The sequence below is a fragment of the Microtus oregoni genome, unplaced genomic scaffold (genome assembly GCF_018167655.1).
Source record: "Microtus oregoni isolate MIOR12 unplaced genomic scaffold, Mior012 000005F_ref0000423, whole genome shotgun sequence".
Classification (NCBI taxonomy): domain Eukaryota; kingdom Metazoa; phylum Chordata; class Mammalia; order Rodentia; family Cricetidae; genus Microtus; species Microtus oregoni.
Window position 1 is genome coordinate 6,658,019 of NW_024543064.1, and position 63,159 is coordinate 6,721,177.

Genomic DNA, 63,159 nt, shown 5'->3' on the forward strand with positions numbered 1-63,159 from the left:
TGACACCCAGATCTCAGCAGGGGTCTGGCAGCTCTCCCATTCTGCAGAGCTCGCAGGCTGCCTTAGGACTGACACCCACCGGGACTAAACCGGAAGTGACCAAGACGTGACCAGTCTATAAAGTGTGTTTCACCACACAGAAGCAAGACAGTCCGACCTAAGCAAATGGGCGGGTTCCTAGAGAATCGCTGTCAGTCACCTCTGCACAACTGAAGATCATCAAGGGGCATGGACCACAAGGGACCATTTGAGAAGGAACAGGGACCTCTCTGGATACAAAAGTGAGCTGAGACTCCCAACACAAGCTCCCAAAGCCGGAAAGAAAGACCCTTGAGGCAGAGGTTGATGAGATAAAAATGATAGCAAAGCCCGGGGCAGATTCCTGTGGTGTCCGCGTCTGTGCTTGTCTGTCTTTGGTTATATTCTGCTAGCCTGGGGTAAACTGAGCCCCGGAGAGGGGAATCACCAGAAGCTGAGTTCAGAACATGCTTTGGCCACGCTATAGAATGATGAACCTTTTTTGGGAATATTGTTAAATTTCCAGTAATTGTTGATATACAAATGACAGGTTGGATCAGCTCTAAGAAATGAGAAGGGGCTGTGAAATTCCCACAAATAAACCCTCTGTATTGTAAAAATAAGACGAGGGTGGGCTCAGATAACAGACACCAAACTGCTCTGGACAATTCTAAGCAAACTTCTTGTTCTTATTAATCGAAAGAAAAATTTGAAAAATTGTCTGCTTCAACTCACCCGACCATGGAAAAGCGAAAACCCCTTTCTTGCAAGCCGCTTTGCCAAGCTGAGTGCCCGCTTCATTTCCTTCCCGTGTTCTTGGGAGCCACCTGCTGGATAAAGTCTGAATTACAGCACTGATAATCAGACAGAGAGCCGCCAGACCCAAGTGGCCCTGATTTTCCAGAATCGCAGAGGAGGAACTATAAAAGCAGCAGAATGGCTTCTCCCCTTGGCGCGTTGCCCGGTGACAGTTGTAAACCAGGGGCGCTGCAGAGGCGCTCGAAGGGAGTGAAGCAGAATTATCTCGTTCCACCGGGTTTTGCTCATCACGCTTAGGATCCCAGGCCTGAGCTCCCTCCAGTTCCCCAATTTCTTTACCTTGTCCTATTTCACCATCGGGGCACCTGGTGGGTCCGGCACTGATGATCTCATCTTTACCCCATATGCCAGGTTGGAACATGTCCTAGGGGATCCCAGGTCAGCCCTGAGCCTTCTGTGTCCTTGGGAAAGTCAGTTCTCCTCTGGCTTTGCTGTCTTCAGCTCCAAGTTCAGCTCAGGGCTTGGGTGGATAATACCCAGAGATCTTGTGGTTTTGTCTGCAAAGTTACTGTGCTTTGGGCCTCAGGGTTAAAGTTTAAGTGCATAAGAGGAATGACAAGGCCTGATTCTTTATCAGATCTGCAGAGGAGGGACAGTGGGGACACTGCTGACCCCAGTGGAGACAAAGCAGTATTGGGGAGGACGATGTGCAGAGGAGAGGATGTCCTGCTTCGGGCCTTGGATCCCACTAGTAACTTGGTAATCTCGCCTAACTCCCGGAGTCTGCGTGCTGCCTCTTCACCAGGTAACATCTACCAGCACCCCATTGCCTGCTGGAGGCCAACCTCGTGTAGCACCCCTGCTCTTTCTTACACTACAGTCCCTGGAGTGACCACTTGGCTCTGCCTGAAGGGTGCAGCTCTTCTGGAGAAACCACCTCACCCTGTGTCCTTGGCAGGGAGACACAGCCGCAATGCTGTGCTGTCCTGGACTGAACAAGAGGGTTCCAGGTGTCAGTTCTTGGGACAGCCACAATCCTGGGCAGTCCCTAAAACTGATGACATCAGCAACGGAAAGAGCAGGGTCTGCTGGCTCTGCTACTCCAGCTATCCCGGTACCTTCTCCCCAACTTCCCTCCTCCCCCGAGTGCAGTGCAGGCCTCAAGGACAACCTGTGAGATGGAGACACACTCAACTCAGCGCAGGAAAAGGCAGTCACAGGGCAGCAGCTCCGGCAGCATTAAGTTCAGGGTCCTGGACCGCGAGAGGCCCAGTCTCTGAAGAATCTCATAACTGTGATCCCACAAAAGCCAGCTGTCTGGTGTGCAGCATGCTATGACTTCCCATATTGGCTGGGAGATCAGACTTTTGCCAGGAATGGGCTCCTGGGTGACAGTTTCATGCTATCTGCTCGATTAGAGACTTTTCCCACCATCCGCTACTCTGGGTAGAAGATGCTGCCTGAACCTCGGAGGTTTCCCTCTCTGTTTCCAGGCCCTTGGTTCCTGCCACTGAAGCCCATTTCATCACCCAAGAGGGCCAGCAGCTGCAAGACCCCACCCACATTCACTGGGTTGCTGTTCCTCTGCAGGGGAAGCCGGACTTCATATCCAAGTTCAGCCTTCTGCAAACAGCCTACACGCCACAGGGTGAGCGATCCTTTCCCCCACCACTTCCAAGCCTTTCTCACCACAGACTGTCCCAGAAATGCCAAAGAAGAACATTCAAGGATAGGGTCTCAGTAGGTCCCTTCACCTCACCTATCAGATGCCTGAGTTGGATACCCTCTCCTTACCCCCCAGAAAGAAGGCAACCTTGTCTTCCAAGCTGGCGTCTCCGAACAGAAGATCCAGAGCCGGTGGCCGGACACAGCTTCCCTGGTCTGGTCCCAAGCCCTCCTGTCCCTTCTGAGGATCTGTCTTGTTCTCGACTGGAGTTCCCTCAAAGCACACCCGCACTTGGGTGTGCAGTCCCAAAGCAGCTGTGGGATTGGTCGGTCCGAGGATGCGCAAAGCCATTGGATTTAAAAGCCACCAGGCACAGAACTGCTCATTTATCATTCTCCCGTCGCCGGGGAGGGTTGCCTCCTGCCCCCAGCCCTCGACTCTAGTGAAGTATTGTCTTCCAGAAAAGGTGGTCTAAATAAAGCCAGGGACTCACTCGCTGCACCAATCAGCGCCGCCGTCCGGTCGGGTCTACCCGGCGCGGGCTGCGCGCAGCCGCCAGGAGGTGGCCGTCGGGACGCGGGTGCGGGCAGAGCTCTGCGCCCGCCCTGAGCAATGGTGCAGGGTCTCTGCATCGCCTCCGCTGCTGCAGCCCCGCAGCCGTCAGCACTGCTGACTTGGCCCAGGAGGAGAGGGCGGGGGGTGGGGGGGGGGAGGGCCTGCAGCAGCCTGGGCTCCAACTGCCCCTGCGCAAGGAGCTTGGGAGAGTCTAGCTTCAAGGGCTTGGCTGGCCAAGGCTGGGGTAGAAGAACTGGAGAAAAGGGCCCTGAGTCAGCGCTGGTGCAGTTGAGGTGTCCCAGGAGCCTGTGCACAGGATGGATGGCTCCCCCTGACCTGGGACCAGAGTGTATAGCCTTCAGCATCCTACTGCACCCACCCCCACCTGATTCAGGGAAACTGTGCTAGCCTCATTTCCCCTCATTAGCGTTGCTGTACTATAATTCTCTGTTCTGGGGACTCTGGATGATGCAGAGAGAGACAGAGAGACAGAAAGAGACACACATTGAGAGACAGAGACAGACAGAGTGGCAGAGAGAAACAGACAGAGAGACACAGAAAGACACAGGGATAGACACACACACAGAGGCACACAGAGAGAAAGGGACACAGAAAGAGACCTTTCCAGTTCTACTCAGACCCATCTAAGTCTCCACCTGGACCACTGGGTGAAGCACCAGGCCATGAGATCTGAGACAGCCCCACACCAATCCGTCTCTCAAAAGGGTCACTGGGTGGCGTGGAGGCTGTCACCACCTGCACTGGATTTTCTGTCTGAGAAACCTGGGAGACACAGGGCTCTCAGGACCATCCCTGCTCTCAGCAGTGGCTCCCTGGCCCTGCTGCTGGGAGATGAAGTGTCCCAAGCTGCAGGGGCTAAGCAGCCCCAGACCCTGCCTGGCTCTGAAGGTGCTGTGTCACCCTCTGCAACATCTCCTCTCAGCCAGGATGGTGGTAGTCACTTCGGCCCTGACACCATCTAAGGCAAGGACCTCTTGCAGTGAGACACTTGGGGAAGCTAGGTGGCTGCCCCATTGTTCATTTCAAACTGGCAGTATGTACTGTTTGGGTACTGGGATTGCTGAGCACTGGGGTCACCTGCTCCCACTCAGAACTTTGTCTCATCTGCCGTCCCTTCAGGAGGCCAGTGGGCCCACTGGTGGCTAATTACCATGGCAAGAACACTCATTTGTCGTCCACGCTGCAGGAAGGTACAGAACGGAGAACTGTTTGCCTGGGCACACCTGCTCCATTCCGTTACCCCCTCCACCCCCTGCCACTGGTGAGGTCACAGAGATGCTCATCTCGCTGATGAGGAGAAATGATCAGTCCAGAGCCAAATGACACGCCCCGACAGCTTCTGGGGTTGTGGGGCGGAGCCGGGATGAGCTAGAACTGGGCCTAGTGATATATAAGTGAGGTCCACCTTAGGCAGCCCAGGATGCTGGCCTCAAAAGACCCTGGTGTGGGGGACTCTGATGACATGGACAGATGCACTGGGCTGGCTCAGAAACGGTTGCACCAAAGATATTAGCCTGATGAATTAAAGTCGTTGATTAATGGGCAGAAATCAAAGACACTTTTGAATATACTGGGAATGCATTTTGAAAAATGGACCAAGAAAGTGGTCTGTAAGGAAACAAGGAATGTGTGCAAAGCCAATAGGCATTCAACCCCTATTTCACACCCCCGCCCCCCAGTGCTTTTCCAGGCAAAATAAGCATGTGGTCCAACATCCCATAAAATACTTGTCTAAAGGTGCCCATTTCCCTGAAGACTGCAGTGTGTGGCGTGAGCAGGGTGCCTGCCAGCAGCCCCCTGCAGAGTGCAGACCCAGAATATCATGCAGACACTCATGGAGGTCACTCCCCTCCATCCGCGCAGCCCGACAGCCGTTTTAGAGGCTACCTGGATAATTTGTATCTAAGAGGTTTTGCTGCATAGCTTTTCAACTGAAGTTTGATGAGACCTAGGATTTTTCCTCTTGGTCAAAAGAGGAATCACAAGAAACTGAGTCCTTCAGTGCCGGACAGATGTCACCCCCAGTGCAGACCTGGACCCAAGTACTGTGTGTCTGGGATGCCATGCCAGCAGTACCAGCCTGGAACTCTGCCAGCTGGCACCTCAGCTTTGGGGTGGCGCTCTGGCTGGGCGCACAGAAGTCTGGGTACCAGAGACACAGCTCTGGTGCCTCAGGGTGCTTGGACCTCCCCCAGAAAGAGCCCATAACCAGAATGCATTTCGTCCCAGTTTCTGTGCAGGTGAGTCCGTCTCAGGGAACTCTTCATGGGGCCCCCTCCCCCACTCCGGAGGACCCACCATTCAGCCCTAGCTGCCAACCAAAGGGGTTTCGTCCTTTCTTTCACATGTAAGCCTCTGCCCCAGGAAGAGTAAATCGTTCTGTTTGAGTTTCCCTCCAACGCTCCTCTCAGTAAATCCAGGAAAAATAAAACCTGCCCCCTCTGAGAAGAGGCCATGAAGGCTGCCTCTGCATCCCCGGGGTGGGGTGCAAGTGGGGCTTAGACCAGTCTGCTCCAGCGCTACTGCACATGTCTTAAAGAGCCAGCGAGCCACACTCATGCAAGAGGCAGAAGAAGACACGCACCCAGGCAGGACTGAGCCCAAACTCATCAGGAAGTCCACAGGGTCCCCGCCCCCAGCGTGTGGGAAAGAAACTAACGCTTTGGGTTTGCGTGGGGCTGAGTGCATCGCAGGTCAAGGTACCCGACGAGCTGACCCATCCAAGAGTGGGCACCCCTTTCTCTCCCCCAACCCCACCTCCAGCCACCTCCTCCCACTGCAGCCACCGCCGAGGTTCTGCAGTCACTTGAAGGAGAAAGATTTCGCAGTACGGCATTCTTAAAGCTGCAGTGTCCAAATTCTCCTTCAAAGCCCAGCTGTCCCCGACATCAGCTTACTTACCCCGTCCTCTGCAGAGGGTGGGTGGGCTAGGGGATGAGCCTGTTGAGGGGAAGCTTGGAGCAGCCCTGCAGGTGGGGACCAAACGCCCAGACTCTGGCAAGGGTAAAGAGAGAGGAGACTGCCGCCGAGAGCCTCCGCAGTTAAACCAGGTTGCTGGGACTGCAGCGGAGACTGCAATGGAGTAGTTTTTTTTTTTTTTTAAATCATAAACCCCCATCGTGATTTCCTCCACAAACTTACATTTTCTGCAGCTAATTAAAACACAAGATGCACACACGTGAAGCCCACAGGAGAAAGAACACCCCCTGCTTTTTTCACCCCAAAGAATTTAAATAGCATTTAAAATTATTTTTAAATTGACTCCCGCGAGCGACTGACTCAGCTTTCCCTATGCTGCTCGGCTGGCAAGTCATGCAGGAAAGCGCTTGGATGGAGTTCATTGAAGCCAGAGTTTCTGCAAAGTGCAGGGACAGAGGACTCCAGCTCCTTAGGGGAGAAGGCTTTTTGAAAACCCAAAGGGACACAAAAGATGTAACGAGCACCCCGCGGCAGCACACCTATGCCCGAAAAGTTACCTCTCTCTCCTGCTCAGTTGTCGCTGCTGAACTGTCCGGATGGCTGGCAAGTTGCAGACTGCCGCCGCCGGAGGGGCCGGACCCAAAACCAAAGTGTCAGCTGGGTGCGGGGAGTAGAGGGCTGCAGGCGGTGCTGCCCGCACACATCCCTCCCCAATTTAAACCCTGACACTGCAGGATGCCCACTCCTGGAGGCACATCTCCAGAGCCTTCTCCTCCCCTCATGCCAGGACTGGGGCTTTGTTCTACCAGCTAGGTTTGCTCACCTGGTGATGAGTGGGTGCGGGGAAGGGGGGGCTCTTTAGAATCCTGAAGCTGGGATTTTCAGGGAAGGTGGGACTTGTTTCAGAATTAAAGCGTGCTGGATAGGGTTGAGGCAAAGGTACTAACTAGTCTGCTGGAATTCAGATAGGAGCTTTCTCTAGAAAGACAGGGTTAGGACAGTGAGAAAGGGGACAGCTCCTCTCTGCACACCAGCAAATCCTCAACAGTTTGGAAGGCACCTGTTTTTGCATTTCGGCTAAAAAGAAAAATTTCAAAACATGCAGACATGAAATGTAGATGGAGACCACGGAGTGTTAGTTTTATCCTGAGGTGTCTTCGGTTCCTAAAGTTTGTGCTCCCACCTCTGTGTAAGTCGATATCATCTAAGATCGAGGCAGATATTTAATTGAGAAAGTTCCAGGAGAGAATGCACTTTAAATGCAGATATGGTTAAATAGCTCATTCCGCTATAACCCACAGGGGATTGCTCAGAACAGACACACCGAGAGATGGCAGAGGGTGAGGGGGATGTAGGTATTCTCAGGTTTTGAATTTATTATAAACTCAAGAATATGAGAAAGGACAGTGAAGGAGAAAGTGCACATATGTGTATGTCTGTCTGTGTGCGTGTGCACACATGCACACACATGTATACGCACAAAAAGGTAAAGCAAAACCCCCCCTTTAAATAGCCTGCAGGAGGAAAAATTGCACCAATTCTGTGTCTTCTTCAGTCCCAAGGTAAGAGACCAGGAGGGGCTCCTCTGCAGCCCGCAGCCCTCCTGGGACACTGCCATACTGCTGCAGTGCACCATGGCCAACGGGCACCACCTTGTGCCAGCGCCCTCGCCCACCTTCCTAGCCTGTGGGCTTTGTACAGAATGAGCTATGCTGGGGGAGGTGGGGGATAGAGCCCAGGACCACCCACAACCAGACTGGCCCGTCCTCTTCTTCCTCACGGCACTCCTTCCTGGCTGAGGGGAGGAAAGCTGTAGAGACCCCTGAGATGCCTGTCGTATCATACCTGAGGTACCTGTCATAGCAGAAGGGACCCAGAAAATACATAACCAAACCTTTCCCCTTTTGTAAGTAGGGAATCTGACACCTGAGAATTGGGAGGATACCCTCAAGGTCACTTGGCCAGTGAATTGCAGCCTGAATTAGATCCTGGGTCTTTGGGTTCTTGGTCCTGTAAAAATTCTTGCTCCTCCTATCATCAGACCCTTGATCTGCTTTGACTGTGACCTCAAATGACCTTGACATTCCCCTCCGCTCTGCTATGCAGATTCCTCCTGTAAATGTTGTGATCAACGACAAGCAAAGAGCCAAGAATTCCAGCTCTTTGAAAGCAGGAAAGAGTATTGGTTCTACGACTGAAGGTGGCGAGACACATGGGGACCCAAATCAGCATTTCTTTCCTTCCTACCACATAAGAAGCATACAGTGTTGTCTACATCAGTTTCTTTAGGTTTCCCTAAAACTGACCACAACCTGGAGGCATACGGCAACAAAAACATATGGTCCATAGGTGCCGTGGAAGTGGCTCAGTGGTAGAGCGCTTGCCTGACACACAAAAATATATGATCCCCCATTTCAAGAAGCCAAAATCTGAAATGGAGGGGTGAATAGGGTAGCTTGGCTCAGGAGTCTTGAGTAGACTGAAGCCCAGCCTCTCTCCAGCCCTGGGGTCCTCTCCAGCTCATTAACACAGCCCTCCTGGCTTGTCTTCCCCCACCTTCACCAAGTAGGATCTGGGAACAGAACCCAGTTCCTTTCCAAGAGCAGTAAGCACTTTTAACCACTGAGCCATCTCTCCAGCCCCTCTCTGGTCCTTAGTTTAATCATATCTGCAGAGACCCCTTTCCCCAGCCAGGACACATTCACAGGGTCTAGCTAGAGCTCTCTTTGCCCAGCCATAATTTACCTCTGCACCTTGCAATAAACTCTCTCCCGAGAAGAGCAGCAGTCAATGAAAGGGATGGACCTAACCCCCCCCCACACACACACACCCGTCACAGTCCTCAGGAGGGCAGTGACAGTGGCCCCTGTGGTCGTCCTTGTGTTTTTAGTATCGACTCCTTTGACTCCTACAGCCCTCTGCATAGGAGCTACCACCAGCCCACTTTACAGAAAGGGAAACCAAGGCACAAAGAGGTGTGGGCCATACAGGTAATAATGGCAGGCTTGAAGCCATTTGACTCTTGCCCACACTACTGCCTCACTACACCCTGGCTGCAAATGCTCCTGTCTCTATTTAAGCCGTTGATTTTCAGCTGGCTCCGACACACGTCTTTCACCGGCCATTTTGGGATGTGCACTCTGAGCTGGCCTCACAGAGGGCCTCTTCATCTGGTGTCCTCAGTGGGCATGCTTCTGGTGCGTTTTTTACAGATAGGTGACGGCACAGTGCCCAAGGTCATGCTGAAACTGAGAATGGAGGAGAGCTGTCGCTGCCCGCCGAACTTGGTCAGCTGTGATTAACAAGACCCAGAATCCCATGTGAATGTGTTAGCACAACACTAGCTGGGTGGTACTGAGCCAGACGGGACAAGCCATGCTCACCCCTTCTCCTCTTCTTCCTCCTTCTCCTCCTTCTTTCCCTCCTCTTAGTCCTCCTACTGTTTCTCCTCTTCTTCCTCCTTCTCCTCCCTCTTTCCCTCCTCTTAGTCCCCCTTCTGTTTCTCCTCTTCTTCCTTCTCTTCCTCCAGCCCTCATCTTCCTCCGTCTCTGTCCCTCCCGTTTTGTAACGCTGGTGGTGGAACACGGGCCTTCTCCCAGCCTAAGCAAGCAGCCGACCACTGAACTGTATCTCCCAGCCCCAATCATTGCCTTTGAAATAAAAACGAACGGACACTTAGGGCAATGACAGTCATTTGGACAGTTGTAAATGAGTTGTACTAGACTTCTCCTTGGCCCCCAAATCTTTGAGCTTTGCCACAGAAATGGTCAGTTAACTTGGCCCTTGAAAAGAAGACAAAGTATGTGTGCTATTTCACTCCTGCTTGGGAGTCTAGGGCAACAGGACAGGAGGTTCAGGCACACATGGGCTCAAGGAGGTCATGGCCACGTGTGGGGCACCAATCCTACTGTTGCTTATATTTTCAGTAACGTTGGGGGAAAACTAGGTTAAAGCTAGGGGAAGTTCTGGTGGGAGGTCTCTCTCTAATATACACTCAGAGTCAATGGCTGGGCTGCTCCTTTTAAGGATGAAGCAGGCTCTCACGCTGCGGTAGCCCAGGGCTAGCACCATCGGAAGTCAAGAACATCCCTAGATTCTCTTGTCATTAAATCATAAAAAGTCCCCTAGCCTGTGGATTACCACATGTCTGGATTGGGAGAGGAAAAAGTAAAATGGACCACAGCTTTCCCTTCCTGCTGAGCAAAGCCTCGGATGACCTCAACATCCTAAGCTTTTCCCCCACCAACACCAAACCACAGTCACCCGGAAGGGGAACAAGGTGGCCGTGGTCAGCAGAGGATGAAGGTTTTCTCATTCTGGGTCCCTTATGTCACTGATGTTGATGACCTCACGTGGGGACCCTTCTGCTCCAAGGACACCCGGGTGACAGAGTCGAATGCATCACATCCTTGGTGAGACCCCCACCTACCCTGAGTGTTCCTCTATCTCCAGCCACGGACAGCTCTTGATGTATTTACGCATGCATGTCCAAGGAGCAGCTTGTGCCCACATTGTTGAGGTCCCTCGCTTGCTCGCTGTTTATATCAGGCAGGTGCCGTCTGTGTGCAGAGCAGAGGAGAAATATAGCCCACCGAGAGTCTCCACCGCTGTCTCCCTGGTTTCAAGTCAACCAGGTTTAGCTTGCATCTCCTCGCGGGTTAAACTGTTTCACTAAGGTAGTTAGCTGGCTTCTGGGAGCCTTCTCCTCAAGGGAGTTTGTGTTTAACAGAAGAACAAAGACACTTTAACTACAAAAGGAATGGTGGGTGCATCTTCAGGCCCCAGTAGCCAAATGGAAGCTATTTTTATCACAAGGCAGCCTTCCAGGACCCTCGAGTACTTTCCTGCGCATGTGCCTGCATTTCTTCAGCTGTACCAGAAACGTCCCCCGAACCTGCCTTTTGCTGACAGGTTCTCTCACGGGGTCCCTGTCATGGGACAAGATGTGGGACAGTTGCTTCATCCCTGCTGAGCCCCCAGCAACAGCCAGGAGCACAATAGGATCCATTGGGTTTGTGAGTAAGTGGGGAAGCCGACTTCTGCTCTTCCCTAGGTGGCTGAGTCAAACTGCTCACTTCCAGGCCAATCTGTGTCCCCCACACTACTTGTAAAATTCTCTCGTGGCACTGTAAGTGAAAACTGCTTCTTACACCCCCCCTGTGTCACAGCTACTGGTCACAGACATAGAGGTCGCCCCTGCCTTGTCCTCGTGTATGAGCTGGGAGAACTGGTTCCTGCAGCCTGAACTCTGCAACCCTGCCAAGGCCAAAGGCTAGCCTTCACACTCTCCGCTGATGGTCTCCACACTCTCCCCACCCCCAAGCTCTTTCCCTATCTCTGCTCCTCATGCCATTTGCTATAGTCCCTGCAGTCTGGCAGCTGCTGCTGCCCTGGGTTCCCTGGTTCCCTGGCTCAAGCATGGCTCTGTCTTTTCTCAGTGGGGTGGCACCATTGTGTAGACACAAGCCCTGAAGTTTCTCCACCGGGAAATTCCAGCCAGAGAGAGCTGCCCCTCGACAAACAACGACAATCATAGACTTAGCCTGGCTGCTTCCCTGCTGGCCAGCTGCTGGCTTCTTCCCACCCTCTTCTCTCCCGATTCCCCTGTCTGTCTGTTCCTCCGTTCCCTCTGCTTTATCAGCGTACCACAGACCGGACAGCGGAAACGGCCGAAATCGCTTCTTTCCACAGCTCTGGGGGTTTGGGAGTTCCAGAGGAAGGTGTTGGTGAGGCTGTTTCCTCCTGAAGCTTCTCTGTTGACTTGAAGGTAGAATGTGCTCTGGGGGATGTCCCTCTGTCTGTCCTGGTCTCTTTATTCAAGACTGTATAAGACAGCAGTGGCAAGAGGTCAGGCCTATCCTAAGGACCTCGTGTGAGCAAATACACCTCTTTAAAGCTGGTCTCTCCTTGTCTGCAGATTGGCAGCGTGGAGAGAAACTTAGGGTTAGGGCCTCTGGGTGAGCTCAGCACAACATGAACTAATTTCTATTTCACTTAAAATGCTGTTGAGGGGCCAGTGAGATGGCTCAGTCGATTAGAGGTGCTTGATGCTTCCATTCCCCGGGACCCACACAGTGTTTGAGGAGAGAACCCACTCCTACAAGTTGACCCCTGACTTCAGGCATGTATCATTGGCGCATGTGCAGTTCCGGGTTCCTGGTCCCCAAATAGACACAGAAATTTTCTGACTCTTTAACTTAAAAAGTATTGTAGAGATCAAAAATATTTTAACCATTCTTTGTAGCTTATGGTAGCCCCTCTGTGTCACCAGAGAGAGACTCTGGCTCCCCCACCCTTCTCTTCTGTTATCCTCAGCCTGAGCCAGAAGAGAGGCTGGAGCGCCATCAACATTTCAAACAAGAAGAGACAAGGGAAGAGAAAACCAGGGGCCAAAAGTCAAGTCCTCTTCATAATTCTACTTGATCAATTTTGTTTGCACTTTGTTGTTCAGAACGTAGACATGTGGTCGTACCCAGCTGCAAAAGAAGCTTGGGAAAGCAGTGGTACAACTATGAACATTGCCACACAGAAGAAAAACAAGGGTCTGTCACTAGGGAAAGGGCAGTCAAGCATTGGGTGGGCCAGTGGCCTCCAGGGACTGCCAAGTCTGCAAGGAATCCCAGCCTTCTGGGGCGGGGGGATCAGGGGCTTTCTTTCCTTTTCTCTTTCTTTCTTTCTTTCTTTCTTTCTTTCTTTCTTTCTTTCTTTCGTTCTAACACAGTCTCTTTGAACATCTGTTGGCTTCTGCTCATCACCATTCTCAGGCACCAAGGGCACAATCTCAAATAGCAGAAGAGTAATAAAAAGAAAGCAGATTGAATTTTCTATGACTAGAATCTAATTAAAAGGCTGTTTTTAAAGAGAAGAGAGAGCTCCTTGAAGAGTAAGATTCCTGGTCTCTGTGCCCCCTCACCTCATCCTGATCCTAGGAAGGGACTGGGACTAAGGTGGCCTGCCTGTCGGTGCTGTACCCGCTCACCCAGATGGTGTGTCTCCAGCCTCGGCCCCTTCGTAATTAAGGCAGGTGAGGAGGCCATACCCATGCTGTAGAGCTGAGAGGAAGGAGGGTGGTTGGGGGGCCTTCAGTATTTGTGGAGGAAGAAGACTCGGGGCTGCAGTGTGGTGGAGCCTCAGAATGAGGGCTCTTGGTGGTGACTTGTCCTTGAACAGTGTCCTTCCTGGGCCTCGGTAAATTGTTTGGTGATTCACATGGGTCCCTTGAGTCCGCTGACAATTTTTCACAGTTTAGATTTTGCATGACTCAAAACTATTAAATTATTACTATTGTTGATGTTAGGGTTAAATCCAGGGCTTGGTACAGCTGAGCAGCCTTCTACTGCTGAGATGCACACCCAAAACACCCAGGTCCTGTTTTGTTTTATTTTTCTCCTTTTTCCTTCTTTTGAGACAGGGTCTTGCTATGTAGTCCAGGGTAGCCTGAAACTCACATTCCTCCTATTTCAACCTACCAAGGATTGGATACACAGGCATGCAATAACCAAGATGTGGAAAGAACCCGAGTGTCTATAGACAAATGAACAGATCAACAAATATGGCATATCCGCATATTACTGAGTGGAATATTACTCAGCCATCAAAAGGAAAGGAATACTGGCAATTTCTTCCACATGATCGAACTGGGGGAACATTAAATTAAATGGAAGAAGCCAGTCACCAAAGCCCCTACATACTGTGAACTGGTGTTTAATGGGGACGGTTTTGTTGCAGGAGATGGAAGCGTTTTGGGGGGAATGCTGGGGAGAGTCACTCAGCACTACAAACAGTGACTTAACACTTCCAAAACGTGAACTTACAGTAAGCAAGCTTTTTAATTGCTGAAAACGAGGGGAAAGGTATCACATTAGTTGTGTCCTGCGAGTTAGAAACTGAGAAACCCTGGGCAGCTACAGCGTCACATACAGCAGGCTTTCCTCCCCCTAGGCTGAGTCGCCGGATGGCTGCACTTGTGTGGAGTGGAACCGAGACATGGAGCGTTTATCCCCACGGCAGGCGCTTATCACAGCTGGGACAGACTCTGTATCAGCACAGCAAGAACAGTAATCTTTCCGAAGGCCCCATTCCAATGCCCGTGTCCCTCTCAATGCCTGGAAAAAGCCTTGTCCAGTTGCAATTTAAAAAAATCTTTTTTTTAATGTGCATGGGTGGTTTTGTCTGCATGTATGTCTATGTACCACATATGTTCCTGGGCCCATAGCGACCAGAAAAGGCTATGTGAGCCCCTGAAACTGGAATTACAAATGGCTATGAGTTGACATGTAGGTGCTGGGACCCGAACCCTGATTGGCTGGAAGAGCATCCAGCGCTCTTAACTGCTGCCATTTCTTCAGCTCCCAATCATCTGCATTTTCATGCAGAAGGTGGTTAGCCAGGCAGCTCTCCTTAGTCCCAAACTCAGGAAGGGTGTTGAGAGTCCACTTCTCCACAGGCAAGGCATTGAGGGGCAGCCGGTGAGCTTGCTGGAAGCCCTGGGTTTCATCCCCAGCATGGGATAAACCTGGGGTGGCAGCTCATGCCCATAATCCCAGCACTGGGGAAGGGAGGGCAGGAGAATGGGGAGCTCAAGGTCGCCTTTGGCTACATATTGAGGATAGCCTGGGCTACGTGAGATTCTGTCTGAAAAGGAAAGAAAGAAAGGAAGGGAAGGGAAGGGAAGGGAAGGGAAGGGAAGAAGGAAGAAAGGAACCCCAATCTAGGTTGAGGCCACTGAAACGCTTCCTCCCTTGAAGGGGCTCAAGAAGCTAGCAGGATGCTTCTCTTCTGACTCAAGCAGTCCCTGGATGAGGCCTGACCTGAACCTGCTTCCCTCTACTAAATTCCAGGATGCTGGACCTCACCTGCTAGCTTTGGGCTCTGCCTCTTGAAGAAATCCCATCACAGAACGCTAATGAATGCAGGTTTGGAGCCAGCGCTGTCTGGTCTGCAGAAAGCCGGCAGAGGTGAGGCAGGCAGTACAAACAACAGCCCTCATTAAAACATGTGCTAATTGCCTTAGCTGCCAGGTGAGATGAGTCCTCGGTAGGCATTTCTAAAACCTTCGCCTGTAGCTTCCCGCACTGAGCAAGTGGAACTCATGGGGAGCCCAGTCCATAAAAATGGCTCCCGTGCCCCTTGAATGGCATCTAAGGATAGGCCCTGGACCTCTTGGCCCCTTCCCCAGTGGCACAGAGGATCTGCAACCCCAAAGTCATAGCCCCTCCCCACACACCCTGTGTCTTTCCACTGTTGTCCCCTCCTCCTGGTTGCACTTTTGCCTCCTTCTGCGGATGACACAGGAACAGACAGGTGTCTAAAGTGTTGGGGTCCGATGCCCCAACATAAAACTACTTTTTCAGTCGGGACACACTGAAGGAACATTCAAGGCTCTTTAACAGGAGGGCATTCCAATTTCCTCTCCCTTCCCTCTTCCCTTCCTCCTTCCTTCTGATTGGGCAAGCCCAGGACTGTTTGATATTTCTCCGTGGAAGTTACTGTTATTACGGTGCCAGAGGCCTTTATGAATTTTGAATGTTAATTTTTTCAGCAGAGATACTGTTTCCAAACACCTCCTCCCATTCTGCTTCTTCACTCTGTAGAAAAATCTTTGGTGCTGGGTGTGGCAGTGGACACCTTTAATCCCAGAACTCTGTGAGCGTGAGGACAGCCTGGTCTACACTGTGCGCTCGTGTGTGTGTGTGTGTGTGTGTGTGCACACCATGACGTGTGTGGAGGTCAGAGGACAATCTCGGCTCCTGTGTCTCACCTACCACTTTGTTTGGGGCGAGGTCTCTTGTTGTTGCTGTGTTCTGGACCAACTGGCCCTTAGGCTTCTCACCTCACAGTAAGAGCTCTAGGATACAGACCCATGCTACGTCCTAGGCCAGCTTTCCCTGAGTTCTGGGGTCCTGGTCCCCAAGCTTGCTCAGCAAAGACTTGATCCACTGAGCCATCTTCCCCTCTCTGCTCTTTCACGCTCCTGCTCTAATGCTTTGAAACGCAACCAAGTGAGAGTTTTTCCATACATGAAAAGCAGACATTTATCTGACAAAGATCCAGTCCGCTAACAACTATGCTCCGCTCATTAATTCACGCGTGGAACCAACCAACGTAGATAAGAAGAGCCTTGGTGGGGTGAGGGAGCGCCAGGTAAGGCTGGGAGCACTGGACACCTTGCCTGCAAAGTGTTTACAGTCTGGTTAACACGAGAAGGCTGCAACCCACTGCGATTATATTTTCTCTCCCGTAAACAATGAAGCTTGAAGGTGCCACATGGTCACCTCTACGCATGCATCCGTCAGCTGGTGTGAGGGGAGGCTCCAGTGTCACAAAAGCCACCTGAGTCCTTCATCGGTCCTAAACCACACAATCCAATTTCTCACCAAGAATCAAGATTCCACCCACATGGCAGATGCTGAGGGACATCTAGATCAGCGAGCATTGATGCCAGGTGTTGTGACACCCCGCCTCGTTGAGTCTCTCACCAGGTCAAGGTCGTGTTCTAGAGGAATCCTAGTTTGCCCTTCCGTTGCTGCAATCAACACCATGACCAAAGCAACTTCAGAAAGGGAAAGATTTCGCTGGTTTACTCTTCTAGGTCACAGCCCATCACCGAGGGAAGTCAGGAAGAAAGCTCAGGCCGAAATGAAGCAGAAATGGTGGGAGAATGTTGCTTATGGCCCCACTCTCTGGCTCAGGCCCAGCTGGATTCCTTAACACAGCCCGGGCCAACTTGCTTAGGGATGCCGCCGCCCACAGTGGGCTGGGCCCGCCCACAGCAGCCATCAATCAAGACAATCTCTCAGATCTGAACACTTCTTTAATTAAGGTTCCCTCTTCCCAGGGGACTCTAGATTGTGTCAATAGACAGCAAACCCGACCAATCAGGCACAAAAACATCACCTGCCCTTCCTTTTTTTTAGCACTTATTTTATTTCCTATGGGGGCTCTATTTCCTTAAAGGAGAATAACAGCTAGGTGTGGTAGTGTATACCTGTAATTACAGCTACTGCAGAAACGGATGCTCGCAAGTTCGAGTCTAGCCTGGGCTACATAGCGAGACCCTGCTTCTTAATAAATAAGCAAACAAATAAGAATGACATGCTTAGGTGTGACACATATGTGTAATCCCAGCACTGTGGGAGGCTGAGGCAGCAGGAGGCTAGCCTGGGCTACATAACTATACTTTGTCTTAAAAAAATAGTTACAGGCATTTACATATATATATAAAATTAAATTCAATAAAATGAGCTCTAATAAAGCAAAAAAGTTAGAAAGCAATTATTTACACAGTCAGGAGAGTCTGCTACATGTGTGTTTCTAAATTATTCATTTTACATATATAGGTGTTCTGCCTGCATGTGTGTCTGTGCACCACATGTATGTCTGATGCCCACAGAGGCCAGAAGAGGGAACTGGATTCTCTAGAACTGGAGTTACAGACAGTGTGAGTTACCATATGGGTGCTGGGAATTGAACCCTGGTCCTCTGGAAGAACAGTCAGTGCACTTAACCCCTGAGCCATCTCTCCAGTCCCCTTAAAAGATGTTTAAAACAAAGTCAAAAACAGGACCAGGAGATTCACTTGCAGGCACTGTCTTTGGGTTCTCCTCTTCCCTGGTTGGTGTCTGTCTATCAGTCAGTTCTGTTAATTTCTCTTCCCTAGGGCCATTCCATAGGACTCAGGAGTCTTGTTTATACTGTGTGTTTCCGGTGTTCTGATGTCTGAGGCCCTGCTGATGCAGACGGCCCTGAGCCTCAGGTCAAGTTAGTTAATAGAGGTTAACAAGAGTTTGCCTGGGAGCTTTTTATATGCACATTGAGCAGCCTAGAGCCCCACACCACCCCAAGACCATCATGCCTCTGCCTTCATCACCCCAGAGCCGAGTATGGACAGCAGAGGGGCAGGCTGGGTTATGCAAGTATGTGTGTTGGAAGCATGGTCCTCAGGGTGGTGATGTTGGGAGGGAGGTGGGGCCTGTGAGTGCTTGGCCTCTGCCCTCAGAGGGAATGAAAGGGCTTCTCATGGGCTCCTGGTTATTCTTGCAAAGGCAGTTTGTTGTCAAAGAAAAGCCGGCCTCTTGCATTTCCTAACTTCCCATCTCTCTGGGATCTGTTACCCTCATACATGATTCTGCAATGATGCTGGATACTACTGTTTGATGTGGCCAAAGGATCGCCGTGTTCTTGATCCTTTGAAAATTATGTACTGTGTGGGTGGGGTGGCACACGCCTTTAATCCCAACACTCTGGAGGCAGAGACAGGCGGAACTCTGTGAGTTTGAGGTCAACCTGGTCTACAGAGTGAGTTCTGGGACAGAAGCAAAAACAACAAATACAGAAACAAACACCCTTGCCCCCCCCCCCCCCCCAATAAAGACGACACTATGAAGCAAATAAGTCTGTTTTCATTATAAAGGACGGGTCTCAGGTATTTCACCGAAGTGACAGAAATGGGCTAATGGGTCTTTCCTGCCTAGAACACTATCCATTCATAGACCCGGAGCCACTATTCCTCATCGCAGAAACCACGCACATTGTTCTCTTGCTTGCTTTGCCTCCTGAGAAATCCGGACACTTCCTTGTGTGGTGTCCTCTCTCCCCCTTGTTGGGGGACTTTGAAAACAATAGCTGTCTTTCCATGTCAGTAGTCCCTGCCTCTGTTTCCTTGCCCTGCTGGAATATGAAGAATCGGCAGAACCCTTCTTCCGTCCTGGAGATCGAAACCAAGGGCCTCATCCACGCTACGTAATCAAGCATTCTATTGTGGAACTACGTTTCCAGCCCCAAACTTACACTGGCTTGTTTATTAGTTTGTTAGAGAGAGGGTCTTTCTATGTCATTTTGGCTGGCCTGGAACTCACTATGTAAACCAGGCTGGCCCTGAACTCAGAGAGCCCCACCAGCTTCTGCCTCCTCAAGTGCTAGGACTGAAGACATGCGACACCATGCCCAGACAATGCACCTTAGAGCTGTGCAGCTAGCTTGAATGACCCTGCTATGAGTTCTACCCAACACGCTTTTCTATAATCCAAGAATCTAAAACATCTTGTTGATGTGGGATGTCCTTCTGTATATGTGTTGCTCTTATTGGTTAGTGAATAAAGTTGCTTTGGCCTATGGCGGGGCAGAATATAGCCAGACTGGAAGATATATATATATAGAGAGAGAGTAGGCAGAGTCAGAGAGATACCATGTAGCTGCCAAAGGAGACAGATGCTGGAACCATATCCGTAGGTCACAGCTTTGTGGTGATACACAGAATAATCGAAATGGGTGAATTTAAGATATGAGAGCTAGCTAGGAATATGCCTAAGCTATTGGTCAAACAGTGTTGTAATTGTGTGATTACTCAGGTATGGGTGGCTGGGAACAAATGAGCAATCTCTGTTTACATCTTGCTTCCTGTTTATTTATTTGTGAGGCAGGGTCCTATAAAGCATGGGCTGACCTCAGGTGGCTAAGGATGACTCTGAATTTCTGGTCTTCCTGTAGTCACCTCCCTAGCACTGGCATTACAGATATGTGCCACCACACCTAGTTTACGAGGTACTGGGTATCAAACCCAGGGCTTCCTGAAGGTAAGGCGGCCCTCTACCAACTGAACACCATTCCTAGCCCTTATTCATTTACTTGTTTTGAGACAGAGCCTGAACTCTGTATCCCAGGTTCACATTGAGCTCACTATGTAGCCCGAGACGGCCTTGAACTCTGCCTTCTCCAGTCCCCCGTCTCCCCCAAGCCACATCTACAAAGGTTCTAAAATGAACCCCAGTTGTGTCACTCTGCCATTTGAAACCCCACAGAGTCCTCTGCTGGCAACTGGCATCAACCCCATGTGTAGCTTCCCAGGTCCCGTGCATCTCGGACCCTCCCCCAGGAAGCCTCTGCTAAGAGACCAGATGATGCTCACTGCCTTTTAGCTCTTCAGAGGTGCTGAGCTGATCCCACGGGACGCTTTTGTGTGTGTTTTCCTGGGACATTTTTCTCCAGCTTTTGGGTACCAGCTTCTCTCTCTCCAGCCGCTGTCCAGGGTCTCCTCCCAGAGATCTCATCTCTAAGCACCCAGTGAAACCCAACCCACCGCTCAGTTGTCTTTCCTTCCTGGCCCTGGCCACACTCTGATTCTCCATTGGATTTCTGTCTGTTCCTTATGCAGACCGAGAACAGACTAGCGGCTGCCTGAGAACAGGGCCCTTCGCTGTGTCCCTGAGCCTGGCACAGCTTGGCAGGTTCTACTGACTGAAGGGATGAGGGTGTCTTGGGGGAGTCTTACCTGCAGATCCAGCACAGGAAGAACACAAGGAGTCCTTGAATGGGGACCTGTCTCCCGCTGTGACCCTGCAGCCACTTGGGAACTGCTGGCTCACCAGCGGCTTTCAAACTCTTGGCCCCAGACCAGGCCACTGCAGTGGCAGTCTGGGGAAAGGCAGACAGAGCCTGCTTCCTGGAGAAGCCGCTGTCTCATGAGGTCCTGCTGACCATCACATTTCCCCTACAAGGATGCCTTGTCCTTCCCCCAGGACCCTAGGCTTGCCAGTCGCTTGACCATAGCTGGGCTGTGTCTTCTCTTGGCCCACAGGCTACGATGCAGCTCTTGTTGGTGCAGTGATGTCTGGGACGGCCGCCAACACTTTTATCTTTTTGTTGTGTTTGCCAACTGAGAGCTCGTCCTCTTCCCACCCCCACCCCCACCCCCCAAGCTCAAGGCAAGGGATGGCAGCCTTGAGGACAGGTGCTTCTCTTCTCCTACCCAAGGTCCTGCCCTGGCTTACACCCAGGCCAGCTGCTCCTGATCTCTGTCTGCCTAACCCTTTGCTCCCAACCCCTAGGGATTCTCTACCCCCCCATCTGACTCCAGCAAGGACCGCATTGTTCTTGTGCCCCTTCTGTCCAAATGCGTCGCAGTGCTCTGTAGACAAACATCCTCTCCGTCTTCACGGCCACTTGCAGAGCAAAGGAACCCCCGTCCCCCCCAGCACCTGGGCTTGGTAACTCTGACTCCTCAGCAAACCCTCTCTCTGTGGGCAGTTGTCTTGAGGGTATTTTATTTGTTAGGCCCCGGTTTCCTGGGTCAGCCTCACGGGATGGGACAGGCATTTTGATCATGCGTGTGTTGTCCGTCTGTGAGCGGATGTTTCAAAGGTGCACGGTGCGCATCCTGAGACTGGCAGTTACCCACATGCCACAGACGTTAACCGAAAATGACCTGAAGTGTGTGTCAGGCCAGGGGTGTAACTCAGGGGTAGACTGCTCTTGTCATAAGCTCAACATCCGGGGTTTTGTCCCCAGTAATGAAGAAGACAAAGACAGCAAACAAACCTAAATACAGGAGCCGGAAAGATTTACTTCTAGGACCGAATGTGCAGCACGCATTTCCCTGGCAAGACTGTGCTGTGTGGCTCTGTGGTGTGGTCAGTGGCGTGGCTCGATAGTGTGTGTGTTCAGTGGTGTGGCACTGTGCTGTGGCTCCGTGGTGTGACTCCGTGGCAGGCAGAACACTTGCTTTAGTGTGCACGAGGCCCCGGATTTCCTCCACAATACCACACACACACACACACACACACACACACACACTCTTTATAATATCGGGTTAGCCTAAGTAAGCCTTCTTAGACAGGACACTAAGAGCAAAGACAGCAAATGTAAAAATAGATAAAGTGGACATCATCAGAATTAAAAACTTTTATGTCTTAAAGGACACCATCAGGAAAATGAAGAGATGACTAACAAAACGAGGGAGAACATTTGCAATTGGGGCTGGGGCGACACAGCTCAGGTAATAAAGCGCTTGCCTAGCGTGCACGGACCCCGGGTTCTGTCTCCAGTCTTCATAAACAAAGCCTGCTGGTGTTCACCTGTAATCCCAGTATTCTAGAAATGAAGGCAGGAGGTTCAGAAGCTCAGAATCATCCTCAGCTGCATGGTGAAGTTGAGGCCAGCCTTAGCTATGTGGTAAAGTTGAGGCCAGCCTCAGCTACGTGGTGAAGTCGAGGCCCTGTGCTGGTTAATCTGACTGACCCATAAGCAAGCCTGCGGGGGCACTTTCCTGAATAGTGGTTGGTATGGGAGGGCCCGCTCACTGTAGATGGTGCTGTCTCTGGGCAGATGGTCCTGGGTTGTATAAAAAAGCAGGTTGAGCAAGCCATGGAGAAGTCAGTGAGGGACTTTCCTTCATGGTTTCTGATTCAGTTCCTGTCTCCAGGTTCCTGCTTTGAGTTAATCTTGGATTAGGAAATAGAAGCTGAAATAAATCTTCTCTTCCCGAAGTTGTTTTGGTCATAGTTTTTGTCACAGCGGAAGAAAGCATACTAAGACACCTAGTTCTCACAAAAAATGCAAATAACTTACCTGGCGAGGGATTTGTACTTAGAACATTTTAAAACCTCAGGCTGGAGAGACAGCTCAGCAGTTCAGCTTGCCTACTGCTCTCCCAGAGGACCCGAGGTCCATTCCTGGCACCCACACCAGATGGCTCACAACAACCTGTAACTTTAGCTCCATGGATCTGAAGCCTCTGGCTTCTCCTCAAGTACCCAAACAGATACACACAAGACCAAAGTGGGCAAAGAATCTAGCTAGACATTTCCTCAGGAAACAGATGATAAAGTAAGACAGACAGTGGTCTTCAGCATCATGAGCTACTAGAGAAAATGAAAACAAGCACGAGTAGCCCCCCTTTGTGGCCTCGAGAATGGATGGCTACAATCCAGATCCAGACAAGCACAAGCCTTGGTGCATTGCAGGGTTTGGGGAAAAGTACAAACCGTTTAGGAAAACAGTGGGTCAGGTCCTCAAAGGTCATACACAGAACTGCCCTGTGACCCTGCCGTTCCACCACGAGTATACACCCAAGTCAAACAAAAGCTGTGTTTACATTAAGACATGCACACATGTTCATAACTACCTTGTTCTCAAGAGCCAAAAAGCAGAAATAATCCAAATATCTGTCTAATAATGATGTCGGCATCAACAAAACAAAGCACACCCATGCAATTAAACATTATTTACTGGGAACTGAAGAACTGGTTTAGTGGTCAAGGGAGCTTGGTGCTCACTCCTGAAGTGGGCTGGAGTTTGGGTCTCAACTGTGGTGGTTTGAATGTAATAGGCCCCCATAATCTCACAGGGAGGTGTGGCTTTGCTGGAGGAAGTGTGTCACTGTGGGGGTGGGCTTTGAGGTTTCCTACGCTCAGGATACTGCCCAGCACCTCAGTCGACTTCTTGTTGCCTGAAAGATGTAGGGCTCTCAGCTGCTACTTCCGCACCACATCTGCCTGTACATGGCTGTGCTCCCCGCCATGATGATAATGGACTGAGCCCCTGAAACTGCAAGCAAGCCGCCCCAATTAAATGTTTCCTTTGTAAGAGTTCCTGTGGTCCTAGTGTCTCTTCACAGCAATAAGGACCCCAACTAAGACACCAGCACACATATTGGGTTGCCCGCACAGCCCATACATAACTCCAGTTCCAGGGCATCCTGTACCCTCTTCTAGCCTCTTCAGGTACTTGTACACACATGTATATACATACACATAAGTAAAAATAATCTTAAAAATACTTTTGGGGGACTAGAGAAACGGCTCAGTGGTTAAGGGCACTGCCCGCTCATGCAGAGAATCCAGGTTTGGGTCCCAGCTCCGTATGGTGGCTCCCAACCATCTGTAACTCCAGTTCCGGGGCTGTGATGGCCTCTTCTGACCTCTAAGGGCACCAGGTGTGCATGTGGAACACAGGCACCACGCAGGCAAAGCACCCATGCACATAACGCTAATAAATAATAGTAATAAACCATGGTGGTGCACACAGCTTTAATCCCATTACTTGAGGAGACAGAGGCTGGTAGATCTCTGTGAGTTCAAGGACAGCCTGGTCTACATAGACAGTTTCAGCCCCTCCCCCCAAATATGGAAAATCTAAAATGAGAAATATTATAACTTGGGATTATACAAGTGTCCCCCCTTCTAGTTTTGTATCACGAACCCTTAAATCAGATGCCCTTTCCTGGCTGAGTCAGAAATTGCACCCTGATAGAGTAAGAGAAATTTTCAATTCTCAATTTTTTATCTAAACCTTGAAGATAAGAAAGTTCCCAGGCCAAAGAAATTTCAAACTGAGAACAGTCATCAGTGAAATCAGGAGGGAAACTGGGGACTCCTTAGATCACAAGGCACCGAGATGTGCCACGAGCAGAAGATGATGGATGGATGGAGCAAGACCGAGCAAGAAAATGGCTTCTCTACAAAGGACCCGAGCCTTGAGCCCTGTAGCCCAGCCAGACCCAAGCCAGCGAGCGGTAAGATGACAGCTCTATGCTGTTTAAATGTGGTACCCTATTATGGCAGCAAAAGGGAATGAAATAAATGCTACTTTACAGAGCCAATCTTAAAACATAACAAGTCATTTGGAGGTTTCTCATCTGGGTACGAAAATGTCTACCCATGGCTGAAAAACGTACGACACCTGTTCCCTCCCTCCCTCCCCTCCCCTGTGAGAAGCAAGGAGCCAGCAAGTAGAGCCGACTAGGGGCACGGTGCCTGAAAATAGAAACTGCAACGTGATTTTATTTCTAACTCCATAGACATGTCTGTGAGTCATTCATCTCTCCGGGTTTCACTTTCTGTGTCTGCAAGGCAGGTTGAGTTAACCCCCGTCTTCTGTTTATCCAGTATGCTCTGTGATGAGGAAGCAAAGTCCCCACCACTGTGCTCCATAGGCAGAGCCCCTGGTGACTTCCTTACCCAGGGCAAGATAAACCTGATGCGATCTGCCTTGAAGCCTTTCCCCCAGAGGCACTTTCCTCCCCAGCCCCACCTTCCTACTGACAGCACACCTTTGCCATAAGGTTTGGAGTGGGTAGTAGCTGCTAGCACAGAGATGAGAAACTCCAGGCAGGCAAAGGCACTGGAACCAATCCCACGGCAGGCACAGACAAGGTTCCCAGGGCTGATTTGGGGAGGCAGTGGTCTTCTACCTAAACTATTGGATTTTTGACATAAATGGATTGATTCTCTGAAGAAATTTAATAAATTGTTCAGATCAAACAAGAAGACGCAGGGTAGATGGGTCTGTGGGTACAGAGACTGCTGTGCGGGTATGAGGACCCAAGTTTGGATGCCTAGCACCCACATAAAAAGGCCAGACACAGTGGTCAATGGCCTGGAATATAAGTAAGGCAGATAGACCATGGCAGTCATGGAAATCAAGCCTGTTGGCCTCACTTGGTCCTTCTGGTCCTGCCAAATTCCCCTGCTAGTGCTATGCGGACGGAGAGCAACGGTTGTGACTTTTCACCAGACTGGTTTGCGTTTTCTCTCACACCAGGAGGCTTTCCAGTGGCTCAGAGGTGGCCATGCAGCCTTTCTGCCTGTGTGGTGGCTCGGAGGAACCTCTGAAGAAGGAACAGAGCAATGATGCTCCAAAAGTAAAGATGGGCACCCTCATCCAGGAGAGGTCCAAGGGCATCCTGCCGTTGGTGCAGTGCCATCCCTGCCTTCGTTAGCCCGAAGTTGCTTGAGGCTCACGGAGGGAAGAAGCAGCTTCATCTTCAGCGTCAGGATCACGGGGACACTGTAGGGTTAGCATTGAAATGGGCACGAGGTTGGGAACAGTGCACCAAAATGGATAGGAGGTGGGTGGAGCCAAGAGCTGAGATGTCTTTTACACAGCTGCTACTCTTCATAAAGCGCTGTTTATTTCCTGTCTTACTTAAGGCCTCGCAGGCACAAGATAACCCTCATCAGAACACAGAGAGAGTCCCAAGCCCCTTACAGTTAGGGGGCGTCAGAGATCTGCAGCCGGCTGGCGAAGGTGTGGGAAGGGTGTACACTCCCGGCGTTTTTTAACTCACTCCTCTGGGTACTCTACAGGTGGGGGACCATGAGGCCTGGGGACAGCAGGAAACATGTTCCAGCTTCCAAACGACAAGTCAGAGACACTGCTCATCCTCTGAATTTTCTCAACAACACATCCACTATCTCCACCCCTAGAAAACTTTAGGGGCACACGCGTTTTCCCGCGCAGCAGGGCAGCCCTGCCATTGAGAGTATGACCCGGATAGCAGAAAGGACCACGGAAGCAAGGCAAGAAAGAGCCCAAGTGTAGCAGCTGGACTTTAGGAAGCACTCGGAGGCTCCGCCTCCTCTACCGCGCCCGCGAGATAGGGGGCGTGCCCAGGTCCGAGGCTCCGCCTCCCGCGCGCGCTTCGCCCTAGGCCCCACTGCGCGCGCTCCTGGCGCCCGGGTGACCGCAGCGCGGGGCCGCGGTGGCCAGAGGCCTGCCCGCTAGGCCCTGTCGCTACGCAGCCTGAAATACTGCGGCAACCTGGGTTGAATTTGGCCTCGCGCCCGGGCGCTCTCGGAGGACCGAAGCGCGGCCCCGAGTGAAGTGAGCACCTGCCGAAGACGAAGCGCGGGCAGGGGGTCGCAGGTTCCCCCCCACTCCCTGACCCCAGCTGCCAGTCGTACTAGCCAGCCCGGGCCACTTCCCGGAGGAGCGAGATGAAGTAAGCTGCACCCCCCCTGCTTGCTCTGCGCTGCGCACTTCTTGCATCCAACGGCAGGCTAGCCAGCCGGCCATGGAGATGGCTCCGGTCCCACGGTGCTCGCCCGAGTCACCGAACCTTCACCCGCACGCTCCTCCTTCCGCGGAATAAAGGCATCATCACCCTACCCCACCCCACTCCACCTCTGCAGGGCCTGGGGATGCGGTGCAGTTAGGTGATGGGCCAGTAGGAGGCGGCCAGGCCCCTTCCCCGGCAGCCCTGGGGGCCCAGCGCGCCCTTGTCCCTAGGCTTCCCGGAACGTGCCGCAGAAAGCGAGCCGGTGATTTCCCAATGCTTAAACTTTGGCAGCTGCTATCGCGTGAGCGTTTCCTGCATACCGACCCAGCAAATTCTTTTCCAGGGACACGGGGCCTCTGAAAGCCGGCTTCCCCAGCCTTGAATGCTTAGCCGGAAGTAAAAACTGAAAATTCCATATGGCTGATACAGTAGCTAGTCCACCCCTCTATCGTGGCCCTTGAAAGGTAACCAGTTGGAAAACCAGGACTCCTATAGTCTCTGCCGTGATGCATGACTGGCCGAATCTTTTGAATTGATGAGGCTAATCCTTATTTTGGGAGCACATCCCAGAAAAGCGGCTGTTTAAGAGGGGCATAGTAGTGTACATCTCTAATCCCAGCACTTGGTGGAAGGGGGGCAGAGGTGGGAAGATCTTTGAGATTGAAGCTAGTAGCCTTTTCTGCAATTAGCGTTCTATGCTAGCCACACAGTGAGACCCTACCTTAAAAAAAATACTGTGTTTGACTTGAGCACGGCTCATTTTTTAAAGAGTTTTGTATTTAACAACAACAATAAATTTTAAATACAAGGTGATTTAACAGAAAGCAACAGATTACTATTGGCTGTTTGGGTAGATCAGGGGCCATTTTAAAGAGAAAGAAAAGCCGGAGTGGTGGGGCCCATCCATTATCCCAGCATTTCCGAGACCGAGGCAGAAGAATGTCCAGCCCAGGCCAGCCTCGGCTACCTGGCCACACTCTTTTCTCAAAACAAAACAAAACTGTAAAGGAGAACTAGGACGATTGCTTTGGCTATCAGTGGCCCAGTGCTCCAGAGCTGCCTGGAGCAGCTGTCCTGGGCTGTAAAGTAAGGAAAACCCCTTACACCATATCCTCACGAAGTACGTTTTGTTCCCTGATCCGGTTTCTTCTGGCCAGCCACTAAAATGAGGTCGTTTATCCCCATTTTACAGCAGGGAAGGTAATCCAGAAGTAAGCCAGGGGTTAGGGCTGCACAACCTCAGCCTCACTTCCCACTGGGGCCATTGTTTTCCACCTACAACATCGTACGCACTAGGCAAGCCCCAGACCTTTGGCTACAGCCCCAGCTCATACTCCTTTGCAAATATGTTATTTTTAAAAGATTTTTTTTAAAAATTTGTGCATATGAGTATTTCGCCTGCATGTGTATAAGCATACCATCCATGTGTGTGCCGTGTTCAGCTAAAAGAGGGTATGGGCTCTCTTAGAACTGGAGTTGTGGTTATGAGCGGCCGTGTGAATGTGGGGAATCAAACCTGAGTCCTCTGCAAGAGCTTTTAACCACTCAGCCGTCTCTCCAGCCTCATTTATTTTATTTGTATGTGCGTGTGTACGTGTGTGCATGTTCACATGCCTGTGGAGAACGGAAGAGGGAGTTGCAGTGCTAGGAACCGAATCTCAGTCTTCTACCAGAACAGCAAGTGCTATTAACCGCTGAGCAAATTCTCTAGGTCGTCCTCCCCCCCCCACCCCAGTTTGTTTTGTTTTTATCTTATTTATTTATTTTGTGTGTGTGGTTGGGTGTTTTATCTCCATCCATATCTGTATGCCACACGTGTGCCTTGAACCCCATAGGCCAGGCGAGGGCTGGAGTTACAGATGGTTTGTGAGCTGCCACGTACATGCTGGGAACTGAATTCAGGTCCTCTGCAAGAGCAGCAGGTACTCATAACTGCCGAGTCATCTCTCCAGCCCTGCTGTGTGTTTTGGGAACAGGGTCTTGTTTTGTATCCCAGGCTGGTCTCAAGCTCGCAGCCCTTACCCTCAGCTTCTTGGGTTCCGGGGTTGTGGACAGGTACTGCGACACCCGGCTGTCATACTCTGTTTTTCTGGCTGGGTGGTAGACTTCTCAAGAGCTGAGAAGGGGCCATGGCAGCCCTGTAGCTCTTCAGCGTTTCGTCAGTGTGGTCAGATGGAACCATGCCTTGCAAGTTTCCTGTGGCAAGGTGGTTCGTCGCTTCCAAGGCTTGGTGGGAGCCACCTTCATGACGCTCATGTTCAGTGGCAGAAGCTAGCATTTTGGGAGAGCCTACAGCTTGTCAAGCGTGGCGCCAGAGTGCCTTACATGGATCGTCTTCGTGTGTGCGTGTGACGGACTTGCTTTTCTGTTTTGTGGTTGAGAACACAGGTTAGACATTGCCTCAGCTCACCCTGCTGCAGAGAGGCCTGCAGTACACAATTCCAGATGTATAATCAGTGTCTTCGCCCACAGGGCTCTTCGGGTTCACTTGGATATCGACTCCATGTCTTCCTATATCAGAAGGAGGGCATTTGAGTCACTATTAGGCAAGTGGAATGGGGCCTTAGCAGAGACCAGTGAGAGGCCTCTAGTGTTCAGGGTAATGTGGCAGCTTAGAGCAGTTCCTGGCCAGCTGGTTTATGTGAGCAGCCACTGTCAGGAAAACCAGTAATGGCACACCATGCTGCTATTTGCCATTTCGTTGTTTGGGAATTCTTTTTTCTCTTTTTTTAAGGTTTATTATTTTTATTTCCAGGTATGAGTTTTTGTCTGCATATATGTATGAATACCACGTGTGTACGGTGCCTGCAGAGGTCAAAAGAGGTCACTGAGTTCTCTGGAACTGGAGTCACAGATGGTTATAAGCCATCATGGTGGGTGCTGGGAGCTGAACCTGTGTCCTCTGCAAGAACAGCAACTGCTCTTAATTGCTGAGCCTCCTCCAGCCTTTAGCCACACACTTTATAGTGGCATCGGTAGTTAGCTCCACCACCAGGCCTGTCACCTCTGAGGTTGTCTGGCCATCAGCAAGATAGTTTACCTTCCCGTGTCTTAGTTCACTGCTCTGAAATGGTTGATGGCAGCACCTGCCTCACAGAACAGTAGCAAGAGTGCAAGGGTTCGTCACTTGTCAGGCTCCACGCCTAGCGTTTGGCAGATGGCATTTGCACCATAAATAGCTCACACTACTCAAGTGTTGTCATACGCAAGAAGCAGCTGCTGGTGGGTTGCAGCGGCACGGCGCCTGACGTGGCCGTTACAACGCATTGTTTCCATGCCAATATTCAGTCCTGGGCACCTTGTTCATGAGGTTACAGTGATCCTGTGCAAATGGTATTTATTTGATCATTGGCAAATGTCACACGGAGCTTGCTGAGTGCTTGGCCCTGTTTGGGATGCCAGAGACACTGCACTGAAGGGAGCATACCTCTCCCTGCCTCAGGCTGGACGTCATCATCCTACAGATATAGGGCTGGGGATGTGGCTCATTTGGTGGCATGCTTGCCTAGCATACATAACATATCAACATGGCACAAAAGTAAACATGGTGACTCATTCCTGTCATCCTAGCGTTCAGGAGATAGAGGAGGGAAGAACAGAAGTCCATGGGTCTGGAGTGATAGCTCAGCAGTTAAGAATACTGTCTGCTCTTCCAGAGGACCTGGGTTCAATTCCCAGCACTCACATGGCAGCTCACAACTGTTTGTAACTTTCATTCCAGGGCACCTGAAGCCTTGTTCTGGCCTCTCCAGGCACCAGCATGCATGTAGCACACAATCACACACAACACCCACACGCATCAAATAAAACAAGGAAAGTCAAGGTAATCCCCAACTATATATCAAGTTTGAGGGCAGCCTAGGATACAGGAAGCTGGGAAGGAAGAAAAGGAAGGGAAGAGAGGACAAAAAGAAGGAAGGAAGGAAGGAAGGAAGGAAGGAGAGATCCAGAGAGAATAGAGTGGGGAGGAGGGAGGAGGCATGAAGTGGAGGTGGCAGTTCTAGTATTTTGTGGAGTTGTCTGAGAAATCCTGACTGAGAAAGTGGTCTTGCTGAAGTTAGAGAAGGAATGCACCATGCGGGGAAAGTAGGTCAGACAGAGAGAAGAGCCAGTACAGAGGTTCTGAGGCAGGAGGATGCGCAGAATAGTATAAGAGGTAAAGAAATGATAGTGAGAAGCTAGAATGTGTAGACCTGGGGACATGATCCTACCACCGCTGGGAGGGTCATGCTGGCCCCTGTGCTAGACTCAATTGTGCAGGGCCCGAGGGAGACATAGGAGGGAGGAAGGGCGTTCTGTTGTAATCCAGGCAGAGGCGCCAGCAGAATAGACGAGGACAGTGGGAAATACTGTACTCCAAACCTCTGTGACTATTATTGTGTTTGTGTGTGCATTCCTGTATACACATGTGTGTGCCTATGTGTGTACACACATGGAGGTCATAGAGCAAGTACTGGAGTTGGAGTTCCCCTTCCGGCCTGTGAATTGAGTTCAGGTTATCAGTCTTGGTGACAGGTGCCTATAGCTGCCCCCAGATATAATTTGAAGGTCGATACTGGTATTTTCCAACAGACCAGACACCTCTTAAGGTTTATAATCTGAACATGTGTGTGTTTGCTGGGACTTGTGGAAGCCGCATTTGAAGTAGGTTGAGAGGTGTGGTGGTAACGCCTGTAACCCCGGAGGATGAGGCTGGAGGATAAGAGTTGAGGCCAGCCTGGGGTACAGAGAGATGCCTTGTCTCAAAATAAAGAAACACAGACCTGAAGGAGGGGAGGGAGGAAAAGCTAAAGGAGGGGAGGGAAGGAAAAGGAAGAGAGGAGATTTGGGGTAAAGAAGCCAGGTGGATGCTGATGTGGTTAAGCCTAGGCAGCATTCAGCTAGTGGGATCAGATGATTTGAGTGTAGGTTGGTTGATTACTCTAGAGGTGAGGTGGGAGGGTCCAAACTGGACACACAGGCTTGGCCGCACAGAGAGCAACTGGCTGGTCAACTTCGAACAGCTGCTGTGTAGGAGGCAGGGATGGGGCTGGGGAACCGGATTTAAGATCTTTGCCAATCTCCACGTTACAGATGTCCTCTGCTCAGCCAATCAAGGGCACATAGCAAAAAAGTGGTCTCATGGCTAGGAGACGCTGTTCTGAGTGTGTGGTGACCTTTGTTTGCTCTTTATAGAATTCAGCTGGTTATTCAGTAATGTAAACTCAGATTTAGTAATAACTGTGCTTGACAATCAGTTGTGAAAATACCCGGAAATTGAGCAATCGAACCTTGGAGACCGGTCCAAAGGGGCTTTGGGTTTCATCACTGCTTCTAGCTACCCTCAGAGGAGGCCAGGGAAAGGGCTCTTTGGAAAGAGCTCGATCTGGAAGCCCTGGTCCTCAGATTGGCCGCAGTGGACCAAATGCAGATCAAGGTTGGATGCCACAGGTTCTGTCTTTGCCTGCTTTGGTGAGTCTGGCGTCAGGGCCTCAGAACTAGAGGGGATCTTTGGTTGATAAGGGCAATTCTCTAAGTGTCCTTTCATTTGAAATCTTGTTTCCTTCCCGCTTCTTTTACAAAGTCCAGCTTTCTGGGCTGTGATTTGAGGCGCGTCCCCTCTTCTAGCTCCATCCCCAGGAGTCAGCTCTGTCAGTGGCATCTGTGGGAGCTAGAAAAGGGAATGGAGGTAGGTATGACCCCTGATTTTCCCTCTCTCTGCTGGCCTGAGCAGGGACAGCTGTGGGCTGGCTGGCCTTTTCCCCCTTGCGTGTGAGGGTAAACGGAAGATGGAGCTGGACACTGCCCCTGTTCACCATGGCTGGCCAAGTCTGCCTTTCGCCTTTTGCAGTGTGAGCAGGGCCTTTGTCTAAATGGGCAGACGCTCTAATGACCTCCCTTAGTTGGGCTTGGAGAGCCAAGGGTGTTGGAATCAGATCCCTGTGTGCACACTCAGTCAGAGCCATGTATTGTCGCCCAGAGGAGGCCGCCTGTCTTCCTGCTTGCTGACTCCACCTCCTTTTTACTTATTTTATTTTGTGTGTAGAGTGCTTTGCCTGCATGTCCGTATGTGCACCGTGTGCATGCTTCGTGTAGGCTTCCCTGGAACTGGAGTTTAGGATGGTTGTGAGCCATCATGTGGGTGCTGGGAACGGACCCTCTGCAAGAACAACAAGTGCTCTAAACTGCTGAGCCATCTCTCCAGCCTCTACCCTCTCTCTTCTTCCTTACTTTTCTTTCTTTTGATATGGGGTTGCTGTGTAGCCCAGGCTAACCCTGAACTCACAATCCTCCTGACTCCCAAGGACTGAGATTGTATGTGAGTTGTCATGTCCTGTTCTGTTTCTTGAATAAAAAAAATATATATATATGAAATTGTCTTCTCTATACTCTTTTTGTTTCTTTTTTTTTTTTTTTTTTTTGATTTTTCGAGATAGGGTTTCTCCGTAGCTTTTGGTTCCTGTCCTGGAACTAGCTCTTGTAGACCAGGCTGGCCTCGAACTCACAGAGATCCGCCTGCCTCTGCCTCCAGAGTGCTGGGATTAAAGGCGTGCGCACCACCGCCCGGCTCTATACTCTTTTTGTTTTGTTTCTCCTGGCTGTCCTAGAACTCACTCTGTAGACCAGGTTGTAGACTTGGATTTATATTTCTTGGCCCTGTGACCCCTTACAGAGGTCTCCCCTAGCACTTCCCTGTCTATGTAGCGTCTCCTTGATAGTAGGGCAGGACCTCCCTGGCAAAGCATGGGACCAAGGGCTGGTAAAGTACCTGGACCCACTTAGTTCATTTCCCAGGGGAGGAGGCTGAGGCTTTTGCAGATTAAATGCCTTCTTCACTGTTGTGTGGTTGTTTAGGATGAAGGCAAGAACGTGCCTGAGAACGACATTTTCCAGTGTCCCTGTTGACATCTCTGTCCTCTCCTCCAGCTTCTCAGCCTGTTGAGTGATGGTTTCCTGACTGATTGCTTAATTAGACAACAAAGAAAGCAAGGGAGAAGCAAAGTCCTAAGTGGGCTTTGTCCTGCCTCGTGACCAACTTCTAGTGTCGTGTGCTCAGCTCTGGCAGGTTCATCTCATAGGCCTTTCCTCTCAGTCGGTGCAGAGCCCAGAGCCCAGAGGGAGGAGTGCTTGTGTAAACCTCCTCGGGCGCAGCCTCAGGGAGGAGAGCTGAGCCCAGGCCTCACTGTCCTGTCCTGAGAGGCTGAGCTGGCTGTGAGATTGGAGCAGGCTTTGCTCTGCAGGGTGCTTGGCAGGGTTGGCTCTGCAGCCTAGAGGTGAGGGCAGTGGCCCAGTATCTCCCAGCAGTGCTGTGCCGCTCTAGGGCAGGGAGTCACTTTATAGTCAATTAACTTTCTTTCCTTTTTTTTCTCCCTGAGACAGGGTTTCCAACCACTTATATTGCAGGCTGGCTTTGCATTTCTGACCATCCTGATTTCACCTTCCAGGTGCTGGGTTACAGGGGCACATTGCCATACCTGGCCTATATAAGTGGTCTAATGGTCTAATTAGTTAACATTTGTCTAGTATTCTCTCTCTCTCTCTCTCTGGTTTTTCAAGACATGGTTTCTTTGTGTAACAGCCGAACTTGCTTTTGCTTTGTAGACCAGGCTGGCCTTGAACTCAACAAAGATCCCCCTGCCTCTGCTTCTGAGTGCAAGGATTAAAGGTGTGCACCACCACCGCCTGGCTAGTATCATTTTTAAAAGACTTTTTATTACTCTTTAGTGTGTGTTACACATATGCACATGCATATACTTGCCATGGCTTGGATGTGTGGGGGGAGGTCAGAAAACAAATCCGTGGAGTGAAATTTCTCTTTCTGCCATGCTGGTTCCAGGGGCAATTGGGTCATCATGCTTCTCAGCAGCAAGTGCCTTTACCCGCTGAGCCATCTCATCCACCTGGGGGGTGGGTGAGTGAGAGAAAGAGGGTGAAGGAAGGAGCGAGAGATTGTGTGTGTGTGTGTGTGTGGGTGTGTGTGTGTGTTATATTGTTCAGCTTTGGTTTGGAGAGAGTCTTACTATGTAGCCTAGGCTGCCTTGAACTTTTAGTAATTTGGTAATTCAGAAGGCCTTGGTCTTCTGACTGTTGGGATGACAGGCAGGTGCCCAGGTCATGGCTGTGCATGTTTTTGTTTTGCTTTGCTTTGCTTTGGGTCACATCGCATCTCTGTCAGTCTTTCTAACCCCCCCCCCCCCTTCAGGTCAGCAGAATCTGTCATGAACCCAGGCCTCACTCCCGATAGACAGATGCTCTGTCACCGACTGAGTTCTTCAGCCCTTTCCCACTCTTACTTTTGAGACAGGGTCTCTCTAAGTAGTTCAGACTGACCTCAAACTCCCATCTGTAGCCCAAGCTGGCCTTGAACTTTTGACTCTCCTGCTCAAAGGACTAGGACCGTAGACACGATCCATCATGCCTGGTTTCCGCCATGTTTTATAGGTGAAGAAGTCAGGACCAAAATGGATTAAGTTGTTTCCGAGGGTCCTGCGGCTAGGAGGGTGAAGGCCAGTGCTTGGGACCTCCATGCCGTGATTGACTAAGAAAGAGGGTTAGCGTGGTAGCGTGAGCTTTATGGTTCGTAATTCATTCCTCCTAGTCTCCTCAACTGTAGTATGAGAATCATGTCAGAACCAGTGGCTGAGGCCGTACAGCTGGCTCACCCAGTTCATGTTGGCTTCCACAGTCAACACAGGACCTAGTCAAAGCCATTTATGTCAACTAAAGCGTCTCAGGTGGAGCTCGAGCATCTCTGACGTGTGATGAGAATAGGAGGCCAGGCGTGTGCGTATTTTATTTTTTCCTTTTGTGTGTATGGGTGTTTCACATGCACCATGTGCCTGCCTTGTGTCTGCAGAGGCTAGAAAGGGCATTGGATCCCCTGGGACTGGAGTTAGAGTTGTGACCTGCCTTGTGGGTGGTGGGGATCTAACTCTGGAAGCAACTAGTGCTCTTCGCCACCCAGTGGACTCTCAGGCTTGTCTGTTTGGATGTAGATGCCTCTTGTGCTCAGTGTTCTGGAACCTGGCAGCTTTGGCCTCTCCATCAGAATCTGCATCTTAAACAGTTCCCCAGGGAACTCAAGCACACACTACAGCTTGAGCTATGCTGTTAAGGTTAAAAAACAGGGTCATAGTAAAAATAAGTAACACGCCCCCTCCCCATCAACACCTGAGGTCAGAAGAGCAGGATACATGTCCCTGCCTCCAACAGCTGTAACATTCGAGAGAGCAGGCTCTGCACCTCGCCTGGGCAGCACAGTAGAGCTGACCATATTGGTGGACATGTGGGTGAGCCAGCCCCTAGTTGTGAGCATGGGGGAGCTGTCCCCAGTACTCATCTGTCTTGTGGCAGCAGCACCCCCATCAAAGCCTGAGGCACTTGGAAGAGCATGCCCCGAGGTCCTAAGAGTGGGGGAGCTGTCCCTGCCCTTCACCAGCTGTAGCACTCGGGAGAGTGGCCCCCACATCTCACCTGGGCAACAGTAGAGCTGTCCTGGAAGGTTAGGTGTGGAAGAACTGACCCTGAAGATGCAAAAGCCAGAGAAATGGCCCCGCCCCTTACTTATCCCCTCAGCGGGGGGTGAACTGGCCAGGGCACTGCAGGAGAGCTCACCCTGGTGGTGAGGACAGAGGGGAGCTGGTGGGCTGACCAACCCTGCAACTACCCAGGCCCAGAGCCAGGGTTCTGTGTTGGCCCACCCCAACATCCACCCTCTCTGTGATCTGATGGACAGGAGTGAGGAGTGGGGATGGGGTCGGTGGTAGCAACAGGATATCCAGGAAGAGTTCCAGAGAGGGCCCAGCATTGATGGTATAGCACAAACCAGGGGCCTTGAATCAGACCAATGATCCTTTGCGATGAACGCCTGCGTGTAAAAATGTGTGGATAAAGGATTTACTGCTTGACTGCCGTGCCACACCGCAGCTTCCAGGTCAAGATTTTCCCTTTCTCACCTTCTTTTCCTTTTTTCTCTTAAATTTTATTTTGTTTTATTCTGGAGGGTTGGGTGGGAGATGGGTGGGATTGGGAGGCATGATGTGAAAGACACAAAGAATAGATAAAAAGAAAGTTAAAAAACCAAGTAACACATATAACACCCCTGAAAGTTAAAAAACTAAGCAACACATAAGTCTGCTTTCAGGAAGAGTAGTTGTGTAGGTGTTTTAGTAACCACTCTGCAAACATGCTGTCGTAATTCCCAGTGTTGCTGCTTCAGGAGTTCTGGAATGCCAGAGAGAAGACTGGTTTACCTGGGCATTAGGTCCAGAACACACCCGTCAGAGGAAACCGGTGTCGTTGAGGGTCAGAAGGCAGTGTGGTTCAGGTGCCATCCATTCCCATTGTCCTCAGAGAGGCGGCCTTGGGCTCCCCCACCTGCCAGCCCCTGCAAGACTCCCCAGCTTCTCTCTGTACCAGCACATCCCGAGCCCTGGCTCCCAGGACCGGATCAGGAGTTTGGCGAGCCGCTTGCCAGCTGGCGCCTCCTCCTTCTCCAGGCTGTTCTCTGGGCTTCAGATTTCTCCTGCACTGACCTTGCAGCTTTTCCTTCCCCCGGGGCAGAGCTGTTGCCAGTGGAGAAAGAAAGGCTCAGGTGCCAAGGACAGGAATTGGGAAGCAGAGAAAAATGGAATGCCCTGTAGTCCGTCTGGTGTTTGAGAACTAGCAGAGATCCAGGGTGAGCAGGAGAGGAAGGCTGGAGCTGCTCAGGCCCTTTGAGCGGAGGAAAGTGGATGCTGGCACAGACACTGTTATTGAACCTTTGTCTTCCTTGGGTGTCACTAGAGCCATCATGGCGGCGGGTCCCCAGAGAGATGAGGAAGGAAGACTAGGACCAGATAAAAGCAGGTGCATGGCTGTAATCCCAGCACTTCAGAGACTGAGGCAGGGGGATTGCCATGAGTGTGAGGCCAGCCTGGGCTACAAAGTAAGACCCTGTTTCATATATTAGCAACAGCAATCAAATAAACAGAGGTAAATTTAATATCCACTGCACAGTGCTGGTAGGCTGGTCAACTCTGTGGGAGCTTTTATATGTTCGATGATCTCTGTAAACTCCAGTCTCCCATCTGTGTGGCCGTGTTTATTCTGTTCATGCTGTCTGGTTTATGAATGGTGTTCAGCCAGTTTCTGTCATTGCCTTCACCTTTACACCTCTGTACTACGCCCTGTTTCCACCTTTACTTCCCATAGCTGTGGGTCCTCTTTGATTCCTTCCGCCCTTTCCCAAAGCCCAGCTTCAGTAGAGACCCTGAGGACTATGGTGATATAAACACAGCGCTGGGCCAGAACAGAAAACCAACCCAGTAAATACCCAGGTGCTCTTGTGACTTGATCCAGGCCTCTTGCCTCTTAGATATGCCAGTTGACACAAGTCAGGCTGGAAAAGCTGGCCAGGAAGGCATGTTTGCCTGTGGAAGGCCAGGTAAGCAATTGCAAGGACCCAGCTTGCCACTCTGTCACCATGGAAGCTTCATCCCACAGCACATCAGCCTTTCCACGTGCAAAGGGGACTGTAGTTAACTGTCCTGTATGGGTCCTCAGGGCCTGGTCTGGGTCCAATAAGACCGGACTGAGAGCGTTTGGGTTTGTGATTGACACATATGTTAGCACTTCTAATCAAAACCCAGAGACAGATATTAGAGTTCAGCCTGAAGGTCAGAAAAGCAAAACAGCCGGTCATTGGCTCTTACCTCTACCTCAGTCCAAAATGGCGACCCTGCCTCCAGGAATCTCAGAATGAGACTGTGACTGTGTGTGAGAGCTGTCTCCTCCCATTTTATATTCCTCTCTAGGGCTGTGATTAAAGGCATGCAACATTACCGCCCGGTTTCTATGGCAAACTAGTGTGGCTACTGGGATTAAAGGTGTGTGTCACCACTGCCTGGTCTGTGAGGCTGACCAGTGTGGCTGTGTGACTCTCTGATCTCCCTTTTTCCCCTTCTCTTTAATTTTATTTTGTTTTACTATGGAGGGGTAAGAGGGAGATGGGTGGGATTGGAAGGCATGATGTGAAAGACACAAAGAATAAATGAAAAACCAAGTAGCACATATAACACCCCTGAAAATTAAAAAAAACCTACTAAGTAACACGTAACTTTGGCAAGCTTTGTTTGTTAAAATCAAGTGAATGCCACTGCAAATTATGTTTATGCATCAGCTCTCCTGTAAACAGTGGCTGAAAGGCAGCAGGTGCTCCCCTAAGCATCGCGGAAATGTGGGGTTTATTTTATTCTTGCTACAAACCTGCGTGCATATACATGGAGGAGGTCAGAGGACAGCTTACAGGAGCTGATTCTCTCCTTCCACCATGCAGGTCCCAGGGGATGGACTTGGATTGCCGGGTCGGGGGGGCGGGGTGGGTGTATTTTCACACTGAACCATCTTGCTGCCCCCCCCCCCTCGAGCAGTTGGGATTTTGTGCGTGGAGTCCAGTAGACAGGGGAAAGAGCTGAGTGGTGGGTGCGAGAAGGTGGTTGTGCCCTCTCGCCTGCTGCTCTTCCTGGGTTAGGGTTCCCCTGCTGTCCAGCTAGCCTGTGCTCATGGCAGAGGCTGGTTGTGGCTGTGAAGGGGTCCACTCCTCTCTCAGCACTGGGGGCCTCTCTGGTGCTCCTAGCAGCAGAATGTCCTGGTTCCATCACATGGCCTAGGACTTTCCTGGGTACATTTCCTGATTGCAGAGCAAGCTCCTAAACACCGACTTCCTGGCACAGAAGCCAGGCTGCTCGGGAGGGAGGGAATGCTGAGTGACTATAATGTTTCTCCGAGGAACATGTGGTTGTTTCTTGCCAGGCAGGAAATGTTTGCTGCCCTAGCTGTGTTATTTCCACATTCTAACCTCCTGAGCCATGTCTGATGCTTCCTTGTTCCTTGTCTGTTCTTCCCAGGTACCCAAAAATTTGGAAGATGCTCGTAGCAGCAATGTGCTTGGCCCTTCTGGGCTGCCTGCAAGCCCAGGAATTCAAGGGGCATGTTTCCATAATCCTGCTGGGAGCAACTGGGGACCTTGCTAAGAAGTACCTGTGGCAGGGCCTGTTCCAGCTGTACCTGGACGAGGCTGGGAAGGGCCATAGTTTCAGCTTCCATGGGGCCGCCCTGACAGCCCCCGAGCAGGGCCAGAAGCTCATGGACAAGGCCTTGGAATCCCTCTCCTGCCCCAAGGACTTGGCACTCAGTCACTGTGATGAACTCAAGGGTCAGTTTCTGCAGCTGAGCCAGTACCGCCAGCTGAAGACAGCTGAGGACTATCAGACCCTGAACAAGGACATTGAGACCCAGGTCCAGCAGGATGGGCTCTGGGAAGCTGGCAGGATCTTCTACTTCTCTGTGCCTCCCTTTGCCTATGCAGACATTGCCCGCAACATCAACAGCAGCTGCCGACCGCACCCAGGCGCCTGGCTACGGGTTGTTCTTGAAAAACCCTTTGGCCATGACCACCTCTCAGCCCAGCAGCTGGCTTCAGAGCTTGGGAGCTTTTTCCAGGAAGAGGAGATGTATCGAGTAGACCATTACCTGGGCAAGCAGGTGAGCTGCAGCTTGGAGCCTGGCATGGCTGTGCTATGTGGGGTACCATGGGGCTGACATCAAGGACTTACTATCGAATGTAGAATTGGGTTAGGGTGTTGGGATCCCTTGGCACCCATGGTCTCCCCGAAGGGAGACGGGAGATGTGGAAGCAGGGGAGCCAGTGAATAGCAGGCAAGACCACTTTCTGTCTCCTTGTCTTGGCTTCCCAGAGAGAGAGTGCATTCTCATTCCTCTGTATTGGCCTGCCTTCTCTGCAGAAGTGGTCCAGGGACTCTGATGTCTGGAACTGGCTTTCATTGGGAATGCTGTGGGAATTAGAGTTAGCTTAAGTCCCTCACCTGTAGCACGATTAATAAAAACCCAGAGACAGAAATTGGAGTTCAATTTGAAGGTCAGAAAAGCAAAACAGCCAGCCACTGGCTCTTACCTCTACCTCAGTCCAAAATGGTGGTTCTGTCTCCAGGAATCTCAGAATGAGACTGTGTCTGAGAGCTGTCTCCTCCCGTTTTATAATCCTCTTTAGTGCTGGGATTAAAGGTGTGTACCATTACCACCCGGTTTCTTTGGCAAACTAGTGTGGCTACTGGGATTTAAAGTGTGTGTCACCACTGCCTGGTCTACAGTAAGGCTGACTAATATGGCTGTTTTACTCTCTAAACTTCAGGCAAACTTCACTTATTAAAATACAAATGAAATATCACTACACTCACCCATCTGCCTTTTTAAAATAAAAATCTTTGTCGTCTTGAATTCTGTCTTGAGGCACAAAGCTGATAACAACTTAGACCTGAGACAGGGAAGTGGACCCTGAGTTCACGCACTTCAGTGAAGCGTAGACAGGAACTTGGAGGATCCCCTGGAGATAGAGGGCAGCATCAGTCCACTCCGCTCATCAAGCGCCAGCATCGCCAGTGTAGACCGCAGTGCACCTGTACTCTTTGGTACCCAGACTGCTGCGCTGGGCCACATACTGGGTAGAGAGCTAACTACCCAGGCAGGTGCTTCATTTTCCATCCAACCCTTTGCTTCTGTCGTGGAGATAGTCTCAGATTGCAGTCCCCAGACCAGGGCCAGGCTTGATAAGGTTTCATTGGCCTGGAAATGGAAAGGAATAGTATTAAATGTATACAGTTTAAAGTTTTTCATGTTACAATTTTGTCATTAAATGATTTTATTAAAAATTGATAGTCTTAAAAGAGAGGGTTCATTTTTTCCTTTTCCACCCTCTTTGTACTGTAGATTGAACCTAGGGTCTCATGCATGTGAGGCCAGCACCCACCACTGGGCTACGGCACAGGAAGACAGTCAGTTTAAGCATGCTCTTTCTTGGCTGGGAACCGTTTAGGTCATTTAGTTTTGAGCATTTCCATGGAGCTGTGCGTCCTGAGGTCTAGGAGCTGGTGTCCACAGACGACTTTCTCCCTGGGCTCGAGAGCTAGGCCTCTTTCACCCAAGAACCTGGGATGACCAGTCTTCCTCCCTGACAGGCCGTGGCTCAGATCCTGCCCTTCCGAGATCAGAACCGCAAGGCCCTGGACGGCCTCTGGGACAGGCACCATGTGGAGCGGGTGGAGATTGTCCTGAAGGAGATGGTGGATGCGGAAGGTGCGTGAGAGCTCTGGTGCCCACGGCTCCTCAGCCTTGCCTGCCTGGTATTCGGTGGCATGCCAGGCTCTGCAGTCTGGAGTGCCAGCCACGCCTGTGCACCATGGCCAGCTCTGCTTGGAGGGAGAATTTCTGTTGGTATGTAACCTCCCTCCAGGCCTCCTGCTGTGTGCTGCAGGAGCTGACCTGCAGGGACCTGGTGGCAAAGCCCAAATTTTCAGTGATGCCATAGGAGTTATTTGGTGCAGTGACATGCACCTGGTGCAGACCCTTGAAACTGCTGACAAGAAGTCAGTGCTGGAGGTTACTCCAGGCGTGTGTGTGTCTATGTAAGTCTGTCTGTCTGTCTGTATGTGTGTGTGTATTTTTCTGAGACAGAGTCTTGTAGCCCAGGCCGGCCTCCAAATTGCTACATAGCCAGGGATGACCTTGAACTTCCGGTCTGTTCGCCTCTGCTTTCCTGGTGCTGGACTCTGGGGATGCGCTGTGCTGCCGCAGCCAGCTAATGTGGGCTTTGCGCTACTGTAATGTGGGTCATTGCAGCTGTGAGGTTTTGTGCTTGCGTGAGTGATGCCACCGCCTGGGAGGTGGCGGCCACTCCTATGCCCTCCTCCCTCTCAGGTGACCTCTAGCGCCCTTGCTCTTCCTGCATAGGGGCCTTTACTGGCCACTCCTTCTGGAAGCCACAGACTTCCATTGCTCTCTGCAGGGCCTCTCTTCTCCGGTGCTGGCCTCGCTGTGTCTCTCACATGCTTGTGGGTGCCAGGAGGGCACCCATCTTACAAAGTGCCGTGTGAATGGTTTCAGTCCGGGGTCAGGAGACAGTGTTACACTTGTCTCTGCCTCTAGCGAGGTGACCTCAGTGTGTCACTTTTACATCTCTTGCAAGAGTAGGTTTTGCAGGTGATGACAGATAAGGTGGCTTTGAGCTTTGACATTCTCCAATGTTAGTACAAAAGTTTTAGAAGTGTGTGTTTGTGCGCACACGCACATGCACTGCATACACATAAGAGTCTTGTGATCTTGTGGAGGTTAGAGGGCAGTCTTTGGAGTCAGTTCTTCCTCTGTGTGTCTCCTAGATGTTGAACTCAGATCATCAGGCTTGGTGGCCAGCACATTGCTCACCAAGCCAACTTTCTGGTCCTGTTATAATTAAAAGTATTTTTATATTTAAGTCATTATGTTATGTGTATTAGCATTTTGCCCAGGGAGATCAGAAGAGGACGCTGGGTCCCCTGGGACTGGAGACCCAGACAGTTGTGCATCACCACGCAGGTGCTGGGAACTCAGTGCAGATCCTCGGCAAGAGCAGTAAGTGTTTTTAACTACTGAGCCTGGGGTTAAAATCTCTCCAGCCCCTGTTATTAAAAATTTTGATCACTGCATTTACAACATGGGTTCTTACATCATCATATAATAACAATCATATAATAATAATTTAAACAGCTAACTGTTGCTATGTCCCCAGTAGCCGTATGAGATGGGACAATCCCTGGCCAATTACTTCCTTCTCTAAAGGAAGTGGATGGTTCCCTGTCCAGTCCTTGGCTGGAGTGAAGGAGTCTGCCTCTAGGCCAGCACTGTGGCCCTAGCTCTCACACTTGACACACTGCACAGAGCCACCACCCCACACAGATGTATGCCCACCTTCTGCAGCTGTAGGAATTCCCAGGGCCCACCCCTCATACCCCAATGTATGACTTGGCTAGAGGAGAGGTCTCCAAGCTCCTCGACCAAAGATGGGTAGAGGCCTGTCCTCTTCTCTCCTCCGTCTGTCCATTCTGCTCCATCTTTCTCTTCCCCTCGGGAACTCTGGCTTTTCTCCTTTCTTGGCGTGTGTAGTTAGTGCTGGGAGCTCTGGGCCCGGTGGGTGGTAGGGTCAGAGAGGTGAGACCCAGCCCCTGGGAGGCTGGGGTGGGGGTGAGAAACTCCAGTATGGAGGCTGCAGGCAGACTGTGCTGGATGGTGGAGGAGTGAGGGGCAGGAGGCTAGACAGGGCTTCCCAGCCAGGCTTCAGCAAGCATCTCTCCATCAGGAGGTCCTGGCTTCCCCTCCTCCAGGATCCATGGCAGAGAACAGGTACGAGCCCCTTATGGTGACTTCACCTGGGTCTCAGGAAGTCACTGGAGCCCTTTCAAGTGTCTGATGTCCAAGCAGGAGTGTATGCTGCACCTCGTTCTTGCTTTATCTGCAGAGCTGAGCTGCAGATCTGGTCCCGAGAGTGGGGATCCAGTGGGAGGTGCAGCGACCACTCTTGAGCGGACCAGCAGCAGCATCTACCCCTGCTTCTGCTCTCTGGACTTGGTCTGTTTCTGCCTAGGCTGGGAGGCTGGGTCTTGCTCCCTCTGCCTGGCGTTCTTCCCTGTGCTCACCATGGGGCAGGGAAGAGTTCCATGTGTGGAGTTGGCTATGGTCCTCTCACCTCAACCTTCTGCCCATTTCCTCCTCCATATCCTACACATCCTCTATGGACGCTAGGGTCTCTGTGGAGACAGGGGCCAGACAGGCTACAGCAAAGGTGCCTTTGACAGTTAGGGCGTAGAAGCCAGAGAACAGACAGAATCCAGGTGGGTGCCTGGGCAGGTGGACTTGCTGAGTTGAGCCTGCAGCAGTGACAGCGTGGTCTAAGCAGCAGCTGCTACCGGGGTGGTTGTGCCTAGGGACTGGTCAGGGCTCTGGCCACAAGGCTGCTGTAGCAGGTAGAGTCCACTGTTCCTAAGCCTCCAGCACGAAACTCTCCCTCTCAGTGGGAGGCCAGGCAGCCAGGCTCCCCCCTTGTTCCAAGGCCCTACACCTAGTAACAATAGAGGCTGCTGTGTGGGACTGGCCTGCTCTCTGGGCTTGCTTCCTTTACCCATTGTTTGGTTCGACACAGTGCCTCTCAGTATAGCCTAGGCTGGCCTCCATCTTATAATATTGTTCAGGCTGGCCTTGAACTCACAGAAATCCTCCTGCCTCAGGCTCCCAAGTGCTGGGATATAGACACAAGCTACCACTTCGTTTTTCTGGTGTCAGTTGTGTAGCTGGCTGGCGGGGCTGCTGCCCTGCTGGGTACAGGCCCAGAGAAAAACGGGAAATTCTGCCACCAAACCTCTAGCCCAGCAGGAGGGCCTCTGCCATGGGCCACTTTGGCCATAGGATGAGCACATGTGAGTGCTGGGAGGGCAGTCTTATTGGCACCCTCAGGAGGTGCCCACAGAAGCTCTGTGACTCGAGTACAGTTCCCTCTCCCACCTTCTGGACAGGAACTGCAGATCCACCCAGGTGCCAACATCTGGTGGCCATGGTGGGCTTCGATGAGTGACGGTTCCTGTTGGCCTCAGTGTGGGCTCAATGTTTCCAGGGCTGAGTCCTACAGTTTGAATTTTAAGCAAAAAGACCAAGGTCACAAGCCATTCCCTGTCCACTGCCTCCTGCATTATTCCTACCTAGGGGTAGATGTACCCTGCCTTCTGGGAGGGGAGGAGCCACTACCCAGGCCTGTTCTCCCCTTGCCCGGCCACTGCAGTAGCCAGAAAGGAACTTTTGAACTGCAAGGTCATTTGGCTCTTTCTCTCCCACCCCACCCACCTGGACGGCAGCAGCTCCCCAGCTCCCTCCCCTCCACGGCTTCTGCCGCAGCCTTTGGCTCAGTGGAGCTTGCTGCAGAGGCTGCAGCACAGGCTGGGGGCACACTGGAGGAGAAAAGAAGGAGCCAGCAGTAACCCTGCAGTGTCTGACCTGGGTTCAACCCGCAGGAGGCCCTGACCCCTTCCCCCAGTCACAGATGCCCTGGGGCCTTCAGGGCTGCATGGGCTGTGGATGTGACCTTGGTGAGGAATCCTGTCTTTAACAGCAGAGGTTCAGTAGTGTGTGCTCTGGGTTTGAAGCAGCCTCTGGATCATCAGAACCCAAGCCTCTAGTCATTGTGTTCCTCATCCTCTCAGTGCCCAGGTCTCAGGAATTGGCCTCCCTCACTACCTTGTATTTTTGGGCACTCCTTACCAACCCAGCGTCCCTCTGCACAGGGCACTCCCTGAGGCTGTCTCTCCTAGGCAGGGTCTCTATCCAGGCTCTAGGGAAAGGATCGTGAGTTAGAGTGACTGCCCTGTGCCTCTCACCAAGGGACCAGAACAGCCAGGGTCCTCCCAGGTAACACCAGTTGTCCTGCTTTCCTTCACCCATGTGACCCATCTGCTGTGCTGTCTGCATGCTGAGCTGGGGTGGCTGCATCCTCCTGTGCAGAGGGAGGGCGATGGGGAGAAGGGAAGAAGCAGCCTGCAGTCAGACAGTCTCTCCGCTGCTCCGCTCTCACCGTCTTTATTTTTAGCAGTCCCAGAAGACATTGATAGGGACTGCTGCTGGCTTTTAGTAATTTTTCCTTTGTTTCGTTAAAGTATCTATTTTAGCTGGGAAACCCAGCTCTCCCAAAGCACCAAAGCAATGGGAGTGGGTATTAGATCATTTCTGGAGGCTTGACCCCTAGCTCACCTTTTATAGTGCGAAGAAGCCTGGTAATGTTCTCTGGGTGATTCTCTGTATTAAATTAGATGATATCCATGGGCGTAATTAACAAATAGAGATGCTCTCCAAGTTTACCAGGAGAGGAGCGATCTTAAAATGCCTGTTCCCACCAAGGTTGGCTTGATGTGTGACAACCTGCGATTGGTCTAGAATGCCCTTGTCCTTTCTTAGTGAGCCCCATCTACCTTTCCATATATTGATAATCTGAGTAATATATTTTTAACAGCTCTATATTTTGTTCAGTTCTATTTATATCACAGAATATGTAGTTTAAATTCTATAACTAGGCATTTTGGTTGTTTTCAGTTTTTGCTATTTTAAACAGTACTTTCTGAATTTTTTTTTTCTGAAATCAGATTCACACTCTGTAAAATTCACAACTTAAACTTTGTGACTCAGTATGTTTTAGTACTTTGCAATATTGCGCAGCTCACCTCGACTTCTAGAACACTTATGATCTTAACTATTTCTCCTCTGGTATATATCTCCACAGTGGGGCTCCCAGGATGGTGAGCAGTTTGGAGCCATCTTCCTTCCCTTAGACTGAGCAGGATGACAGAGGGCAAAGTCATGATCCACTCTGGACTCGCAGTTAGGAGCTGAGTTCACGGGGTCTTTTTTTGAGTTGGCCATACTGCTTGCCCTTTCTCTTCTCAACAATGTGGATGTTAGCTGGCGACCTTTAACCTAGGAAAAGGGTGCATGAAGCCAGTACACACCCCCTTTAGGGGAAAGAAACATCAGTCCCCAACAACCGGCAGTTCCTGGACAAGTCAGCACACTGAGAACCATGGGAGCGCCAGTGTCTGGCTTTTCACCTGCTGCTCAGCTGCTGAGCCCCGAACACGGTCTCTTTCTTGTTCATGTGTGGCTCAGGCCATAGCCCTGCTCCTTCATAGATGACCACGCTGGGAGCAGAGACACAAGACCACAAGTCTATGGGTTGTGCTAACACAAGCACACCCCTGAGTCTGCAATGAAGAAATAAAGACAGCTCTCTTCCACTCGGCAGGTAGTGAACCCCAGGCAAACAATCTCCCAGAATCCAGCAGTGGGTGGATAAAAATAGGAAAGGGGCCACTCAGGGGTTTAGGAAATTAATGAATAGTAAGCAGAAAGCGGGCTTTTAAGGACGCCGGTGCTCTCTCTCCATCAAAAATGCATCGTTCTTAAAGCCGTAACCACCCTCTCTCTGCTTCAATCTGCTCTAATTCATTGATTTTATCAGGTACGGGTTTTCATGTTTGAGCATCTCTGAAGCTGGGCTTGCCATCGAGGGTGCCAGGCTGAGCCAGCAGCCAGCTTCTTCCTGAGGCTATAATTAGCAGGGTTCGAATCTCAGGCTTGGCGAAGTCTGTTGTTGCCTCACCTGTACCTCCAGTGACCCTTCAGGGACGGCCACCAGAAGCCATGCCAGCACTCTCCAGAACCAGCGATTTTAAATGGGCAGTTCTCGTAAAATGCCAAGTACCTTTTAAAAAATTATTTGTTTCTATTGTATGCATATAAGCATCTTGCTTAAATATATGTCTGTGCATTGCATGAGTGCCTGGTGCCTGTGGGAGTCAGAAAACGGGACAGACCCCTGGAACTGGAACATAGTTGTCAGCCGCCATGTGGGTGCTGGGAACTGAACCCTGGTCCTCTGTAAGAGCTACGAATTCTGCCATCTCCAGCTCCCTGAAACTATCATTTTTAAAAGACACGCATCTCTTTAAAGGCTTCTACTTTTATTTTTTGGGTTGTTTTTTCTTTTCAAGAGAGGGTCTCAATATGTAACCCTGGCTGTCCTGGAGCTCACTATGTACACCAGGCTGGCCTCAAACTCACAGAAGTTTGCCTCCCGAGTGCTGGGATTAAAGGTTGGGCCACCACTGCTAGTCTCTATTTTTACTTTTAACTGTGTGTGTGTGTGTGTGTGTGTGTGTGTGTGTGTGTGTGTGTGTGTGAGAGAGAGAGAGAGGGGGGGGGGAGTACAATGTCTGTGGAGCCCAGAAAAGGGCATCAGATCCCCTGATGCTGGAGTTTAGATGGTTGAGGGTGTGGGAACTGAACTCAGATCTTCTGGAAGAGTAGCAAGTGCTCTTAGCCTCTGACCACCTCTTTAGCCCCCAAGCTGCCCTTTTCAGTTCCCAATGGTCACCGTGTCTCTCCAGCAGGGCAGGTTCTGCTGACTCAGGGAACCTGCTCAGGACGAGCATGCTCAGCTCCAGAAGTCTAACCTGGGATTGCCTCCCCTCTATCTGTTTGCATTAAATATTAACTAGATTCCAGGTAAAATAGTGCTCAGAAAATACATGTAAGGTAAATATAACTCTGTAATAAGCAATGCAAACGGGTTTTAATTTAAATTTTTTATTTTGCCCTCCTGGGAATGAGCCTGGAGCCTCGAGCATGATAAATAAACATCCTACCACTGCTCCACATCCAAACTCCTTCCTACTAGTTCTATACTTCAGAAACCCTTTAGTACACTTATTACTTATTTATGTGCGCGTATGGGTGTGTGCATGCCGTGGCACACATGTGAAGGTCAGATGACAACTTTCCATCTTCTGGGACCTGTGGAATGAACTCGGGTTGCCAGGCTGTCTGCAGGCCCCCGTCTCCACGGGTCACTCTTACAGCCTCCCCCCAGTTAAAAGCGCGGTAACAGCCCTTGGGTCTGTGTCCTTGGACTCTGTCCTATTCCTGTTCTCTGTTGGTCCCAACTGTGAGTGTGCTTACATCTGTTTGTATGTTTGTACATCTTTGTAAGTACGCGTGTGTGTACATATGTATACTTGCGGGGAGCCAAGTGTCTTCCTCAGTCATTCCCCACAGGACTTAATTTGAGTTAGGGTCTCTTTGTGACCAACCAGCTGCTACTAGGACTCCCCTGCCTCCACCTCCTCAGGGCTGGAGATGCAGGTGTGAACTGCCATGCCCAGCTTCTTACATGGGTGCCGGGAATCTGAACAGAGATACTCATGTGTACATGACACGCATGTCGCTGAGTCATCTTCCCCACCTCAGCCAGCCCTCAGTTCTCCTTACTCCTGTCATGGATGTCCGTGTCCTTAAACAATGCACTGCTAGATTTTAGTGCGGAGTCACACGCGGTACAGCAACTTTTGTTTGTTTCTTCTTTGTGGTGCTGAGGTTGGAGCCCAGGGCCCCATGTGTGCTGGGTAAGATTCTGCTGCCAGGCTCCACCCAGCCTTCCTTTCAGCTCTCATCCTGCCCCGCTTTGCAGCATCACGTGTCTCTTCTACTCCGACTCTCCCGGCCCCTTCTGATCTGTAATTAACCCCTACGTCAGTGATGATTGCTTATTGAGATCCTGCCCGTGTGGGCCAGTTCATAGCCTGTTTATTTATTTATTATGACTTGACTTTTGTGTGTGTGTGTACATATGTTTGCACTCACGTCTGTGTACACACATGATTGTGCTGCTACCCTCAGAGGCCAGAAGAAGGTGCTGCCAGGTGCAACCCCTGAAGCTAGCGTTACAGGCAGGTGTGAGCCGACTGCTGTGGGTATCAGGAATTGAACTCTGATCCCCTTAACTACTGACCCATCTTTTCAGTCCCTAGATCCTCTCCAAATAAGTTCCTTCTCAATCAAAGCAATGCTGTCTTCTTGTGATACCATGGGCCAGGATGTGTGCATTCATCCCTTCCACGGTCTCTCGTGTGAAGGAGGCAATAGCTGAAGTAGCAGGCACACGACAACTCTGTCCCCACTGTGGGCCTCAGGTGCAGACCTGAACGGCCAGCATCAGGTGGGCTGGAGAAGGCAGGCCTGCAGTATTGGAGGCCCAAGCCCCTAGGGGCTGAGAGTACACAGGAATCAGTTAGCATCCTCCCATCGCCGCGAGTGTTACCGCCGGCCCCCCTGTTGCTTAGGCCCAGTCTGAGGGTCTGCCTTTGCCCCCTCCTTGCCTCCTGTCACTCATGCTGTCCTCTTCTGTTGGCCAGTGCAGTCAGTTCCAGACGGAAATGACTCTAGCTCCTGGGCCACTGCTCTAGCGGAAGCCTGGCCCTCCCTTCCATCTTCCGGCCTCCACAGTCTTGCCACACAGCAGGCCAGGATCCCGCTCTCATGTGACTCAGGCCTGCTCCACTGGGGTCGTCCAGGGGCTTCCCTCATCCCACAGGACCTAACTCCGCTCCAGCCTCGTCTCTGCCATCTCCTTGTTTCTCGTGGTCCAGCCCCAGCAGGCTCCGTCTCTTCTGCCTCAGAGCTGTGCACCTGAGGGTCTCTTCACCTGCAGTGCTCTGGTCTCAGGGGAGCCTTCCATGATCCTCTATCATACCTAACGGTTTTATTTCCTCGTTCTTCTCTCCCACTTCTTCACTTTCCCACATGCCCTGGCTTAGTGGACTCTAGCAGTGGATCATGGGTGGTGTTTTTGTTTCTGTCTAGTGGTCAGATACCCAACCAGTTAACTAAGCAACGCACACTCAGAAGAGGATGTCAGAGCCATCCTAGTCTGTTCTCTGCCATCCTACCCTCCTCTCGTCCTGGCCAGGTTACCCCCCTCCGCTGTTGGTCAGTGCCCAGGGAGGGAGGGCGGCAAGGAGGCCAGCCAAGATACACAGATGTTTTCTGCCTAGCCCTGAGACTAGAACAGCCCAGTGGGATGATCCCTTTTCTGAGAGTGGTTCTTGATGGAGGGACGTTTCCCCAGCTGTCCCCTTTGCTGTCTCAAGTTGAGGTTGCAGCGGCACACCTTGTCGTAGGTTCTTCAGATGAAGGAATGAGGTATGAGAACGAGTGACAGGGGACTGTAGTGTCTCACCACCATGAGGACCCTGCTGACAGCCCCCTTGTCACTCAGGCCGAGCCAGCTTCTACGAGGAGTACGGCGTCATCCGTGACACGCTGCAGAACCATCTGACGGAGATCCTCACGCTGGTGGCCATGGAGCTGCCCCACAACATCAGCAGCTCGGCTGCTGTGCTGCAGCACAAGCTCCAGGCCTTCCAGGCCCTGCGGGGGCTGCAGAAGAACAGCGCCATCCTGGGCCAGTACCAGGCCTACAGTGGGCAGGTGCGCCAGGAGCTGCAGAAGCCAGACAGCTACCAGAGCCTGACACCAACCTTTGCAGGTAGGCATTAGAGCCTTCAGCAGTGGGGCCATCAACCACGAGGCCACCACCAGCTGTGGGTCCACCAACAGCAGGAAGCAGCTGTCCCACCCAGTGTCCTTTGAAGCGTGGTAGTTCGGACTAATCAAGAATCTTTACAAGAGTACTCAGTGTGTGGTGATTACCACCCCCAGGCCTTCTCCATTTTAAAGCTTCAGGTCACCCACATCAGCCCCCATTCAGTTCCAGAAAGGTCTCCTGAGGGCTCAGATAGGTGCCACCTTCATGGGCTGTGTATATGGCTTCCATAATATGGCAAACCTTTATCCAGCTACAGCCAGGGAATGTTCGTGTAGACAGACACCACATTGGCCAGCAGATACCTGCTAGAGCCACCTGGAAAGTTCCAGAAGCTTTTGGGGAGAGCGGCTGGCTCCCGGTAGGAAGAGACTATGGCCATGGGACAGCCCCTGTATATAGGCTGTTTGATGTTCCAGGCTGTGGGTGTGCCTCTTCTCACTCAGCACTCACACACCCTGGAGGCAGGCACAGTGTTGTCCTCAGTGAGGATACAAGAGGGGAGGCAAAAAGGCAAAGCCTCGGTCAGGCTTGAATTCGTGTGTAGTATATCTGCGCCCAGCATCTGTGACTGTGGCACGCACACACATGCATGCACACGCACGCACACACACATGCACACACATGCATGCACACACACGCACACACACACACACACACACACGCACACACATGCACTCCCACTCTACAAACTCCTTTTTACCCTCCCCTGCCCACCTAGCTTCCCCTCACGCATGACTTTGTTTGGCATTCTGGGGGCCTCATGCAAAGGGAACTGCCCTTTCCCATCAAGATCCAACCTGCCTCTCACCTCTTCTGTCCCACCAGAGAGCCTTCCATGGCAGGCTCCAAGCCTGGTTAGACCAGGTCTCTCAGAGAGACCTCAGAGAGCTGGTGTTATGACCGTAGAAGGAACGCCACTGGCTGTTTCCATCCCTGCCTGGGAAGAAGAGATAGCAGAAGGCTGAAGGCCCAGCAAGACAGGCTGGGCAGGGGCCCGGGAAGCAGGGTGGGCGGCTTTGCGGGCTCCAGGCTGTGGTAGCACTGTCTGCTCTCTCCCCACACCAGGTGTCCTCGTCTACATTGATAACCTGCGCTGGGAGGGTGTGCCTTTCATCCTGATGTCTGGCAAGGCCTTGGATGAGAGAGTGGGCTATGTTCGGATCTTGTTTAAGAACCGGGCGTACTGCACCCAGAGCGAGAGACGCTGGGCGTCGGAGCAGAGTCGGTGCCTGCCCCAGCAGATTGTCTTCTACATTGGACATGGAGAGCTGGGCCACCCCACCATCTTGGTCAGCCAGAACCTGTTCAAGCCCCATCTACCTACCCAGAGCTGGAAGGAGGTGCACGGCGAGCCTGGGCTCCGCCTTTTCGGCCGTCCTCTGTCTGATTACTATGCCTACAGACCTGTGCGGGAGCAAGATGCCTACTCCACCCTCTTGTCTCACATCTTCCATGGCCGAAAGGAGTCCTTCATCACCACAGAGAATCTGCTGGCCTCCTGGATCTTCTGGACCCCCTTACTGGACAGCCTGGCCCTCGAAGTGCCACGCCTCTACCCAGGGGGAGCAGAGAATGGCCATCTGTTGGATTTTGAGTTCAGTGGTGGCCAGCTGTCCTTCTCCCAGCAGCAGCTAGAGGTGCTGATGCCAGAGTTAGGGTCAGTCCCAAAGCCCAGTGACTTCCAGGTCCTCAGGGCCCAGTACAGACAGAGCCCGCTGGTCACTGCTTGGCCAGAGGAGCTGATCTCGAGGCTAGCCAGTGACATCGAAGCCACTGCAGTGCAGTCCGTAAGGCTCTTTGGTAAGTTCCACCTGGCATTGTCAGGCGGGTCAAGCCCCATCGCCCTCTTCCAGCAGCTGGCCATGGGGCACTACAGCTTCCCCTGGGCCCACACACACCTGTGGCTGGTTGACGAGCGCTGTGTCCCGCTCTCAGACCCAGAGTCCAACTTCCAGGGCCTGCAGGCTCACCTGCTGCAGCATGTCAGGGTTCCCTACTACAACATACACCCCATGCCGGTGCACCTGCACCAGCGGCTCTGTGCTGAAGAGGACCAGGGCGCCCAGTCTTACGCCAGGGAGATCTCAGCCCTGGTGGCTAACAGCAGCTTTGACCTGGTACTGCTGGGCATGGGCACCGATGGGCACACGGCCTCCCTTTTTCCGCAGTCCCCCGCTGGCCTGGATGGCGATCAGCTGGTGGTGCTGACGGAGAGCCCGTTCAGGCCCCACCAGCGCATGAGCCTCAGCCTGCCCCTCATCAATCGTGCCAAGAAGGTAGCTGTCCTGGTCATGGGGAGGACAAAACGTGAGATCACCACGCTGGTGAGCCGTGTGGGCCATGAGCCCAAGAAATGGCCCATCTCAGGCGTGCTGCCTCTTTCCGGGCAGCTGGTTTGGTACATGGATTACGAGGCCTTTCTGGGATGACAGGATCACCCTGGCCTAGGTCACTCTCCAGCTTTCTGTCACCCGCTCAATGTGCCCCAGCTCTCCAGAGCCTGGTGCCAGAATCAGGCCCCAGCGAAGGGAGGACAGAATTCTTCCCCGCTTCCTGGGCCCCCTGGTTCTGTGTAATTATGGTGCCTAGACACAAAAACAAGGCAGAACTCGGACCTCTGCTGTGGAGATGCCTTCAAACCCATCAGGAAAGAGACCCTCATCACTATCTACAACACAGAATAAGACAGCGATCCTTTCACTGGTTCCTGCAGGAAGAGGGGCCAGAGTTGGTGGAGAGACTCCTGGAGAATGCAGTGTTCTGAGCCAGGCAAGAAGAGTAGAACCAGTCCTGAGACTGCTCCCTCCGGCAGTCTGCCTCTTCTGGAATCCCTTCATCCCTCCGTGCATCTAGCTGACGCCTGGTCCTCCTTCAGGCAGCATCTGCCTGGTCCTCCTTCAGGCAGCGTCTGCCTGCTCTGTGCCTGATAGCCACTGCCCTCTGCATTCCCTGCTGCCCTCACCTCCCCCTATACACTAAGGGGGGCAGCTACAGACACTGCCATGTCAGAAAGGTCTCCCCCTCCAAAATCTAAAGACCCGGGCTCCCTTTCCCCCAACAAGGACTGTTCTGCCATCACTGGGCCATCAGGTGTTTCTGATCTATTAGATAGGGCTCTCTGTCTGCTCCTGGGGGTGAGGATTACAGCTCACAGCTTCTTTCTGGGGCATGTATAGCCAATTCCCCACACTAGGGGGCAGGCTGCATCTAGGCCTTCTCACGCTACCTCTCTTGGGCTCCAAGCCTGGCAACTGACTCTGCCTGTGTCTCCTCCACCTCTCTTCATCCTTAACCTGGTACCACTGGGAACAGGATAGGCAGCTCCTAAATCCAGCCTCCTCCGGGGCCTCCGAATTTTTAATTTTTTTTTTTTTTTTTAAAAGAAAGCCGACAATGTAGAGCAACCTTCTCAGGGCACAAGCCTCCGGTTTGGTCACGTGGACAAGGGAGGGCATAGAAGGGCTACCATGGCCCCTGTGTCACAGCCACGCTGTGTCAGTCACACAGTCTCGGTGTCTTTCAGAACTTTCCCAGAGAGGGGCTTTCGTTTGATGAGGAGCATCAGGAAATCTGTTTCTCTACTTTTGATTGATCGTACTTTTCTCCCAGGCAGAACATGGAAAAGACCCTCACTTTCACTAAAGATGCGTGCACAGTGTAGCTTGAGCTGGGGGCTCTGTATGAAAGGCACTCTTGTTAAAATTCTGCTTTCTCTGGCCTCCAGTGACCCAGACTGACAGAACACCTCTATTGCGAGAGAGCTACCCTGGGCAGAAAGTTCACACACTGAATGCCCTGGGGTCCTTTTCTGGCTGGCGTCACTGGTAGTTGCGGGTGAGCTTCCACCTTTGGCCATGTGGGGGAGCCCACGGGCCACCACTCACATTCCACCCAGGCGGCAAGTTTAGTGCCAAATGTCGTTCCTTTGTTTTTTTGGTCTGCCTCTCTGGCTTCTTAGCCCCAGTGCGTTCTCTTCTGTTCTTTAGGACTCAGCCCTCCGAAGGCCTTGCATGACTCGGGAGAGAGGGTGAACAGGCTTTGTGTCACCGTTCTGAATAACAGTGAGTCACTGCCCAGCCTGAGCCTAGAATGTCCTGTTCTTACCCAGAAGAATGACTCGCCTCTATCTGTGGGGAGTTTGCACAGGGGAGGCCAGTGTGGGGAAATACCAAAGATTTTCTTTCCGGAAGCAAGCGCTAATAAAATCGTCTTGGGAAGGCTGGCGGGAGACATTGTCAGTGTCCTTTGGCTTGCACCTGTGCTGCCCTTTCCCCTTCTGCCTCGGGGTTAGGAAGGAGTGAAGCTCAGAGTCAGGACTGCTCTTCAGACCTTGTGGACCATTGTCCACGGCAAGCAGTGTCTCAGGAAGGAGTTCTCAGCCTTGGGACCTGGGATATCCTGAATTTTCTATTTTCCATTAAAAGAAATTGTTGCTTGCAAACGACTCACGTTGAGTTGATTACAGTGTGAAGAAGACAGCCTCGGCCAGTTTCCTGCCTGTCTGGATGTGGGAATCTGAGGCTGGGAAGAGAGGTCTCTGGGGAAAGGGGAAGTATGATCACTTGTGTGTGGGACACAGCCTTCCTTCCTTCAGGCACCCCCAGTGAAGTAAGGTCCCTGCCGCCACCGCCACCGTGGGGACCTCTGACCTTGTAGGCATTCTCCCTGGGCTGGCTCAGAGCCAGTGACTGCTGCTGCCTGCATCCCCATCGTTCCCACGGGGATAGGGGACGGAGACTGGGGGGGGGGGACGGGGGGGGATGAAACAGCAGAAGCGGAAGCCTGCCTCTTGCTTGGGTGGCTCTCAGGTGTCTCCTGCGGACAAGCAGATACTAAATTCCGTGCAGGTCACACCTTTTCCTGGTGACAACCCACTTTGCTGCCGGTGGGACCTCAGTGACTGATGATTTGAAATAAGTCCAGTGGCAACCAGAAACTGTTAGATTCTAGAACCTGTTCCCAGCACCCTGGGAACCTGATTTTTGTTTGTTTGTTTTCAGGGGACCCACAAGGGCATCCCATGGCAAAGTCAGGCTCCCTGAATGAGCCCTTCGTGGGGAGGACATAGGGACATATGAATGGCAGAAGGAGCCCTTGGGGTGACATGCCAGTTAGCATTTCCAGCCAAACACTGATGCTTGAGATGGGCTTCTGGGTGTCGCAAGCTGGATTCTGATTTCCAGTCCTGGGCAAATGTTCCTGCTAATTGATTGCATTTAAATGGTCCCATCCTCTTAATCTTCTGCTTCTTTTTATGATTTTTTCCTTATTTTACATGCATTGGTGTTTTGCCTGCATATGTGTCTGTATGAGGGTGTCAGATCCCTTGGAACTAGTTACAGACAGTTGTGAGCTGCCATGTGGGTGTTGGGAATTGAACCTGGGTCCTCTGGAAGAGCAGACAGTGCTCTTAACCACTGAGCCATCTCTCCAGCCCATATTCCCGGCTTCTCCTCGCTCCATAAAACCCTCTTCTCACTTTGGTCCCCAAATTCTCAGTGTACTCAGAGCTCCCTGTTCTTGGACCAGTACCTTGGCCCTTTCTCCCAAGGGCTTGATCTCCCTGTTCTTGGTTGCCTACTTCCCTTCTTCCCCCATCCTGACCTTGGGCCAGGGGTGTGTGGTGGAGAAGGGAATGAAGAAGCTTCCAGAAAACCTAACTGGGGCTATTTCTTGGAATTTCACTTTCAGGAATTTTGTTTTTTGTCTCCTACAGAGTGTGTGCAGCCCCACAGAGTGTGTGCAGACACCAGAGAGTGTGTGCAGCCCCCACAGAGTGTGTGCAGACACCAGAGAGTGTGTGCAGACACCACAGAGTGTGTGCAGCCCCACAGAGTGTGTGCAGCCCCACAGAGTGTGTGCAGCCCCCACAGAGTGTGTGCAGCCCCCACAGAGTATGTGCAGACACCAGAGAGTGTGTGCAGCCCCACAGAGTGTGTGCAGCCCCACAGAGTGTGTGCAGCCCCACAGAGTGTGTGCAGACACCAGAGAGTGTGTGCAGTCCCACAGAGTGTGTGCAGCCCCACAGAGTATGTGCAGACACCACAGAGTGGATGTGCAGCAGATCCCCAGCTGTGTTTTTATCTTAAACATCTGGGGCTCCCACAGGTCTCAGTCCGTTGGTAGAAAAAAACCACCTGGCAACATCCAGTGTCAGGGGATGAGCCACAGTTGTGGAATGAAGTCACATTAGTTGGCCAAAGTGGTCAGCACCTGCCTGCCCTGGGAATGATTCTCCAGAGGAACCAAGGGCCTGAACAAACTGCTGTCCCAGGTGTCACAGATTGCATGGGTCATGAGGCTGTCTGCTGGCCAAACTGGAGGAAACAGGCCCCTCCACTTTCTGCTCTCCCGCCCTCCAGCTCCCAACGCTCCTGAGGCAGGCAGTTCTGCACCAGAGCCTCAGTCCCCAAGGTTGCGCTGTTGACCAGGGACCTTGGCACTTGAAGACATGCTCAAGGCTTGGTTTGGCAGCATATCCATGAGGGAAAGGATTGCATTCAGGAGTTAGTCAGAACCCAACCCGAGCCGGCAGTTAGTCAGGGTGGGTCTGCACTGCCCTGTCTGGGCCCAGTTTAATTGCAGCGGCCAGGGATGCGCAGCTGCAGATGAGAGTCATCTGTTCCGGACTCAGCCCTGGCTGCACTTACCTTGAGCCCTTCAGAACCGGGCTAACTTAGCTGCACCGCCATTCAGTTGGTGGCACACGTATCTTTTGTTTTCTTCATGCCGCATCCCATGTGTGCTCTCTAGACACACAGCTGCCTTGCTTCCGGCCCTTCCCACCACACAGCAGAGCTGGCCCTCCAGGTATCTAAAGATTCCTTGCAACGATGCGGCCTCTGGGAAGGGAAGCAGGAATCAATGTGTTCCTGGAAGATGTAAGGGGCAGATGTCTTCCAGGAATACCAAATCCTGCCTTCTGCAGGCTGTTCACGCCGACTGCAGGCTCCTCACACTTAGAGATGGGTGTGAGGAACCCCGAGAATTCTTCAGCTCCTAGCTGAGCAAGATGTCAGTTCACCACTGCTGTCACCAACAAGACATCCTGGCAAGTGATCTGCGTATGCTTCACTGTGATCTAACAAGCCATGGGGGTGGGGATGGCTCAGATGTTCTGTCCCTCCAGCCAACCAACGTTGTGGGTATATTTATTTGCATCCCAGGCAATGGCCATGTCTGTGTGTGACCATGGACAGGACCCCAAATTAATGACACTCTGTTCGTTCTTTGACCTCTAAGGGTGAGCTTGTTCAAGCCCTGTGTTGTTTCAATGCCTAGGATTTTAAGGGAAGTCTATATATCTTTTTGTCCCTTTCTGTTGAGTGGCAAAGATCTATATTTGTTAAACACCATTGAGTCCATATGAACAGCTGGGAGTTGCCATTGAGAGTGCAGGTGTACATAGACACCGTGCGTGTGTGTGTGTGTGTGTGCGCATGCGTGCATGCGTGTGTGTGTGTGTATGTGTGGTCTTTGGCTGAGCATCACAGAGGCCTCCACAGGCTGATTATGGTGCATTATGGGACTGTAGCTCAACTGCTAGAGCATTTGCCCACCGTGCAAAAGCCCCGGGTTCCATGCCCAGTGCCACATAAGCTGGGAATGGTGGAACACATCTGTAATCCTAACACTTAGAAGGTGGAGGCAGGAGGACCAAGAACTCAAGGCTATCCTTGGCTACATGACAAGGTCAAACCAGCCTGGGATAGGTGAGATCCTGTTGCCTTGTGAGTGCAGAAGGTAAGGGCTGGGTTAGGCAGGAGTGAGAACCCCCAAGCTGTTCCCCTGTCCTGGGAGTCCGGTACCATCCACTTGGGAGAGCCGGGTAAGGGGACTCCAGTAATCACCACGGCTTCTGTTGCCCACCCATGCCTGAGTGAGGAGCCTGAGTCCCCAGGGACAGTTAGACTTCTGAGTCACTGTGATAAGCCCCAATGGAGTAAGGGTTTATTTTGGCTCATAGATCATTTTAGCCCAAGGTCACTTGACAGTGTTGTTTGTGGGCCAGAACTGAGACAGAACGTCAGGGCAGGAGCATGGTGACCCAGAAGTGGGATTAAATAGGCAGGGAAGGGGCAAGAGACAAAACACGGCCTTCAAAAGCACACTCTGGGGAACCTGCTTTCTCCAGTGAAGACTGACCTCCTCCTCCCACCTCGGAGAATGCTCTTATTATAAAGTCACCAAGGGATTAATGCATCATGATGTGAGAGCCTTCAGGACACAGTTCCTCAAAGGCCACCAGCTGGCAACCCAGCCCCCAGTGCCCGAGTCTGCAGACAGACTCCACACACAGCATCACAGAAGGTCAAGCCACTGCCACGCTGAGGGCCCAGGCCAGGGCTTGTGACTTGGGTATGTCCTCACTCTCTGTCCTATAGAGAGGAACTTGGGGGTCTCAGTCTTTGTCAGGTAGGAATGGCAGAGGGAATGTCCAGGAGCAAGAATGTGGGGTTCCCCCACCCCCGGGGGAAACTGCCTCCATTTTATGGAGACTGGCACCTGTCCCAGAGAACAGGAGACATCAGAACAAATGCCTTTTTAAACAGCTGAGACTCTTTATGTCTTTCTCTGTATCAAATGTTACATTGTTTTGTTTTTTAACAATAAACTTGTTTATATGCCAAATTTCAAGTTTCTTCCTTTGGGGCATGGAGTGAAGAGGGTGTGAGCCAGGCTCATGTGACGGGAAGGGACATGGGGCAAAGATATTGCTGGTTAGTGCTTGCTAACCAGACGCTAGAGTTCCCTGGGAAGAGAGAGACCATGTTGTGGTTCCCTGGGGCACCTCCATGCTCACAGACACACATGCACACACACATGCAGGTGTGCACACACAGACACACACAATACATACACACATTCATATACATAAATGATTTTTTTTTTCTGAGACAGTGCTTCTCTGTACATCCCTGACTGTCTTGGAACTGCTCTTGTGGACCAGGCTGGCCTCGAACTCAGAGATCCACCTGCCTCTGCCTCCTGAGTGCTGGGATTAAAGGCATGTGCCACCACCGCCTGGCCATAAACAACTTTTTAAAAAATGTATTCTTTTGGAATGCAAAACATGCTACTCAGAACACAATTGACTTTACATATCCACCATGCAAAACCACTATGACAGAATTGAAACTAAAAACATGCTCCTCTCTCATGCCTCCTGTGACCTTTGGCCTACATTCCACCCTTTCTTATCACCTAATATTCTCTTGATCTCCTTTTTAAATTGTAGGCTGTATGGAGCGACTCCTTTTACACATGCGCATGAATGCATTGCCGGCTGTGATTGGAATGTGACAGAACATGTTTTGGGGTTGGATCACCTTGTGTAGTGTTACACTTTCCAGCTCTACCCATTTTCCTGAACACAGCTCACAATTTCATTTGTAAACTGCTTGAGTAGCGTTCTGTGTATAAATACACCCCATTTGCATCATCCATCCATCTGTTGATGGACATCTGTTCTGGTTCCATGGCCTTGCTCTGTGACTAGTTCAGCAGTAAACACGAACGCGCAAACATTTTTGCGATGGAGCGTGGAGATTGTTGGTCAATGCCCAGAGTGTGATGGGTGGGCCATAGGTCAGTTCTGAAGTTTTGGAGGAACCTGTAGTGGGAGGCAGCAGACAGGGTAAGATGGTTTTGAAAATTTTCCTGCCTCTGAAAATGGTCTGTCAGTTACTCTAGGCCTTAGCCAAAGTTAGTTGCTCCAATGTTGCAAATGTGAGGTTGGGTGATTGCCCAGGTATCCAGTTGTCTCTGTCATTTGTTGCACATTTTGGAAGTTGCTTGATTGCACTTTCTGCTTATTAAAGTAATATCATTTCCCTTCTAGGGTCTTCATTGGGGTTGAAGACTAGATAGTTGTAGTTACTTTTCTCTCATGACTTGGCCGAGTTATTTATATACAAGACTTAAACTCATTAGGATAATTATTGAAACACTTATCATATGTTTCTTGCTTGCTATTGTTTATGCTGGTTGTAATTCTCATTTTTATACCTGATATTTGTTCTTATTGTATATAACTTTGTATTAGGCTTAGAACCTTCTTATTTAAACAAAAGGGGGAGGTGTTATAGGAATTCCTATCACCAGTAGCCTTTAAGTTACCTGCCCACTTGGGTGTGGTCTCTTATACTATTTATGCCAATGTAAAGTGCTCGTCCGGCCTCTTTTCCGGCTGCAGGATTCAGTTGCTGTTCCCCATTCTAGCAGAGGATTGTGACCTGCTATAACCCTCTATTATACCAAATTCTGAGCTAGTGTGGGATTTCTTTTAGGCGTCCTTCTTCAGGCACCTCCAAGCTGATTTCCACACTGGCTGCATTGATTTGCACCCCAGCAGTGAATAAAGGTTCCCTTTCCCCACACCCTTCCACAGCATTTGTTGTCAGACTTCTTTTATAAATGATATTTTTATTAATTCTTTGTGAACTCCACACATGTATTTTGATGGAATCCACCCCTAACTTCCCCGACTCCACATCTACCTCTCCACCTCTCCCAACTTTGTATCTTTTGAAAAATTATTTTTAAATTTGTTTGTAGTAGTTGCCTGCCTGTATTTCTGTGTACCCATGTGTGTAATACCCAAGAAGGCCAGAAGAGGGCATCTGATCTTCTGGGTCTGGCATTACAAACCATTATGAGCGACTGTGTGGGTACTGAGAGTTGAGCCCATCCTCTGGAAGAGCAGCCAGTGTTTTTCACTGCTGAGCCATCTCTCCAGCCCTTGTATCCTTTTTTTTTTTTTTTAAATAACTCACTGAGTCCAATTTGTGCTCCTAAATACTCATGGGTGGGGTCATCCACTAGGCCATGGTCAACCTACTAGTGGCCACACCCTTAAAGAAAACTGGGTCTCCGTTCCCCAGAAGCCAACAGTTGGGAGTGTGTACTGGCCAGTTTTAAGTCAACAAACCAGAGTCATCAGAGAGGAATGAGCATCTATTGAGAAAATACCTCCATGAGATTGGGTTGTAGGCAAGCCTGGAGGGCATTTTCTCCATTAGAGATTGCCCGGGGAAGGCCCAGCCCAGGTGAGTGGGATCAACCTTAGAATGGTGGTCCTGGGTTCTATAAGACAGCAGGTAGAGCAGTCACCAGGAGCAAGCCAGGAAGCGGCACTCCTCTGTGGCCTCTGCATCAGCTGCTGCCTTCAGGTTCCTGCCCTGCTTGAGTTCCTGTCCTGACTTCCTCCAATGATAAACTGTGATATGGAAGTGTGTGCCAAATGAACCCTTTCTCGTCCCCAGTCTGCTTTTGGTGATGGTGTTGCATCACACAGAAGTAGCAATCCTAACTAAGACAAAGTTGTGGGCTTTCTTGGCGACAGCCATGTTGAGTGGGATGAGGTGGTCTTGGAGTAATTTTAATTTGCATTTCTCCAGTGATTGGGGATGGTGAGCCCTTTAAAGTAGTTCTTGTTTCTGTGTGTGTTTCTTCTGTTTACAATCTGCTCATTCATTAGCTCATCTGTTGTTCCGCCGTTTTATTTCCTTGATGTTTCCTCTCTGCAGTCCTTGATAAACTCTGGATAGGAGCCTCACCCGAGGTCCAGCTGACCGAGGGTTTTCCCCATGCAGTGGGCTGTGTGACGGCTCGGCTGGCCATTGCCTTTGCCGTGCAGGAACTTGTTTTCACATTGTCCTGTGTGTTGATGCTTAAGGCTGGTTCCTGGCTGTTCCTGTTCTATTCGGGCAGTTCTTGCCTACCCCAGTGCCTTGAGAAATAGTCCTTATGTTTTCTTCCAGAATGTCTAGCATTTCAAGTTTTAAATTAAGGTCTTTAATCACCTCACGTTCATCTTTACACAAAGTAAAAGACATGAATATGATTTCATTTTTCCGTGGGTGGAAACCCAGCTTTACCGGCATTTCCTCTTGATTAGCG

The 63,159-nt window shown here is 51.2% G+C and overlaps 1 protein-coding gene across 3 annotated transcripts; it reads left to right on the forward strand.

Annotated features, from left to right (window-relative positions):
• Positions 1–26,174: 26,174 nt before the first annotated feature.
• On the forward strand, positions 26,175–55,702 carry LOC121448395 (GDH/6PGL endoplasmic bifunctional protein). 3 transcript variants are annotated; one of them, XM_041652380.1, is made up of 6 exons: positions 31,836–31,943; positions 39,359–39,995; positions 41,486–41,603; positions 50,929–51,198; positions 52,324–53,058; positions 55,245–55,702. In XM_041652380.1, exons 1-6 carry the CDS (start codon positions 31,897–31,899, stop codon positions 55,547–55,549), a joined length of 2,112 nt encoding a protein of 703 aa, XP_041508314.1. In that variant the 5' UTR covers positions 31,836–31,896; the 3' UTR covers positions 55,550–55,702. The 3 variants fall into 3 exon arrangements, with proteins under 3 accessions (XP_041508313.1, XP_041508314.1, XP_041508312.1); XM_041652379.1 differs by lacking the exons at positions 31,836–31,943; positions 55,245–55,702 and adding an exon at positions 26,175–26,435 and having other exon boundaries at positions 52,324–54,653; XM_041652378.1 differs by lacking the exon at positions 55,245–55,702 and having other exon boundaries at positions 52,324–54,653.
• The last annotated feature ends 7,457 nt before the right edge of the window (positions 55,703–63,159 follow it).

What these genes read in the sequence shown, in the direction of transcription:
- LOC121448395 (XM_041652378.1), top strand. Translation starts at nt 31,897, where the DNA reads ATGCAGATCAAGGTTGGATGCCACAGGTTCTGTCTTTGCCTGCTTTG. An exon ending in ACCATTACCTGGGCAAGCAG is followed by an intron (nt 39,996 to 41,485) that starts GTGAGCTGCAGC and finishes CCTCCCTGACAG; the next exon opens with GCCGTGGCTCAGATCCTGCC. An exon ending in CCTGACACCAACCTTTGCAG is followed by an intron (nt 51,199 to 52,323) that starts GTAGGCATTAGA and finishes TCCCCACACCAG; the next exon opens with GTGTCCTCGTCTACATTGAT.